The 69347-nt window shown below is 45.1% G+C and overlaps 24 non-coding genes and 2 pseudogenes across 24 annotated transcripts; 24 read left to right on the top strand and 2 right to left on the bottom strand.

Annotated features, from left to right (window-relative positions):
• The first annotated feature begins 21177 nt into the window (after nt 1-21177).
• On the top strand, nt 21178-21341 carry LOC135009103 (U1 spliceosomal RNA). The gene has a single exon (XR_010208690.1). It is a non-coding gene; the product is annotated as a U1 spliceosomal RNA (small nuclear RNA).
• A 152-nt stretch (nt 21342-21493) lies between these two features.
• Nucleotides 21494-21635, top strand: LOC135009097 (U1 spliceosomal RNA; annotated as a pseudogene).
• Nucleotides 21636-22327: 692 nt separating this feature from the next.
• Nucleotides 22328-22491, top strand: LOC135009020 (U1 spliceosomal RNA). The gene has a single exon (XR_010208610.1). It is a non-coding gene; the product is annotated as a U1 spliceosomal RNA (small nuclear RNA).
• A 152-nt stretch (nt 22492-22643) lies between these two features.
• LOC135009212 (U1 spliceosomal RNA) lies at nt 22644-22806 on the top strand. The gene has a single exon (XR_010208785.1). It is a non-coding gene; the product is annotated as a U1 spliceosomal RNA (small nuclear RNA).
• A 674-nt stretch (nt 22807-23480) lies between these two features.
• Nucleotides 23481-23644, top strand: LOC135009297 (U1 spliceosomal RNA). Its single transcript, XR_010208855.1, has one exon. It is a non-coding gene; the product is annotated as a U1 spliceosomal RNA (small nuclear RNA).
• A 972-nt stretch (nt 23645-24616) lies between these two features.
• Nucleotides 24617-24782, top strand: LOC135009106 (U1 spliceosomal RNA). Its single transcript, XR_010208693.1, has one exon. It is a non-coding gene; the product is annotated as a U1 spliceosomal RNA (small nuclear RNA).
• A 152-nt stretch (nt 24783-24934) lies between these two features.
• Nucleotides 24935-25097, top strand: LOC135009112 (U1 spliceosomal RNA). Its single transcript, XR_010208699.1, has one exon. It is a non-coding gene; the product is annotated as a U1 spliceosomal RNA (small nuclear RNA).
• A 671-nt stretch (nt 25098-25768) lies between these two features.
• On the top strand, nt 25769-25932 carry LOC135009015 (U1 spliceosomal RNA). Its single transcript, XR_010208605.1, has one exon. It is a non-coding gene; the product is annotated as a U1 spliceosomal RNA (small nuclear RNA).
• A 152-nt stretch (nt 25933-26084) lies between these two features.
• On the top strand, nt 26085-26247 carry LOC135009167 (U1 spliceosomal RNA). The gene has a single exon (XR_010208749.1). It is a non-coding gene; the product is annotated as a U1 spliceosomal RNA (small nuclear RNA).
• A 671-nt stretch (nt 26248-26918) lies between these two features.
• LOC135009096 (U1 spliceosomal RNA) lies at nt 26919-27083 on the top strand. The gene has a single exon (XR_010208684.1). It is a non-coding gene; the product is annotated as a U1 spliceosomal RNA (small nuclear RNA).
• Nucleotides 27084-27235: 152 nt separating this feature from the next.
• Nucleotides 27236-27398, top strand: LOC135009124 (U1 spliceosomal RNA). The gene has a single exon (XR_010208711.1). It is a non-coding gene; the product is annotated as a U1 spliceosomal RNA (small nuclear RNA).
• A 674-nt stretch (nt 27399-28072) lies between these two features.
• LOC135009307 (U1 spliceosomal RNA) lies at nt 28073-28236 on the top strand. The gene has a single exon (XR_010208865.1). It is a non-coding gene; the product is annotated as a U1 spliceosomal RNA (small nuclear RNA).
• A 152-nt stretch (nt 28237-28388) lies between these two features.
• LOC135009113 (U1 spliceosomal RNA) lies at nt 28389-28551 on the top strand. The gene has a single exon (XR_010208700.1). It is a non-coding gene; the product is annotated as a U1 spliceosomal RNA (small nuclear RNA).
• Nucleotides 28552-29225: 674 nt separating this feature from the next.
• On the top strand, nt 29226-29389 carry LOC135009060 (U1 spliceosomal RNA). Its single transcript, XR_010208649.1, has one exon. It is a non-coding gene; the product is annotated as a U1 spliceosomal RNA (small nuclear RNA).
• A 152-nt stretch (nt 29390-29541) lies between these two features.
• Nucleotides 29542-29704, top strand: LOC135009151 (U1 spliceosomal RNA). The gene has a single exon (XR_010208734.1). It is a non-coding gene; the product is annotated as a U1 spliceosomal RNA (small nuclear RNA).
• Nucleotides 29705-30378: 674 nt separating this feature from the next.
• LOC135009061 (U1 spliceosomal RNA) lies at nt 30379-30542 on the top strand. Its single transcript, XR_010208650.1, has one exon. It is a non-coding gene; the product is annotated as a U1 spliceosomal RNA (small nuclear RNA).
• Nucleotides 30543-30694: 152 nt separating this feature from the next.
• LOC135009141 (U1 spliceosomal RNA) lies at nt 30695-30857 on the top strand. Its single transcript, XR_010208726.1, has one exon. It is a non-coding gene; the product is annotated as a U1 spliceosomal RNA (small nuclear RNA).
• A 674-nt stretch (nt 30858-31531) lies between these two features.
• Nucleotides 31532-31695, top strand: LOC135009086 (U1 spliceosomal RNA). Its single transcript, XR_010208675.1, has one exon. It is a non-coding gene; the product is annotated as a U1 spliceosomal RNA (small nuclear RNA).
• Nucleotides 31696-31847: 152 nt separating this feature from the next.
• On the top strand, nt 31848-32010 carry LOC135009142 (U1 spliceosomal RNA). Its single transcript, XR_010208727.1, has one exon. It is a non-coding gene; the product is annotated as a U1 spliceosomal RNA (small nuclear RNA).
• Nucleotides 32011-32684: 674 nt separating this feature from the next.
• On the top strand, nt 32685-32848 carry LOC135009299 (U1 spliceosomal RNA). Its single transcript, XR_010208857.1, has one exon. It is a non-coding gene; the product is annotated as a U1 spliceosomal RNA (small nuclear RNA).
• Nucleotides 32849-33000: 152 nt separating this feature from the next.
• LOC135009210 (U1 spliceosomal RNA) lies at nt 33001-33161 on the top strand. The gene has a single exon (XR_010208784.1). It is a non-coding gene; the product is annotated as a U1 spliceosomal RNA (small nuclear RNA).
• Nucleotides 33162-33835: 674 nt separating this feature from the next.
• On the top strand, nt 33836-33999 carry LOC135009068 (U1 spliceosomal RNA). The gene has a single exon (XR_010208657.1). It is a non-coding gene; the product is annotated as a U1 spliceosomal RNA (small nuclear RNA).
• A 152-nt stretch (nt 34000-34151) lies between these two features.
• Nucleotides 34152-34314, top strand: LOC135009152 (U1 spliceosomal RNA). The gene has a single exon (XR_010208735.1). It is a non-coding gene; the product is annotated as a U1 spliceosomal RNA (small nuclear RNA).
• Nucleotides 34315-35138: 824 nt separating this feature from the next.
• Nucleotides 35139-35301, bottom strand: LOC135009115 (U1 spliceosomal RNA). The gene has a single exon (XR_010208702.1). It is a non-coding gene; the product is annotated as a U1 spliceosomal RNA (small nuclear RNA).
• Nucleotides 35302-35453: 152 nt separating this feature from the next.
• Nucleotides 35454-35617, bottom strand: LOC135009072 (U1 spliceosomal RNA). Its single transcript, XR_010208661.1, has one exon. It is a non-coding gene; the product is annotated as a U1 spliceosomal RNA (small nuclear RNA).
• Nucleotides 35618-39115: 3498 nt separating this feature from the next.
• On the top strand, nt 39116-39294 carry LOC135009225 (U1 spliceosomal RNA; annotated as a pseudogene).
• The last annotated feature ends 30053 nt before the right edge of the window (nt 39295-69347 follow it).

The following is a 69347-nucleotide window of genomic DNA, read 5'->3' on the forward strand; positions in this document are numbered from 1 at the left end:
TAAGTGGATTTTTGAAAGAAAACAATACTGTCAATATACTATTAAAAAAAATTAAAATGGTAAAAGTTATTGTACTTTAAGTAAAAATAAAAGCTAAAATATCAATCCCAGTTTTGGATTACTTTAATGAACAAAAAAAAATGCATATAGCAAAGGATAGTTTCAATCTGCCTACCTCTGGGTTATGGACCCAGCATGCTTCCATTGCAGTACTCTGCTGCACATGTAAGTGCAAGAGATCCTGAAGCACTCACTCATCATGCGAAAGTACCAATGTGTTTCTTCATTGGTTGCTGGAAGAAACATCTTACAAACACTCTCCAGATTATTGACTTTTTAAAGTTTTTCTAGGAAACGTTCTAGATGAATGCTTATTAGTCTTTGTCAGTATATACTTTTTGCAAAGTGTCTCTGTGGCGCAATCGGTTAGTGTGTTCAGCTATTAATCAAAAGGTTGGTGGTTCAATCCCACCCAGGGACGTAATTGACCTTGTGATCAGATTTTGGTGATATTTAAGTAGACAAGTCAAAATTGCAAACCCCCTCTTATGGTGTAGGGTACCTGGCCTTCTCTGATGTAATCAGAGTTAGATTTGATTCAGTGATTTTATAAAAACAGCTAGGAAGCACAATTTAGCAGTGGGTTGCAGAGAAAAAGAAATATGCTGGCAGAAAAATCCAATTGAATGATTAAACAGCTCTTCATTTTCTGGCTTTATTTTTATGCTAACTAATTTGTTCTCTGAAAAGTGTCCACAAAGCCAAGTATCTGATTAACATATTTGTAGTGATGGTTTTTCACCTATTACTAAATTAAACTTGCTTCATTGGAAAGGCAGCAAGATGCATCCTCATTTCAATATCTACTGAAATAATACAGGTTGACACCAGGAAACATTAACGCCACTGCATCCTTGCTGCTTTCTCATGTGGAAGTCTGTTTAATGTGAAAACAAGGTGATATCTAATTAGCACACAGGTAAGGAATTAAGAAAATCTTTATTTAAGGGTGAAGATGTTTCTCACAAAATCGTTGCCCCAATGCATCATTGAAATTCAAGCTGGAAAGATGATTTTAATATATCACTTGTACATTTTGTATTGCTCTTCTGGTGACAATGTAGTTTGTTTTTGTCAATTACCATTTTAATAATCGGGTAAAGAAAATTAATTGGATTTTTGAAAGAAAACAATACTGTCAATATACTATTAGAAAAAATTAAAATGGTAAAAGTTATTGTACTTTAAGTAAAAATAAAAGCTAAAATATCAATCCCAGTTTTGGATTACTTTAATGAACAAAAAAAAATGCATATAGCAAAGGATAGTTTCAATCTGCCTACCTCTGGGTAATGGGCCCAGCATGCTTCCAGTGCAGTACTCTGCTGCACATGTAAGTGCAAGAGATCCTGAAGCACTCACTCATCATGCGAAAGTACCAATGTGTTTCTTCATTGGTTGCTGGAAGAAACATCTTACAAAAACTCTCCAGATTATTGACTTTTTAAAGTTTTTCTAGGAAACGTTCTAGATGAATGCTTATTAGTCTTTGTCAGTATGTACTTTTTGCAAAATGTCTCTGTGGCGCAATCGGTTAGTGTGTTCAGCTATTAATCAAAAGGTTGGTGGTTCAATCCCACCCAGGGACGTAATTGACCTTGTGATCAGATTTTGGTGATATTTAAGTAGACAAGTCAAAATTTCGAAAACCCCTGTTATGGTGTAGGGTACCTGGCCTTCTCTGATGTAATCAGAGTTAGATTTGATTCAGTGATTTTATAAAAACAGCTAGGAAGCACAATTTAGCAGTGGGTTGCAGAGAAAAAGAAATATGCTGGCAAAAAAATCCAATTGACTGATTAAACAGCTCTTCATTTTCTGGCTTTATTTTTATGCTAACAAATTTGTTCTCTGAAAAGTGTCCACAAAGCCAAGTATCTGATTAACATCTTTGTAGGGATGGTTTTTCACCTATTACTAAATTAAACTTGCTTCATTGGAAAGGCAGCAAGATGCATCCTCATTTCAATATCTACTGAAATAATACAGGTTGACACCAGGAAACATTAACGCCACTGCATCCTTGCTGCTTTCTCATGTGGAAGTCTGTTTAATGTGAAAACAAGGTGATATCTAATTAGCACACAGGTAAGGAATTAAGAAAATCTTTATTTAAGGGTGAAGATGTTTCTCACAAAATCGTTGCCCCAATGCATCATTGAAATTCAAGCTGGAAAGATGATTTTAATATATCACTTGTACATTTTGTATTGCTCTTCTGGTGACAATGTAGTTTGCTTTTGTCAATTACCATTTTAATAATCGGGTAAAGAAAATTAATTGGATTTTTGAAAGAAAACAATACTGTCAATATACTATTAAAACAAATTAAAATGGTAAAAGTTATTGTACTTTAAGTAAAAATAAAAGAGCAAAAATATCAATCCCAGTTTTGGATTACTTTAATTAACAAAAAAAAAATGCATATAGCAGAGGATAGTTTCAATCTGCCTACCTCTGGGTTATGGACCCAGCATGCTTCCATTACAGTACTCTGCTGCACATGTAAGTGCAAGAGATCCTGAAGCACTCACTCATCATGGGAAAGTACCAATGTGTTTCTTCATTGGTTGATGGAAGAAACATCATACAAAAACTCTCCACATTATTGACTTTTTAAAATGTTTCTAGGAATCGTTCTAGATGAATGCTTATTAGCCTTTGTCAGTATGTACTTTTGCAAAGTGTAGCGGTGGCGCAATCAGTTAGTGTGTAAGGCTATTAACCAAAAGGTTGGTGGTTCAATCCCACCCAGGGACTTTATTGACCTTGTTATCAGATTTTGGTGATCTTTAAGTAGACAAGTCAAAATTTCAAACCCCCTGTTATGGTGTAGGGTACCTGGCCTTCTCTGATGTAATCAGAGTTAGATTTGATTCAGTGATTTTATAAAAACAGCTAGGAAGCACAATTTAGCAGTGGGTTGCAGAGAAAAAGAAAAATGCTGGCAGAAAAATCCAATTGAGTGATTAAACAGCTCTTCATTTTCTGGCTTTATTTTTATGCTAACTAATTTGTTCTCTGAAAAGTGTCCACAAAGCCAAGTATCTGATTAACATATTTGTAGGGATGGTTTTTCACCTATTACTAAATTAAACTTGCTTCATTGGAAAGGCAGCAAGATGCATCCTCATTTCAATATCTACTGAAATAATACAGGTTGACACCAGGAAACATTAACGCCACTGCATCCTTGCTGCTTTCTCATGTGGAAGTCTGTTTAATGTGAAAACAAGGTGATATCTAATTAGCACACAGGTAAGGAATTAAGAAAATCTTTATTTAAGGGTGAAGATGTTTCTCACAAAATCGTTGCCCCAATGCATCATTGAAATTCAAGCTGGAAAGATGATTTTAATATATCACTTGTACATTTTGTATTGCTCTTCTGGTGACAATGTAGTTTGTTTTTGTCAATTACCATTTTAATAATCGGGTAAAGAAAATTAATTGGATTTTTGAAAGAAAACAATACTGTCAATATACTATTAAAAAAAATTAAAATGGTAAAAGTTATTGTACTTTAAGTAAAAATAAAAGCTAAAATATCAATCCCAGTTTTGGATTACTTTAATGAACAAAAAAAAAATGCATATAGCAAAGGATAGTTTCAATCTGCCTACCTCTGGGTTATGGGCCCAGCATGCTTCCAGTGCAGTACTCTGCTGCACATGTAAGTGCAAGAGATCCTGAAGCACTCACTCATCATGCGAAAGTACCAATGTGTTTCTTCATTGGTTGCTGGAAGAAACATCTTACAAAAACTCTCCAGATTATTGACTTTTTAAAGTTTTTCTAGGAAACGTTCTAGATGAATGCTTATTAGTCTTTGTCAGTATGTACTTTTTGCAAAGTGTCTCTGTGGCGCAATCGGTTAGTGTGTTCAGCTATTAATCAAAAGGTTGGTGGTTCAATCCCACCCACGGATGTAATTGACCTTGTGATCAGATTTTGGTGATATTTAAGTAGACAAGTCAAAATTTCGAAAACCCCTGTTATGGTGTAGGGTACCTGGCCTTCTCTGATGTAATCAGAGTTAGATTTGATTCAGTGATTTTATAAAAACAGCTAGGAAGCACAATTTAGCAGTGGGTTGCAGAGAAAAAGAAATATGCTGGCAAAAAAATCCAATTGACTGATTAAACAGCTCTTCATTTTCTGGCTTTATTTTTATGCTAACAAATTTGTTCTCTGAAAAGTGTCCACAAAGCCAAGTATCTGATTAACATCTTTGTAGGGATGGTTTTTCACCTATTACTAAATTAAACTTGCTTCATTGGAAAGGCAGCAAGATGCATCCTCATTTCAATATCTACTGAAATAATACAGGTTGACACCAGGAAACATTAACGCCACTGCATCCTTGCTGCTTTCTCATGTGGAAGTCTGTTTAATGTGAAAACAAGGTGATATCTAATTAGCACACAGGTAAGGAATTAAGAAAATCTTTATTTAAGGGTGAAGATGTTTCTCACAAAATCGTTGCCCCAATGCATCATTGAAATTCAAGCTGGAAAGATGATTTTAATATATCACTTGTACATTTTGTATTGCTCTTCTGGTGACAATGTAGTTTGCTTTTGTCAATTACCATTTTAATAATCGGGTAAAGAAAATTAATTGGATTTTTGAAAGAAAACAATACTGTCAATATACTATTAAAACAAATTAAAATGGTAAAAGTTATTGTACTTTAAGTAAAAATAAAAGAGCAAAAATATCAATCCCAGTTTTGGATTACTTTAATTAACAAAAAAAAAATGCATATAGCAGAGGATAGTTTCAATCTGCCTACCTCTGGGTTATGGACCCAGCATGCTTCCATTACAGTACTCTGCTGCACATGTAAGTGCAAGAGATCCTGAAGCACTCACTTATCATGGGAAAGTACCAATGTGTTTCTTCATTGGTTGATGGAAGAAACATCATACAAAAACTCTCCACATTATTGACTTTTTAAAATGTTTCTAGGAATCGTTCTAGATGAATGCTTATTAGCCTTTGTCAGTATGTACTTTTGCAAAGTGTCGCGGTGGCGCAATCAGTTAGTGTGTAAGGCTATTAACCAAAAGGTTGGTGGTTCAATCCCACCCAGGGACTTAATTGACCTTGTTATCAGATTTTGGTGATCTTTAAGTAGACAAGTCAAAATTTCGAAAACCCCTGTTATGGTGTAGGGTACCTGGCCTTCTCTGATGTAATCAGAGTTAGATTTGATTCAGTGATTTTATAAAAACAGCTAGGAAGCACAATTTAGCAGTGGGTTGCAGAGAAAAAGAAATATGCTGGCAAAAAAATCCAATTGACTGATTAAACAGCTCTTCATTTTCTGGCTTTATTTTTATGCTAACAAATTTGTTCTCTGAAAAGTGTCCACAAAGCCAAGTATCTGATTAACATCTTTGTAGGGATGGTTTTTCACCTATTACTAAATTAAACTTGCTTCATTGGAAAGGCAGCAAGATGCATCCTCATTTCAATATCTACTGAAATAATACAGGTTGACACCAGGAAACATTAACGCCACTGCATCCTTGCTGCTTTCTCATGTGGAAGTCTGTTTAATGTGAAAACAAGGTGATATCTAATTAGCACACAGGTAAGGAATTAAGAAAATCTTTATTTAAGGGTGAAGATGTTTCTCACAAAATCGTTGCCCCAATGCATCATTGAAATTCAAGCTGGAAAGATGATTTTAATATATCACTTGTACATTTTGTATTGCTCTTCTGGTGACAATGTAGTTTGCTTTTGTCAATTACCATTTTAATAATCGGGTAAAGAAAATTAATTGGATTTTTGAAAGAAAACAATACTGTCAATATACTATTAAAACAAATTAAAATGGTAAAAGTTATTGTACTTTAAGTAAAAATAAAAGAGCAAAAATATCAATCCCAGTTTTGGATTACTTTAATTAACAAAAAAAAAATGCATATAGCAGAGGATAGTTTCAATCTGCCTACCTCTGGGTTATGGACCCAGCATGCTTCCATTACAGTACTCTGCTGCACATGTAAGTGCAAGAGATCCTGAAGCACTCACTCATCATGGGAAAGTACCAATGTGTTTCTTCATTGGTTGATGGAAGAAACATCATACAAAAACTCTCCACATTATTGACTTTTTAAAATGTTTCTAGGAATCGTTCTAGATGAATGCTTATTAGCCTTTGTCAGTATGTACTTTTGCAAAGTGTCGCGGTGGCGCAATCAGTTAGTGTGTAAGGCTATTAACCAAAAGGTTGGTGGTTCAATCCCACCCAGGGACTTAATTGACCTTGTTATCAGATTTTGGTGATCTTTAAGTAGACAAGTGAAAATTTCAAACCCCCTGTTATGGTGTAGGGTACCTGGCCTTCTCTGATGTAATCAGAGTTAGATTTGATTCAGTAATTTTATAAAAACAGCTAGGAAGCACAATTTAGCAGTGGGTTGCAGAGAAAAAGAAAAATGCTGGCAGAAAAATCCAATTGAGTGATTAAACAGCTCTTCATTTTCTGGCTTTATTTTTATGCTAACAAATTTGTTCTCTGAAAAGTGTCCACAAAGCCAAGTATCTGATTAACATCTTTGTAGGGATGGTTTTTCACCTATTACTAAATTAAACTTGCTTCATTGGAAAGGCAGCAAGATGCATCCTCATTTCAATATCTACTGAAATAATACAGGTTGACACCAGGAAACATTAACGCCACTGCATCCTTGCTGCTTTCTCATGTGGAAGTCTGTTTAATGTGAAAACAAGGTGATATCTAATTAGCACACAGGTAAGGAATTAAGAAAATCTTTATTTAAGGGTGAAGATGTTTCTCACAAAATCGTTGCCCCAATGCATCATTGAAATTCAAGCTGGAAAGATGATTTTAATATATCACTTGTACATTTTGTATTGCCCTTCTGGTGACAATGTAGTTTGTTTTTGTCAATTACCATTTTAATAATAGGGTAAAGAAAATTAAGTGGATTTTTGAAAGAAAACAATACTGTCAATATACTATTAAAACAAATTAAAATGGTAAAAGTTATTGTACTTTAAGTAAAAATAAAAGCTAAAATATCAATCCCAGTTTTGGATTACTTTAATGAACAACAAAAAAATGCATATAGCAAAGGATAGTTTCAATCTGCCTACCTCTGGGTTATGGACCCAGCATGCTTCCATTGCAGTACTCTGCTGCACATGTAAGTGCAAGAGATCCTGAAGCACTCACTCATCATGCGAAAGTACCAATGTGTTTCTTCATTGGTTGCTGGAAGAAACATCTTACAAATACTCTCCAGATTATTGACTTTTTAAAGTTTTTCTAGGAAACGTTCTAGATGAATGCTTATTAGTCTTTGTCAGTATATACTTTTTGCAAAGTGTCTCTGTGGCGCAATCGGTTAGTGTGTTCAGCTATTAATCAAAAGGTTGGTGGTTCAATCCCACCCAGGGACGTAATTGACCTTGTGATCAGATTTTGGTGATATTTAAGTAGACAAGTCAAAATTGCAAACCGCCTCTTATGGTGTAGGGTACCTGGCCTTCTCTGATGTAATCAGAGTTAGATTTGATTCAGTGATTTTATAAAAAAACAGCTAGGAAGCACAATTTAGCAGTGGGTTGCAGAGAAAAAGAAAAATGCTGGCAGAAAAATCCAATTGAGTGATTAAACAGCTCTTCATTTTCTGGCTTTATTTTTATGCTAACTAATTTGTTCTCTGAAAAGTGTCCACAAAGCCAAGTATCTGATTAACATCTTTGTAGGGATGGTTTTTCACCTATTACTAAATTAAACTTGCTTCATTGGAAAGGCAGCAAGATGCATCCTCATTTCAATGTCTACGGAAATAATACAGGTTGACACCAGGAAACATTAACGCCACTGCATCTTTGCTGTTTTCTCATGTGGAAGTCTGTTTAATGTGAAAACAAGGTGATATCTAATTAGCACACAGGTAAGGAATTAAGAAAATCTTTATTTAAGGGTGAAGATGTTTCTCACAAAATCGTTGCGCCAATGCATCATTGAAATTCAAGCTGGAAAGATGATTTTAATATATCACTAGTACATTTTGTATTGCTCTTCTGGTGACAATGTAGTTTGTTTTTGTCAATTACCATTTTAATAATCGGGTAAAGAAAATTAAGTGGATTTTTGAAAGAAAACAATACTGTCAATTATAAGGGCACGGTCGTGCCCTTATATTAAGGCTGAATCGAACAAACGGAATTCTCCCATAGGGAACTTCTGAGATGGGGGCATGGTGTTTGAGGGGCTACACCTCAAAACTGATAGGACGTACTGAGCTGAAATTTGGCATGGACGCGTAGAATCGTCACCCGCTGCTGCAGGCCAAATTTCAGGGCAAAATAATAAAAAATGAGGAATTGGGAGTAAGCTAAAGTTCCAACTGTCAGTTTTTTTCTGCCACTCCCTCTGTGGCTTTTTGACAACGTTTTCCTATAGAGTGAATGAAGATTTTTTTGGGAAGGCATAACTCAGGATAGAGGACGAATTAAGACTTGGGGTTTGTTTTACTAGATAGAGTATGCCCCAGTGTAGTGCCTTTTGGGGTTGTGGTTTTTCAGAAAGTTATAGGGTTTTTTTAATTAAGAGAAATATGCCCCATTATAGAGATAGGGCATTTCAATTTGTTGCGCCTGCGCAGTGACCGCCAGCAGGGGGTGTACAGAGAGTAGCTCTGGCAGTTGGGCACGAGGAGACAGAGCGGGAAGGAGTCACGTGGAGCTGCAGGAGGACAGCCAGCGGTTCCCGGCGTGTGAGTTCATTGAGGTCCATGAAGCGGGAGGAGATCGCCGGAGCTGCGTAGCACTGGGTGAGTTCTGTCAGGCAGCCCACCGCTGTGTACCCAGCTTCCACTTCTCCCCCGCGTGTCCGGCCACCCTCCCTTCCCGCCCGCCCGGCCACCCTCCCCTCCCGCCCGCCCGCCCGCCCGCTCGCCCGCTCGCCCGCCCGCTTGCCCGCTGTGTGCCCGGCCGCCCGCCGGACCTTCCCTGGTGGCTGCCTGCGTCTCCTCCCCGCGTCTGTGGTGCGGCTGGCAGTAGGAGGCGTCTCGGGCAGCTGTGTCCGGCCACTCCTCCCTCCTCCTCCTCCCGCTGTGTCCGGCCCTCCCTACCTGCAGTATGCGGTATTTATCAAGGTCTCTATGGTCACCAGTCACCCCCCCTTCCCCCTCTCGCCCTCCCTGCTGTGTGTCCGTCTCCCCCCCCCTGCTGTGTGTCCGTCGCCCCCCCCCCCTTGCCCTCCCTGCTGTGTGTCCCCCCCTCCTCCCTGCAGTGTGTTCCCCCCCGTGCCCTCCCTGCTGTGTGTCCGGCCACCCTCCCCTCCTCCCGCTGTGTCCGGCCACCCCCCCCTCCCGCTGTGTCCGGCCACCCCCCCCCCTCTCGCTGTGTCCGTCCACCCCCCCCCTCCCGCTGTGTCCGGCCACCCCCCCCCTCCCGCTGTGACCGGCTACCCCCCCCCCACTCCCGCTGTGTCTGGCCACCCCCCCCCTCCCGCTGTGTCCAGCCACCCTCCCCTCCTCCCGCTGTGTCCGGCCACCCTCCCCTCCTCCCGCTGTGTCCGGCCACCCCCCCTCCCGCTGTGTCCGGCCACCCCCCCTCCCGCTGTGTCCGTCCACCCCCCCCTCCCGCTGTGTCCGGCCACCCTCCCCCTCCCGCTGTGTCCGGCCACCCCCCCCTCCTCCCGCTGTGTCCGGCCACCCCCCCTCCTCCCGCTGTGTCAGGCCACCCCCCCTCCTCCCGCTGTGTCTGTCCACCCCCCCTCCTCCTCTCTGCTGTGTGTCCGTTCTCCCCCCGCCCTCCCTGCTGTGTGTCCGTCCCCCCCCCCGCCCTCCCTGCAGCGCCTGACACACGCACACGCAGCGCCTGACACACACGCACACACGCAGCACCTGACACACACACACAGACGCAGCACCTGACATTCACACGGACCTGACACACACGCACACACTCACACACAGCGCCTGACACACACAGACACGCAGCGCCTGACACACACACTCACGCACCTGACACACACACACACACTCACGCACCTGACACACACACACTCACGCACCTGACACACGCACACTCACGCACCTGACACACGCACACGGCACGCAGCACCTGACACACACACACAGCACCTGACACACACACACACGCAGCACCTGACACACAGACATGCAGCGCCTGACACACACACACAGACACGCAGCACCTGACACACACACGCAGACACGCAGCACCTGACACACACACACACACGCAGCACCTGACACACACACGCAGACATGCAGCACCTGACACACACACGCAGACACGCAGCACCTGACACACACACGCAGACACGCAGCACCTGACACAGACACGCAGCACCTGACACACACACACATACGCAGCACCTGACACACACACACACACAGCACCTGACACATACACACGCAGCACCTGACACAGACATGCAGCGCCTGACACACACACGCAGACATGCAGCACCTGACACACACATGCAGCACCTGACAGACACACACACACACACACACATGCAGCACCTGACACACCCACACACACAGACATGCAGCACCTGACACACCCACACACACACGCAGCACCTGACACACATACATACATGTGGCATTTAACGCACACACGCACAGCACCTGACACACAATCATATACACTCAGAGCACCTAACACACACATACACTCGCAGCACCTCACACACACTCGTATACACACGCAGCACCTGCCACTCACACATATATACACATGTAGCACCTGCCACTCCCACATACATGAACAGCACCTAACACACACATATATACATGCAGCACCTGACACACACATACACGTGCAGCACCTGACAGTCACACACATACAGATGCGACACAAACACATACACGCTCAACACCTGACACCCACGTGGCAGCTGACGCATACAAATGCAGCACCTGAGATACACACATACACACGTGCAGCACCTGAGACACACACATACACGTACAGCACCTGACACACACACACATGTATGTACACGCGCGGCTCCAGGCACACACATACGTACGTACACATGCGGAATTTAACACACACACACACATACACGTGCGGCACCTGACACACATGTACGAACACGCGTGGCTCCTGACACACACACGCGTGGCTCCTGACACACACACACACACACACATGTACGAACACGCGCGGCTCCTGACACACACACGTATATACGTATACGCACGGCACCTGACACCTACACGTATGTACGTATACGCACGGCTCCTGACACCCACACGCATGTACACGCGCGGCTCCTGGCACACACACACACACGTACGTACACGCGCGGCACCTGACACACGCCTGTACGTACACACATGCACAGCACCTGACATACACACATGTAGGTACGCGCCACCTGACACACACACACACACACGTACACGTACGACACTTGACACACACGTACGTACACGCACGGCACTGACACGTATGTACGCGCACGGCACCTGACACTCACGTACATACTAGTGATGAGTGGGTTCGGTTCGTCGGAATCCGAACCCCCCGAACTTCACCCATTTTACACGGGTCCGAGGCAGGTTCGAACCTTCCCGCCTTGCTCGGCTAGCCTGAGCGCGCACGAACGTCATCATCCCGCTGTCGGATTCTCGCGAGATTCGGATGTCTGCATTCGTGGAAAGGGATCCCATGTGTAAACATGGGACCCCTTTCAGTCCGTCTGGTCCGGGTGTTCGGTTTGTTGTTTTGCCAAGTACGTGGATTTAATCTGGAACCTGGATCAGGTGAGTATAATTATCTTTTATTTTCAGGTACCCGTGGATTCTACTTGGAGAAGAGGACCGACTGCTTCATGTCAACATAGGTAAGTATGTGTGTGTCGGCAGGTGGGAAATAAAGTTATACTTTCACGGTGTCTGTGTCCTGTTTTTATTTGGGTATTTTTTCCCCAGTAGAACTACAGGTACCAGCGGGCCCGTTTTTCTCCTGCATGCTGGTACTTGTGGTTCTCCAAGTACCAGCTTGCGGGGGAGGCTTGCTGGGACTTGTAGTACTACTAGAAAAAACAATATTCTTTAAATTTTCTCAAGGCTATCAGCCTCCCATCCGCAGCCCTTGGATGGGGGGGACAGCCTCGGGCTTCACCCCTGGCCCTTAGGTGGCTGGGGGGGGGACCCCTTGATTGAAGGGGTCACCACTCCCCCAGGGTACCCCGGCCAGGGGTGACTAGTTGGATATTTAATGCCACGGCCGCAGGGCACTGTATAAAAGTGACCCCCGGCTGTGGCATTATCTGTCCAGCTAGTGGAGCCCGATGCTGGTGTAAAAAATACGGGGGACCCCTACTCTTTTTGTCCCCCGTATTTTTTGCACCAGCACCAGGCGCAGAGCCCGGTGCTGGTTTTAAAAATACGGGGGATCCCCTGTCCGTTTTTCCCCCAGATTTTTAGAACCAGGACCGGCTCGAAGAGCCCGAGGCTGGTTATGCTTTGGAGGGGGGACCCACGCAATTTTTTTTCGGGTTTTTCACATTCCATTTAAAAAATAAATAATATTTTAAAAAATATATAAATAATACTTGTGCCTCCAAAAAAGACAAACCAAGTACCTAATCCCTTCTAATATAAATAGATATGCTATTACCAAAAAAAAAAAACTGCAAAAAAAAAACATGTTTTTAAATTTTTTTTATTAGATTCCGCCAGCAAAGTGTGGCGGATTGAAAATGACGAATTTACTGTTTAAAAGCACTGTTGTCGAATTTACAAACTTCAATTGAATATACTTTTGTCGAATTGCCGCATTTGTACCATTGCAGAAAAGTCGAATTTGTCAAATGTCGAATTTTAAAGTCGAATTTTGAAAGCCTGTAAGAATAGGCTCCGTCCCCTTCTACCCCTGTACCTTGCTCTCTCCTGTCTGTGCTCTCTCCCGTCTGTAGGACTAGGCCCCGCCCCCTTCTTACCCTCCTGTGACTGCTCTCTCCTGACAAGTGGACCAGGCCTGCCCCCTACACGCTGCTGGTGTCTTCATTGTTACTTGGTCTGGAGCTCCGTTGGGGAGAGAACTCACGTGAGCTCATTAAGAATGAGGAACTGGGATGTTTTAATTTTATTGTGAGTAGTGTAGTGTGGTGATGTAGTATGTTGTATGGGGGGTATAGTGTAATTATGAAGTGCAGCATATGGGAGGGCTGTAGCATAGTGATGTAGTGTGGCATATGGGGGGTGGTAGCGCATAGGCGTGCGTACAGGGGGTGCCTGGTGCGCACAGGCACTCCCTAATGTCCAGCACCGCTGCACGCCACGCTTGCTGTAGCACAGTGATCGCTGACTGTGTGATCGGTGGAGCCTAGCCTGCAGCTCATTTCCGTACCTCCCACCACCGCTGCACCCGACCCCCCTCTGCCTGCTGCTAATACTATGCTGAGTGCATTCGTCGGCGGCCTCACTGGGGGGACTGGCGTCACCTTGCAATGTGACGTGGTGATGTCCGCCCATGCTCTCCTCCCGCCCACCTGTGCTTTCCTCCTGCTGCGGTCTCTCAGTCCTAGTGTGCCGCGGCCGCCACACCACTGGCAGTGTTCCTCTAGGAGGGACTGGGAGCTGCTGGCAGACACATTCTGCTGAGACTTACTTGTCAGTGCGGGTTCCGGACGGCAGGCGGCGGGTGGGAGGGCAGACGGGGAGCAGGTGTCACAAGGAGTGTGTGGGTAACTAATTCACAATACTTCCGCTCAACGTGGCACTGCTGGTCCTTCATCTCCCATGTCTCTTCACCAGGTGGCGGGCGGCCCGGAAATTAAGTGATGTGTTGTGCAGCAGTCAGTGTGAAGTGACTGTGAGTAACACTGGTGGTGCTGATGATGCTGCTGCAGAATCTGGAAGCAATTAATTCATAAATATAATGTACTCTATCAGTGTTTCTCTGACGTCCTAGTGGATGCTGGGAACTCCGTAAGGACCATGGGGATTAGCGGCTCCGCAGGATACTGGGCACAAAAGTAAAGCTTTAGGACTACCTGGTGTGCACTGGCTCCTCCCCCTATGACAATCCTCCAAGCCTCAGTTAGATTTTTGTGCCCGGCCGAGAAGGGTGCACACTAGGGGCTCTCCTGAGCTTCTTAGTGAAAGTTTAGTTTTAGGTTTTTTATTTTCAGTGAGACCTGCTGGCAACAGGCTCACTGCATCGAGGGACTAAGGGGAGAAGAAGCGAACTCACCTGCGTGCAGAGTGGATTGGGCTTCTTAGGCTACTGGACACCATTAGCTCCAGAGGGACCGAACACAGGCCCAGCCTCGGAGCTCGGTCCGAGAGCCGCGCCGCCGGCCCCCTTACAGAGCCAGAAGCAAGAAGAGGTCCGGAAAATCGGCGGCAGAAGACATCCTGTCTTCACCAAGGTAGCGCACAGCACTGCAGCTGTGCGCCATTGCTCCTCAGCACACTTCACACTTCGGTCACTGAGGGTGCAGGGCGCTAGGGGGGGGCACCCTGAGCAGCAATAGAAACACCTTGGCTGGCGAAAATACATCACATATAGCCCCCAGGGCTATATGGATGAATTTTAACCCCTGGCAGATTCCACAGAAAAACGGGAGAAAAGGCCGCCGAGAAGGGGGCGGAGCCTATCTCCTCAGCACACTGGCGCCATTTTCTCTCACAGCTCCGTTGGAGGGAAACTCCCTGGCTCTCCCCTGCAGTTACTACACTACAGAAAGGGGTTAAAAAAGAGAGGGGGGCACTAATTAGGCGTAGTATAACAATACAGCAGCTATAAGGGGAAAAACACTTATATAAGGTTATCCCTGTATATATATATATATATATAGCGCTCTGGTGTGTGCTGGCATACTCTCCCTCTGTCTCCCCAAAGGGCTAGTGGGGTCCTGTCCTCTATCAGAGCATTCCCTGTGTGTGTGTGTGTGTCGGTACGATTGTGTCGACATGTATGAGGAGGAAAATGGTGTGGAGGCGGAGCAATTGCCTGTAATGGAGTTGTCACCCCCTAGGGAGTCGACACCTGAGTGGCTGAGCTTATGGAAGGAATTACGTGACAGTGTCAGCTCTTTACAAAAGATTGATGACATGAGACAGCCGGCTACTCAGCCTGTGCCTGTCCAGGTGTCTCAAAAGCCATCAGGGGCTCTAAAACGCCCGTTACCGCAGATGGCAGATACAGACGCCGACACGGATACTGATTCCAGTGTCGACGATTAAGAGACGAATGTGACTTCCAGTAGGGCCACACGTTACATGATTGAGGCTATGGAAAATGTTTTTACACATTTCTGATAATACCAGTACCACTAAAAAGGGTATTATGTTGGGTGAGAAAAAACTGCCTGTAGTTTTTCCTGCATCTGAGGAATTAAATGAAGTGTGTGATGATGCGTGGGTTTCCCCCGATAAAAACTGTTAATTCCTAAAAAGTTATTAGCATCATACCCCTTCCCGCCAGAGGATAGGGCACATTGGGAAACACCCCCTAGGGTGAATAAAGCGCTCACACGCTTGTCTAAACAGGTGGCACTACCGTCCCCGGATACGGCCGCCCTTAAGGAACCTGCTGACAGAAAGCAGTAAAATATCCTAAAATGTATATACACTCACACGGGTGTGATACTGCGACCAGCAATCGCCTCAGCCTGGATGTGCAGTGCTGGGGTGGCTTGGTCGGATTCCCTGACTGACAATATTGATACCCTAGATAGGGACAGTATATTACTGACTATAGAGCATTTAAAATATGCTTTCTATATATGCGTGATGCACAGAGGGATATTTGCCGACTGGCATCAAGAGTAAGTGCGCTGTCCATTTCTGCCAGAAGAGGGTTATGGACAAGACAGTGGTCAGGTGATGCTGATTCCAAAAGGCATATGGAAGTATCGCCTTATAAAAGGGAGGAGTTATTTGGGGTAGGTCTAACAGACCTGGTGGCCACGGCAACGGCTGGGAAATCCACATTTTTACCCCAGGTAGCCTCTCAACATAAGAAGACGCCGTATTATCAGGCGCAGTCCTTTGGGCCCCATAAGGGCAAGCGGGCAAAAGGCTCCTCATTTCTGCCCCGTGGCAGAGGGAGAGGAAAAAGGCTGCAGCAAACAGCCAGTTCCCAGGAACAGAAACGGTGGGGGCCCGTCTCATAAATTTCAGCGTGCAGTGGGCTCACTCACAGGTGGACCCCTGGATCCTTCAGGTGGTATCTCAGGGGTACAAATTGGAATTCGAGACGTCTCCCCTTCGCCGTTTTCCTAAAGTCTGCTTTACCGACGTCTCCCTCCGACAGGGAGGCGGTATGGGAAGCCATTCACAAGCTGTATTCCCAGCAGGTGATAATCAAGGTACCCCTCCTACAACAGGGAAAGGGGTATTATTCCACGCTGTTTGTGGTACCGAAGCCGGACGGCTCGGTGAGACCTAATTTAAATCTGAAATCCTTGAACACTTACATACAAAGGTTCAAATTCAAGATGGAGTCACTCAGAGCGGTGATGGCAAACCGGGAAGAAGGGGATTATATGGTGTCTCTGGACATCAAGGATGCTTATCTCCATGTCCCAAATTACCCTTCTCACCAAGGGTACCTCAGGTTTGTGGTACAGAACTGTCACTATCAGTTTCAGACGCTGCCGTTTGGTTTGTCCACGGCACCCCGGGTCTTTACCAAAGTAATGGCCGAAATGATGATACTCCTTCGAAGGAAGGGAGTTTTAATTATCCCTTACTTGGACGATCTCCGGATAAGGGCAAGATCCAGGGAACAGTTGGTAGTCGGGGTAGCACTATCTCAAGTAGTGTTGCGGCAGCACGGTTGGATTCTTAATATTCCAAAATCGCAGCTGATTCCGACGACACGTCTTCTATTCCTAAGGATGATCCTGGACACAGTCCAGAAAATAAGAATTTACTTACCGATAATTCTATTTCTCATAGTCCGTAGTGGATGCTGGGGACTCCGAAAGGACCATGGGGAATAGCGGCTCCGCAGGAGACTGGGCACAAAGTAAAAGCTTTAGGACTAGCTGGTGTGCACTGGCTCCTCCCCCTATGACCCTCCTCCAAGCCTCAGTTAGGATACTGTGCCCGGACGAGCGTACACAATAAGGAAGGATTTTGAATCCCGGGTAAGACTCATACCAGCCACACCAATCACACCGTACAACTTGTGATCTGAACCCAGTTAACAGCATGATAACAGAAGGAGCCTCTGAAAAGATGGCTCACAACAACAATAACCCGATTTTTGTAACAATAACTATGTACAAGTAATGCAGACAATCCGCACTTGGGATGGGCGCCCAGCATCCACTATGGACTATGAGAAATAGAATTATCGGTAAGTAAATTCTTATTTTCTCTAACGTCCTAGTGGATGCTGGGGACTCCGAAAGGACCATGGGGATTATACCAAAGCTCCCAACCGGGTGGGAGAGTGCGGATGACTCTGCAGCACCGAATGAGAGAACTCCAGGTCCTCCTCAGCCAGGGTATCAAATTTGTAGAATTTAGCAAACATGTTTTCCCCTGACCAAGTAGCTGCTCGGCAAAGTTGTAAAGCCGAGACCCCTCGGGCAGCCGCCCAAGATGAGCCCACTTTCCGTGTGGAATGGGCTTTTACAGATTTTGGCTGTGGCAGGCCTGCCACAGAATGTGCAAGCTGAATTGTACTACAAATCCAACGAGCAATCGTCTGCTTAGAAGCAGGAGCACCCAGCTTGCTGGGTGCATACAGGATAAACAGCGAATCAGATTTTCTGACTCCAGCCGTCCTGGAAACATATATTTTCAGGGCCCTGACTACGTCCAGCAACTTGGAATCCTCCAAGTCCCTAGTAGCCGCAGGCACCACATATGAAAAATTAGGTAAGGGCTTTTATAGGATAAAGCCGCCAATTCTGAGACACGATGTACAGAGAGCCAACGTAAAAAATAACAATGTTTATTAATAAAACATATAAAAAGATTAATTGTCAAATAACCGGTGAAAAATATATATAAATATATATAAGAACATTCTACCTTTGAGAAAGTCACGTGAACGTGACGAAACGCGTCAGGACCCGCCCCTATCCACACTCAGCTCAGGTGAAATCTTCCAGGTGTTCCTTGGTCCCCGCTGCACCCTCCTTCTACAGCATCCGACATCAGCGGCTTCAGCGCACACGCCGCCACGACCGGGTTGTGAGAGAGACGGTCCATTCCTTTCCGCTGCACAGCGTATATGGGCATTGCAGGACATTGAAGCCGAGGACGCTCGGCTCTTACCAGCCCATTTTGGAAAGGTATTGAATATCAATTTCAACTGAGGGACTTTTTTATTCATTAGGATCCTACCAACACACCTGGTATTTATCAACTATCTAACAAGTGAATCACTGAACTTTTCACCCCAATAAGCTGAGTCATTACAATATACCACTAGTTCACGTCTAGTGACTGTTCTTATATATATTTGTATATATTTTTCACCGGTTATTTGACAATTAATCTTTTTATATGTTTTATTAATAAACATTGTTATTTTTTACGTTGGCTCTCTGTACATCATGTTTCGTTCCTGATATTCAGCGCAGCCGTTTGTTCTTTTTCTATGCTATCACCACAATACTACACATAGTATTCCGGCAAGCGCAGACTATCAGGAACATAAAATTGTGATTATTTAATTCTATGAAACACGTATTGGTTTTCACTTTTTATTTTGATGATTAGGCGCTCGTTTGTTGCAGTTTTTTGTTTTGGTCAATTCTGAGACACGCCTGGCTGAAGCCAGGGCTAACAGCATTACCACTTTCCATGTGAGATATTTTAAGTCCACAGTGGTGAGTGGTTCAAACCAATGTGATTTTAGGAATCCCAAAACTACATTGAGATCCCAAGGTGCCACTGGAGGCACAAAAGGAGGCTGTATATGCAGTACTCCCTTGACAAACGTCTGAACTTCAGGAACAGAAGCCAGTTCTTTTTGGAAGAATATTGACAGGGCCGAAATTTGAACCTTAATGGACCCTAATTTGAGGCCCATAGACAGTCCTGTTTGCAGGAAATGCAGGAAACGACCCAGTTGAAATTCCTCTGTAGGGGCCTTCCTGGCCTCGCACCACGCAACATATTTACGCCAAATACGGTGATAATGTTGTATGGTTACATCCTTCCTGGCTTTGATCAGGGTAGGGATGACTTCATCCGGAATGCCTTTTTCCTTCAGGATCCGGCGTTCAACCGCCATGCCGTCAAACGCAGCCGCGGTAAGTCTTGGAACAGACATGGTCCCTGCTGGAGCAGGTCCTTTCTTAGAGGTAGAGGCCACGGGTCTTCCGTGAGCATCTCTTGAATTTCCGGGTACCAAGTCCTTCTTGGCCAATCCGGAGCCACGAGTATAGTCTTTACTCCTCTCCTTCTTATGATTCTCAGTACTTTTGGTATGAGAGGAAGAGGAGGGAACACATACACTGACTGGTACACCCACGGTGTTACCAGAGAGTCCACAGCTATTGCCTGAGGGTCCCTTGACCTGGCGCAATATCTGTCCAGCTTTTTGTTGAGGCGGGACGCCATCATGTCCACCCTTTGGTTTTTCCCAACGGTTCACAATCATGTGGAAGACTTCTGGGTGAAGTCCCCACTCCCCCGGGTGAAGATCGTGTCTGCTGAGGAAGTCTGCTTCCCAGTTGTCCACTCCCGGAATGAACACTGCTGACAGTGCTATCACATGATTCTCCGCCCAGCGAAGAATCCTTGCCACTTCCATCATTGCCCTCCTGCTTCTTGTGCCGCCCTGTCTGTTTACGTGGGCGACTGCCGTGATGTTGTCCGACTGGATCAACACCGGCTGACCCTGAAGCAGAGGTCTTGCCTGACTTAGGGCATTGTAAATGGCCCTTAGTTCCAGGATATTTATGTGAAGTGACGTTTCCATGCTTGACCACAAGCCCAGGAAATTTCTTCCCTGTGTGACTGCTCCCCAGCCTCTCAGGCTGGCATCCGTGGTCACCAGGACCCAATCCTGAATGCCGAATCTGCGGCCCTCTAGGAGATGAGCACTCTGTAACCACCACAGGAGAGACATCCTTGTCCTTGGAGACAGGGTTATCCGCTGATGCATTTGAAGATGCGATCCGGACCATTTGTCCAGCAGATCCCACTGAAAAGTTCTTGCATGGAATCTGCCGAATGGAATCGCTTCGTAAGAAGCCACCATCTTTCCCAGGACCATTGTGCATTGTACTGACACTTGGCCTGGTCTTAGGAGGTTCCTGACTATGTCGGATAACTCCTTGGCTTTCTCCTCCGGGAGAAACACCTTTTTCTGTACTGTGTCCAGAATCATCCCTAGGAACAGCAGACGTGTCGTCGGAATCAGCTGCGATTTTGGAATATTTAGAATCCATCCGTGCTGTCGTAGTACTACTTGAGATAGTGCTACTCCGACCTCTAACTGTTCTCTGGACCTTGCCTGCTTACTTTGTGCCTTCCAATGCACAATGCAAACTACAGGTAGTGCTGCAGGGCCCACACCCTTTTACTTGCCGTACAGAGTAGCTCTGGAGCTGTTACAGTGCTCAGCTTGAATGCTTCAGGGGCTGGGGCATAGCCAACATGAGCCCCACACCGAAGGAGGGTGGAGGTGTTTAATGCGAACTAGGGGTCATCCAAGCACCGCAAAAGGCCGCCATGCCCTGCACGCCCCTTTTCTCTTTTCATATGCAGACGAGGGTTGAAGCCAACTTTGACCCACTGCTTGGATGACATCACCGTATGCAAATCCATCTGCTGCAGGCCTTCCCCCAGGAATGCTTGCACTAGTTGTTGCATTTGGTTTGTTGTTTGACCCACTGCTTGGATGACATCACCGTATGCAAATCCATCTGCTGCAGGCCTTCCCCCAGGAATGCTTGCACTAGTTGTTGCATTTGGTTTGTTGTTTGGGGGTGCTTCATTATTAGGCAGCCTTCTGCCCTCCCATGTTCATCTGAAAATTTGTGTTCTCCCTGCAGTTGTTGTCCCCAGATGAGAGTTCCCTTGTGCTGCCTCAGTTGAATCTCCTTTACTTGACAGAGATGTGCCTGAGCAGCGGCCCTCCCCAGCCCTATCCCAAATCATACTTATTTTGCATAGGAGATACCATGGTCATGAAGATTGTTCTCCCAGGGTGAGGTTCATTCATTGCATTCTGGGTATGCTGACCCCTGTGATTTCCCCAAATGTGGGAAACTCGACTGCATTATTTGTGGTAGTGGGGGACTGTGTTTGTGCTTTCCTCTGGTCAGCTCTGGTAAAAGTCAGATTTATTTGTCTCAGATCTTCCTCTAGCCTTGTTCTTCTTTCGAGAGTTCCCTTGTGCTGCCTCAGTTGGATCTCCTTCACTTGACAGGGGGGTACCCGAGCAGCGACCCTCCCCAGCTCTAGCCCAACTTCTACTTACCTGGCAGGTGAGATACTATGATCATGTAGGTGCTTCTCCCAGGGCAAGGCTCACCCATTGCACTCTGGGTGTGCTGCTCCTGCGATTTCCCCAAATGTGGGAAACTTGACTGCATAATTTGTGTTTCCCCTGGTCGGCTCTCATATAATTCAGATCTCTTTGTCTCAGGTCTCTCTCCAGCCTAGTTTGCTGTCTGTTTCAACTTCTCTTTTCTTGAGCCGCTCCCTTCTATGCCCTTGCGCACTATCCTGACTTCTCCCGTCTGCTTACTTTGTGCCTTCCAATGCACAATGCAAACTACAGGTAGTGCTGCAGGGCCCACACCCTTTTACTTGCCGTTCAGAGCAGCTCTGGAGCTGTTACAGTGCCCAGCTGCTGCAAGAAATCAGCTTGAATGCTTCAGGGGCTGGGGCATAGCCAACATGAGCCCCACACCGAAGGAGGGTGGAGGTGTTTAATGCGAACTAGGGGTCATCCAAACGCCGCAAAAGGCCGCCATGCCCTGCACGCCCCTTTTCTCTTTTCATATGCAGACGAGGGTTGAAGCCAACTTTGACCCACTGCTTGGATGACATCACCATATGCAAATCCATCTGCTGCAGGCCTTCCCCCAGGAATGCTTGTACTAGTTGTTGCATTTGGTTTGTTGTTTGGGGGTGCTTCAGTATTAGGCAGCCTTCTGCCCTCCCATGTTTATCTGGAAATATGTGTTCTCCCTGCAGTTGTTGTCCCCAGATGAGAGTTCCCTTGTGCTGCCTCAGTTGAATCTCCTTTACTTGACAGAGATGTGCCTGAGCAGCGGCCCTCCCCAGCCCTATCCAAAATCATACTTATTTTGCATAGGCGATACCATGGTCATGAAGATTGTTCTCCCAGGGTGAGGTTCATTCATTGCATTCTGGGTATGCTGACCCCTGTGATTTCCCCAAATGTGGGAAACTCGACTGCATTATTTGTGGTAGTGGGGGACTGTGTTTGTGCTTTCCTCTGGACAGTTCTGGTAAAAGTCAGATTTATTTGTCTCAGATCTTCCTCTAGCCTTGTTCTTCTTTCGAGAATTCCCTTGTGCTGCCTCAGTTGGATCTCTTTCACTTGACAGGGGGGTGCCAGAGCAGCGACCCTCCTCAGCTCTAGCCCAACTCCTACTTACCTGCCAGGTGAGATACTTTGATCATGAAGGTGCTTCTCCCAGGGCAAGGCTCACCCATTGCACTCTGGGTGTGGTGCCCCTGCGATTTCCCCAAATGTGGGAAGCTTGACTGCATAATTTGTGTTTCCCCTGGTCAGCTCTCGTATAATTCAGATCTCTTTGTCTCAGGTCTCTCTCCAGCCTAGTTTGCTGTCTGTTTCCACTTCTTTTTTCATGAGCCCCTCCCTTTTATACCCTTGTGCACTATCCTGACTTCTCCTCCTGTCTGCTTACTTTGTGCCTTCCAATGCACAATGCAAACTACAGGTAGTGCTGCAGGGCCCACACCCTTTTACTTGCCGTACAGAGCAGCTCTGGAGCTGTTACAGTGCCCAGCTGCTGCAAGAAATCAGCTTGAATGCTTCAGGGGCTGGGGCATAGCCAACATGAGCCCCACACCGAAGGAGGGTGGAGGTGTTTAATGTGAACTAGGGGTCATCCAAGCGCCGCAAAAGGCCGCCATGCCCTGCACGCCCCTTTTCTCTTTTCATATGCAGACGAGGGTTGAAGCCAACTTTGACCCACTGCTTGGATGACATCACCGTATGCAAATCCATCTGCTGCAGGCCTTCCCCCAGGAATGCTTGCACTAGTTGTTGCATTTGGTTTGTTGTTTGGGGGTGCTTCAGTATTAAGCAGCCTTCTGCCCTCCCATGTTCATCTGAAAATATGTGTTCTCCCTGCAGTTGTTGTCCCCAGATGAGAGTTCCCTTGTGCTGCCTCAGTTGAATCTCCTTTACTTGACAGAGATGTGCCTGAGCAGCGGCCCTCCCCAGCCCTATCCCAAATCATACTTATTTTGCATAGGAGATACCATGGTCATGAAGATTGTTCTCCCAGGGTGAGGTTCATTCATTGTATTCTGGGTATGCTGACCCCTGTGATTTCCCCAAATGTGGGAAACTCGACTGCATTATTTGTGGTAGTGGGGGACTGTGTTTGTGCTTTCCTCTGGTCAGCTCTGGTAAAAGTCAGATTTATTTGTCTCAGATCTTCCTCTAGCCTTGTTCTTCTTTCGAGAGTTCCCTTGTGCTGCCTCAGTTGGATCTCTTTCACTTGACAGGGGGGTGCCCGAGCAGCGACCCTCCCCAGCTCTAGCCCAACTCCTACTTACCTGCCAGGTGAGATACTATGATCATGAAGGTGCTTCTCCCAGGGCAAGGCTCACCCATTGCACTCTGATTTCCCCAAATGTGGGAAGCTTGACTGCATAATTTGTGTTTCCCCTGGTCGGCTCTCGTATAATTCAGATCTCTTTGTCTCAGGTCTCTCTCCAGCCTAATTTGCTGTCTGTTTCCACTTCTTTTTTCATGAGCCCCTCCCTTTTATACCCTTGTGCACTATCCTGACTTCTCCTCCTGTCTGCTTTCTTTGTGCCTTCCAATGCACAATGCAAACTACAGGTAGTGCTGCAGGGCCCACACCCTTTTACTTGCCGTACAGAGCAGCTCTGGAGCTGTTACAGTGCCCAGCTGCTGCAAGAAATCAGCTTGAATGCTTCAGGGGCTGGGGCATAGCCAACATGAGCCCCACACCGAAGGAGGGTGGAGGTGTTTAATGCGAACTAGGGGTCATCCAAGCGTCGCAAAAGGCCGCCATGCCCTGCACGCCCCTTTTCTCTTTTCATATGCAGACGAGGGTTGAAGCCAACTTTGACCCACTGCTTGGATGACATCACCGTATGCAAATCCATCTGCTGCAGGCCTTCCCCCAGGAATGCTTGCACTAGTTGTTGCATTTGGTTTGTTGTTTGGGGGTGCTTCAGTATTAGGCAGCCTTCTGCCCTCCCATGTTCATCTGAAAATATGTGTTCTCCCTGCAGTTGTTGTCCCCAGATGAGAGTTCCCTTGTGCTGCCTCAGTTGAATCTCCTTTACTTGACAGAGATGTGCATGAGCAGCGGCCCTCCCCAGCCCTATCCCAAATCATACTTATTTTGCATAGGAGATACCATGGTCATGAAGATTACTCTCCCAGGGTGAGGTTCATTCATTGCATTCTGGGTATGCTGACCCCTGTGATTTCCCCAAATGTGGGAAACGCGACTGCTTTATTTGTTGGTAGTGGGGGGACTGTGTTTGTGCTTTCTTCTGGTCAGCTCTGGTAAAAGTCAGATTTCTTTGTCTCAGATCTTCCTCTAGCCTTGTTCTTCTTTCGAGAGTTCCTTTGTGCTGCCTCAGTTGGATCTCCTTCACTTGACAGGGGGGTGCCCGAGCAGCGACCCTCCCCAGCTCTTGCCCAACTCCTACTTACCTGCCAGGTGAGATACTATGATCATGAAGGTGCTTCTCCCAGGGCAAGGCTCACCCATTGCACTCTGGGTGTGCTGCCCCTGCGATTTCCCCAAATGTGGGAAACTTGACTGCATAATTTGTGTTTCCCCTGGTCGGCTCTCGTATAATTCAGATCTCTTTGTCTCAGGTCTCTCTCCAGCCTAGTTTGCTGTCTGTTTCCACTTCTCTTTTCTTGAGCCGCTCCCTTCTATGCCCTTGCGCACTATCCTGACTTCTCCCGTCTGCTTACTTTGTGCCTTCCTACGCACAATGCGAACTACAGGTAGTGCTGCAGGGCCCACACCCTTTTAGTTGCCTTACAGAGCAGCTCTGGAGCTGTTACAGTGCCCAGCTGCTGCAAGAAATCAGCTTGAATGCTTCAGGGGCTGGGGCATAGCCAACATGAGCCCCACACCGAAGGAGGGTGGAGGTGTTTAATGCGAACTAGGGGTCATCCAAGCGCCGCAAAAGGCCGCCATGCCCTGCATAACCCTTTTCTCTTTTCATATGCAGATGAGGGTTCCAGCCAACTTTGGCCCACTGCTTGGATGACATCACCGTATGCAAATCCGTCTTCTGCAGACCTTCACCCAGGAATGCTTTTACTAGTTGTTGCATTTGGTTTGTTGTTTGGGGGTGCTTCAGTATTAGGCAGCCTTCTGTCCTCCCATGTTCATCTGAAAATATGTGTTCTCCCTGCAGTTGTTGTCCCCAGATGAGAGTTCCCTTGTGCTGCCTCAGTTGAATCTCCTTTACTTGACAGAGATGTGCCTGAGCAGCGGCCCTCCCCAGCCCTATCCCAAATCATACTTATTTTGCATAGGAGATACCATGGTCATGAAGATTGTTCTCCCAGGGTGAGGTTCATTCATTGCATTCTGGGTATGCTGACCCCTGTGATTTCCCCAAATTTGGGAAACTCGACTGCATTATTTGTGGTAGTGGGGGACTGTTTTTGTGCTTTCCTCTGGTCAGCTCTGGTAAAAGTCAGATTTCTTTGTCTCAGATCTTCCTCTAGCCTTGTTCTTCTTTCGAGAGTTTCCTTGTGCTGCCTCAGTTGGATCTCCTTCACTTGACAGGGGGGTGCCCGAGCAGCGACCCTCCCAAGCTCTAGCCCAACTCCTACTTACCTGCCAGGTGAGATACTATAATCAGGAAGGTGCTTCTCCCAGGGCAAGGCTCACCCATTGCACTCTGGGTGTGCTGCTCCTGCGATTTCCCCAAATGTGGGAAACTTGACTGCATAATTTGTGTTTCCCCTGGTCGGCTCTCGTATAATTCAGATCTCTTTGTCTCAGGTCTCTCTCCAGCCTAGTTTGCTGTCTGTTTCAACTTCTCTTTTCTTGAGCCGCTCCCTTCTATGCCCTTGCGCACTATCCTGACTTCTCCCGTCTGCTTACTTTGTGCCTTCCAATGCACAATGCAAACTACAGGTAGTGCTGCAGGGCCCACACCCTTTTACTTGCCGTTCAGAGCAGCTCTGGAGCTGTTACAGTGCCCAGCTGCTGCAATAAATCAGCTTGAATGCTTCAGGGGATGGGGCATGGCCAACATGAGCCCCACACCAAAGGAGGGTGGGGGTGTTTAATGCGAACTAGGGGTCATCCAAGCAGCGCAAAAGGCCGCCATGCCCTGCACGCCCCTTTTCTCTTTTCATATGCAGATGAGGGTTGAAGCCAACTTTGACCCACTGCTTGGATGACATCACCGTATGCAAATCCGTCTTCTGCAGAACTTACCCCAGGAATGCTTGCACTAGTTGTTGCATTTGGTTTGTTGTTTGGGGGTGCTTCAGTATTAGGCAGCCTTCTGCCCTCCCATGTTCATCTGAAAATATGTGTTCTCCCTGCAGTTGTTGTCCCCAGATGAGAGTTCCCTTGTGCTGCCTCAGTTGAATCTCCTTTACTTGACAGAGATGTGCATGAGCAGCGGCCCTCCCCAGCCCTATCCCAAATCATACTTATTTTGCATAGGAGATACCATGGTCATGAAGATTTTTCTCCCAGGGTGAGGTTCATTCATTGCATTCTGGGTATGCTGACCCCTGTGATTTCCCCAAATGTGGGAAACGCGACTGCTTTATTTGTTGGTAGTGGGGGACTGTGTTTGTGTTTTCCTCTGGTCAGCTCTGGTAAAAGTCAAATTTCTTTGTCTCAGATCTTCCTCTAGCCTTGTTCTTCTTTCGAGAGTTTCCTTGTGCTGCCTCAGTTGGATCTCCTTCACTTGACAGGGGGGTGCCCGAGCAGCGACCCTCCCCAGCTCTAGCCCAACTCCTACTTACCTGCCAGGTGAGATACTATGATCATGAAGGTGCTTCTCCCAGGGCAAGGCTCACCCATTGCACTCTGGGTGTGCTGCCCCTGCGATTTCCCCAAATGTGGGAAACTTGACTGCATAATTTGTGTTTCCCCTGGTCAGGTCTCGTATAATTCAGATCTCTTTGTCTCAGGTCTCTCTCCAGCCTAGTTTGCTGTCTGTTTCAACTTCTCTTTTCTTGAGCCGCTCCCTTTTATACCCTTGTGCACTATCCTGACTTCTCCTCCTGTCTGCTTACTTTGTGCCTTCCAATGCGCAATGCAAACTACAGGTAGTGCTGCAGGGCCCACACCCTTTTACTTGCCTAACAGAACAGCTCTGGAGCTGTTACAGTGCCAAGCTGCTGCAAGAAATCAGCTTGAATGCTTCAGGGGATGGGGCATGGCCAACATGAGCCCCACACCGAAGGAGGGTGGGGGTGTTTAATGCGAACTAAGGGTCATCCAAGCGCCGCAAAAGGCCGCCATGCCCTGCATACCCCTTTTCTCTTTTCATATGCAGATGAGGGTTCCAGCCAACTTTGGCCCACTGCTTGGATGACATCACCGTATGCAATTCCGTCTTCTGCAGAACTTCCCCCAGGAATGCTTGTACTAGTTGTTGCATTTGGTTTGTTGTTTGGGGGTGCTTCAGTATTAGGCAGCCTTCTGCCCTCCCATGTTCATCTGAAAATATGTGTTCTCCCTGCAGTTGTTGTCCCCAGATGAGAGTTTCCTTGTGCTGCCTCAGTTGAATCTCCTTTACTTGACAGAGATGTGCATGAGCAGCGGCCCTCCCCAGCCCTATCCCAAATCATACTTATTTTGCATAGGAGATACCATGGTCATGAAGATTGTTCTCCCAGGGTGAGGTTCATTCATTGCATTTTGGGTATGCTGACCCCTGTGATTTCCCCAAATGTGGGAAACTCGACTGCATTATTTGTGGTAGTGGGGGACTGTGTTTGTGCTTTCCTCTGGTCAGCTCTGGAAAAAGTCAGATTTCTTTGTCTCAGATCTTCCTCTAGCCTTGTTCTTCTTTCGAGAGTTCCCTTGTGCTGCCTCAGTTGGATCTCTTTCACTTGACAGGGGGGTGCCCGAACAGCGACTTTCCCCAGCTCTAGCCCAACTCCTACTTACCTGCCAGGTGAGATACTATGATCATGAAGGTGCTTCTCCCAGGGCAAGGCTCACCCATTGCACTCTGGGTGTGCTGCCCCTGCGATTTCCCCAAATGTGGGAAACTTGACTGCATAATTTGTGTTTCCCCTGGTCGGCTCTCGTATAATTCAGATCTCTTTGTCTCAGGTCTCTCTCCAGCCTAGTTTGCTGTCTGTTTCCACTTCTCTTTTCTTCAGCCGCTCCCTTCTATACCCTTGTGCACTATCCTGACTTCTCCTCCCATCTGCTTACTTTGTGCCTTCCAATGCACAATGCAAACTACAGGTAGTGCTGCAGGGCCCACACCCTTTTACTTGCCTTACAGAGCAGCTCTGGAGCTGTTACAGTGCCCAGCTGCTGCAAGAAATCAGCTTGAATGCTTCAGGGGATGGGGCATGGCCAACATGAGCCCCACACCAAAGGAGGGTGGAGGTGTTTAATGCGAACTAGGGGTCATCCAAGCACCGCAAAAGGCCGCCATGCCCTGCACGCCCCTTTTCTCTTTTCATATGCAGATGAGGGTTGAAGCCAACTTTGACCCACTGCTTGGATGACATCACCGTATGCAAATCCGTCTTCTGCAGAACTTCCCCCAGGAATGCTTGGACTAGTTGTTGCATTTGGTTTGTTGTTTGGGGGTGCTTCAGTATTAGGCAGCCTTCTGCCCTCCCATGTTCATCTGAAAATATGTGTTCTCCCTGCAGTTGTTGTCCCCAGATGAAAGTTCCCTTGTGCTGCCTCAGTTGAATCTCCTTTACTTGACAGAGATGTGCATGAGCAGCGGCCCTCCCCAGCCCTATTCCAAATCATACTTATTTTGCATAGGAGATACCATGGTCATGAAGATTTTTCTCCCAGGGTGAGGTTCATTCATTGCATTTTGGGTATGCTGACCCCTGTGATTTCCCCAAATGTGGGAAACTTGACTGCATTATTTGTGGTAGTGGGAGACTGTGTTTGTGCTTTCCTCTGGTCAGCTCTGGTAAAAGTCAGATTTCTTTGTCTCAGATTTTCCTTTAGCCTTGTTCTTCTTTCGAGAGTTCCCTTGTGCTGCCTCAGTTGGATCTCCTTCACTTTACAGGGGGGTACCCGAGCAGCGACCCTCCCCAGCTCTAGCCCAACTCCTACTTACCTGCCAGGTGAGATACTATGATCATGAAGGTGCTTCTCCCAGGGCAAGGCTCACCCATTGTACTCTGGGTGTGCTGCTCCTGCGATTTCCCCAAATGTGGGAAACTTGACTGCATAATTTGTGTTTCCCCTGGTCGGCTCTCGTATAATTCAGATCTCTTTGTCACAGGTCTCTCTCCAGCCTAGTTTGCTGTCTGTTTCCACTTCTCTTTTCTTCAGCCGCTCCCTTCTATACCCTTGTGCACTATCCTGACTTCTCCTCCCGTCTGCTTACTTTGTGCCTTCCAATGCACAATGCAAACTACAGGTAGTGCTGCAGGGCCCACACCCTTTTACTTGCCTTACAGAGCAGCTCTGGAGCTGTTACAGTGCCCAGCTGCTGCAAGAAATCAGCTTGAATGCTTCAGGGGATGGGGCATGGCCAACATGAGCCCCACACCAAAGGAGGGTGGAGGTGTTTAATGCGAACTAGGGGTCATCCAAGCACCGCAAAAGGCCGCCATGCCCTGCACGCCCCTTTTCTCTTTTCATATGCAGATGAGGGTTGAAGCCAACTTTGACCCACTGCTTGGATGACATCACCGTATGCAAATCCGTCTTCTGCAGAACTTCCCCCAGGAATGCTTGCACTAGTTGTTGCATTTGGTTTGTTGTTTGGGGGTGCTTCAGTATTAGGCAGCCTTCTGCCCTCCCATGTTCATCTGAAAATATGTGTTCTCCCTGCAGTTGTTGTCCCAAGATGAGAGTTCCCTTGTGCTGCCTCAGTTGAATCTCCTTTACTTGACAGAGATGTGCATGAGCAGCGGCCCTCCACAGCCCTATTCCAAATCATACTTATTTTGCATAGGAGATACCATGGTCATGAAGATTTTTCTCCCAGGGTGAGGTTCATTCATTGCATTTTGGGTATGCTGACCCCTGTGATTTCCCCAAATGTGGGAAACTTGACTGCATTATTTGTGGTAGTGGGAGACTGTGTTTGTGCTTTCCTCTGGTCAGCTCTGGTAAAAGTCAGATTTCTTTGTCTCAGATTTTCCTTTAGCCTTGTTCTTCTTTCGAGAGTTCCCTTGTGCTGCATCAGTTGGATCTCCTTCACTTTACAGGGGGGTACCCGAGCAGCGACCCTCCCCAGCTCTAGCCCAACTCCTACTTACCTGCCAGGTGAGATACTATGATCATGAAGGTGCTTCTCCCAGGGCAAGGCTCACCCATTGTACTCTGGGTGTGCTGCTCCTGCAATTTCCCCAAATGTGGGAAACTTGACTGCATAATTTGTGTTTCCCCTGGTCGGCTCTCGTATAATTCAGATCTCTTTGTCTCAGGTCTCTCTCCAGCCTAGTTTGCTGTCTGTTTCAACTTCTCTTTTCTTGAGCCGCTCCCTTCTATGCCCTTGCGCACTATCCTGACTTCTCCTCCCGTCTGCTTACTTTGTGCCTTCCAATGCACAATGCAAACTACAGGTAGTGCTGCAGGGCCCACACCCTTTTACTTGCCTTACAGAGCAGCTCTGGAGCTGTTACAGTGCCCAGCTGCTGCAAGAAATCAGCTTGAATGCTTCAGGGGCTGGGGCATAGCCAACATGAGCCCCACACCGAAGGAGGGTGGAGGTGTTTAATGCAAACTAGGGGTCAGACAAGCGCCGCAAAAGGCCACCATGCCCTGCACGCCCCTTTTCTGTTTTCATATGCAGACGAGGGTTGAAGCCAACTTTGACCCACTGCTTGGATGACATCACCATATGCAAATCCATCTGCGGCAGGCCTTCCCCCAGGAATGCTTGCACTAGTTGTTGCATTTGGTTTGTTGTTTGGGGGTGCTTCAGTATTAGGCAGCCTTCTGCCCTCCCATGTTCATCTGAAAATATGTGTTCTCCCTGCAGTTGTTGTCCCAAGATGAGAGTTCCCTTTTGCTGCCTCAGTTGAATCTCCTTTACTTGACAGAGATGTGCATGAGCAGCGGCCCTCCCCAGCCCTATTCCAAATCATACTTATTTTGCATAGGAGATACCATGGTCATGAAGATTTTTCTCCCAGGGTGAGGTTCATTCATTGCATTTTGGGTATGCTGACCCCTGTGATTTCCCCAAATGTGGGAAACTTGACTGCATTATTTGTGGTACTGGGAGACTGTGTTTGTGTTTTCCTCTGGTCAGCTCTGGTAAAAGTCAGATTTCTTTGTTTCAGATCTTCCTCTAGCCTTGTTCTTCTTTTGAGAGTTCCCTTGTGCTGCCTCAGTTGGATCTCCTTCACTTGACAGGGGGGTGCCCGAGCAGAGACCCTCCCCAGCTCTAGCCCAACTCCTACTTACCTGCCAGGTGAGATACTATGATCATGATGGTGCTTCTCCCAGGGCAAGGCTCACCCATTGCACTCTGGGTGTGCTGCCCCTGCGATTTCCCCAAATGTGGGAAACTTGACTGCATAATTTGTGTTTCCCCTGGTCGGCTCTCGTATAATTCAGATCTCTTTGTCTCAGGTCTCTCTCCAGCCTAGTTTGCTGTCTGTTTCCACTTCTCTTTTCTTCAGCCGCTCCCTTCTATACCCTTGTGCACTATCCTGACTTCTCCTCCCGTCTGCTTACTTTGTGCCTTCCAATGCACAATGCAAACTACAGGTAGTGCTGCAGGGCCCACACCCTTTTACTTGCCTTACAGAGCAGCTCTGGAGCTGTTACAGTGCCCAGCTGCTGCAAGAAATCTGCTTGAATGCTTCAGGGGATGGGGCATGGCCAACATGAGCCCCACACCAAAGGAGGGTGGAGGTGTTTAATGCGAACTAGGGGTCATCCAAGCACCGCAAAAGGCCGCCATGCCCTGCACGCCCCTTTTCTCTTTTCATATGCAGATGAGGGTTGAAGCCAACTTTGACCCACTGCTTGGATGACATCACCGTATGCAAATCCGTCTTCTGCAGAACTTCCCCCAGGAATGCTTGCACTAGTTGTTGCATTTGGTTTGTTGTTTGGGGGTGCTTCAGTATTAGGCAGCCTTCTGCCCTCCCATGTTCATCTGAAAATATGTGTTCTCCCTGCAGTTGTTGTCCCCAGATGAGAGTTCCCTTGTGCTGCCTCAGTTGAATCTCCTTTACTTGACAGAGATGTGCATGAGCAGCGGCCCTCCCCAGCCCTATTCCAAATCATACTTATTTTGCATAGGAGATACCATGGTCATGAAGATTGTTCTCCCAGGGTGAGGTTCATTCATTGCATTTTGGGTATGCTGACCCCTGTGATTTCCCCAAATGTGGGAAACTTGACTGCATTATTTGTGGTAGTGGGGGACTGTGTTTGTGCTTTCCTCTGGTCAGCTCTGGTAAAAGTCAGATTTCTTTGTCTCAGATTTTCCTCTAGCCTTGTTCTTCTTTCGAGAGTTCCCTTGTGCTGCCTCAGTTGGATCTCCTTCACTTTACAGGGGGGTACCCGAGCAGCGACCCTCCCCAGCTCTAGCCCAACTCCTACTTACCTGCCAGGTGAGATACTATGATCATGAAGGTGCTTCTCCCAGGGCAAGGCTCACCCATTGCTCTGGGTGTGCTGCTCCTGCAATTTCCCCAAATGTGGGAAACTTGACTGCATAATTTGTGTTTCCCCTGGTCGGCTCTCGTATAATTCAGATCTCTTTGTCTCAGGTCTCTCTCCAGCCTAGTTTGCTGTCTGTTTCCACTTCTCTTTTCTTGAGCCGCTCCCTTCTATGCCCTTGCGCACTATCCTGACTTCTCCTCCTGTCTGCTTACTTTGTGCCTTCCAACGCACAATGCGAACTACAGGTAGTGCTGCAGGGCCCACACCCTTTTACTTGCCTTACAGAGCAGCTCTGGAGCTGTTACAGTGCCCAGCTGCTGCAAGAAATCAGCTTGAATGCTTCAGGGGCTGGGGCATAGCCAACATGAGCCCCACACCAAAGGAGGGTGGAGGTGTTTAATGCAAACTAGGGGTCAGCCAAGCGCCGCAAAAGGCCACCATGCCCTGCATGCCCCTTTTCTCTTTTCATATGCAGACGAGGGTTGAAGCCAACTTTGACCCACTGCTTGGATGACATCACCATATGCAAATCCATCTGCGGCAGGCCTTCCCCCAGGAATGCTTGCACTAGTTGTTGCATTTGGTTTGTTGTTTGGGGGTGCTTCAGTATTAGGCAGCCTTCTGCCCTCCCATGTTCATCTGAAAATATATGTTCTCCCTGCAGTTGTTGTCCCCAGATGAGAGTTCCCTTGTGTTGCCTCAGTTAAATCTCCTTTACTTGACAGAGATGTGCATGAGTAGCGGCCCTCCCCAGCCCTATTCCAAATCATACTTATTTTGCATAGGAGATACCATGGTCATGAAGATTTTTCTCCCAGGGTGAGGTTTATTCATTGCATTTTGGGTATGCTGACCCCTGTGATTTCCCCAAATGTGGGAAACTTGACTGCATTATTTGTGGTAGTGGGAGGCTGTGTTTGTGATTTCTTCTGGTCAGCTCTGGTAAAAGTCAGATTTCTTTGTTTCAGATTTTCCTTTAGCCTTGTTCTTCTTTCGAGAGTTCCCTTGTGCTGCCTCAGTTGGATCTCCTTCACTTTACAGGGGGGTACCCGAGCAGCGACCCTCCCCAGCTCTAGCCCAACTCCTACTTACCTGCCAGGTGAGATACTATGATCATGAAGGTGCTTCTCCCAGGGCAAGGCTCACCCATTGTACTCTGGGTGTGCTGCTCCTGCGATTTCCCCAAATGTGGGAAACTTGACTGCATAATTTGTGTTTCCCCTGGTCGGCTCTCGTATAATTCAGATCTCTTTGTCTCAGGTCTCTCTCCAGCCTAGTTTGCTGTCTGTTTCCACTTCTCTTTTCTTCAGCCGCTCCCTTCTATACCCTTGTGCACTATCCTGACTTCTCCTCCCGTCTGCTTACTTTGTGCCTTCCAATGCACAATGCAAACTACAGGTAGTGCTGCAGGGCCCACACCCTTTTACTTGCCTTACAGAGCAGCTCTGGAGCTGTTACAGTGGCCAGCTGCTGCAAGAAATCAGCTTGAATGCTTCAGGGGCTGGGGCATAGCCAACATGAGCCCCACACCGAAGGAGGGTGGAGGTGTTTAATGCAAACTAGGGGTCAGTCAAGCGCCGCAAAAGGCCACCATGCCCTGCACGCCCCTTTTCTGTTTTCATATGCAGACGAGGGTTGAAGCCACCTTTGACCAACTGCTTGGATGACATCACCACAAATCCATCTGCGGCAGGCCTTCCCCCAGGAATGCTTGCACTAGTTGTTGCATTTGGTTTGTTGTTTGGGGGTGCTTCAGTATTAGGCAGCCTTCTGCTCCACCCTCCTTTGGTGTGGGGCTCATGTTGGCCATGTCCAATCCCCTGAAGCATTCAAGCAGATTTCTTGCAGCAGCTGGGCACTGTAACAGCTCCAGAGACGCTCTGTAAGGCAAGTAAAAGGGTGTGGGCCCTGCAGCACTACCTGTAGTTTGCATTGTGCATTGGAAGGCACAAAGTAAGCAGACGGGAGGAGAAGTCAGGATAGTGCACAAGGGTATAGAAGGGAGCGGCTGAAGAAAAGAGAAGTGGAAACAGACAGCAAACTAGGCTGGAGAGAGATCTGAGACAAAGAGATCTGAATTATACGAGAGCCGACCAGGGGAAACACAAATTATGCAGTCAAGTTTCCCACATTTGGGGAAATCGCAGGGGCAGCACACCCAGAGTGCAATGGGTGAGCCTTGCCCTGGGAGAAGCACCTTCATGATCATAGTATCTCACCTGGCAGGTAAGTAGGAGTTGGGCTAGAGCTGGGGAGGGTCGCTGCTCGGGCACCCCCCTGTTAAGTGAAGGAGATCCAACTGAGGCAGCACAAGGGAACTCTCGAAAGAAGAACAAGGCTAAAGGAAAATCTGAAACAAAGAAATCTGACTTTTACCAGAGCTGACCAGAAGAAATCACAAACACAGCCTCCCACTACCACAAATAATGCAGTCGAGTTTCCCACATTTGGGGAAATCACAGGGGTCAGCATACCCAAAATGCAATGAATGAACCTCACCCTGGGAGAAAAATCTTCATGACCATGGTATCTCCTATGCAAAATAAGTATGATTTGGAATAGGGCTGGGGAGGGCCGCTGCTCATGCACATCTCTGTCAAGTAAAGGAGATTCAACTGAGGCAGCACAAGGGAACTCTCATCTTGGGACAACAACTGCAGGGAGAACATATATTTTCAGATGAACATGGGAGGGCAGAAGGCTGCCTAATACTGAAGCACCCCCAAACAACAAACCAAATGCAACAACTAGTGCAAGCATTCCTGGGGGAAGGCCTGCCGCAGATGGATTTGCATATGGTGATGTCATCCAAGCAGTTGGTCAAAGTTGGCTTCAACCCTCGTCTGCATATGAAAAGAGAAAAGGGGCGTGCAGGGCATGGTGGCCTTTTGCGGCGCTTGGCTGACCCCTAGTTTGCATTAAACACCTCCACCCTCCTTTGGTGTGGGGCTCATGTTGGCTATGCCCCAGCCCCTGAAGCATTCAAGCTGAATTCTTGCAGCAGCTGGGCACTGTAACAGCTCCAGAGCTGCTCTGTAAGGCAAGTAAAAGGGTGTGGGCCCTGCAGCACTACCTGTAGTTCGCAGATGGATTTGCCGCCATAGAATGCGCCTGCTGAATCGTGTTACAGATCCAGAGAGCAATAGTCTGCTTTGAAGCAGGGGTGCCAATCTTGTTGGCTGCATACAGGACAAACAGTGCTTCTGTTTTTCTGACTCTAGCCGTTCTGGCCACGTAAATTTTCAAAGCCCTGACCACATCAAGGGACTCGGAATCCTCCAAGTCACGCGTAGCCACAGGCATCACAATAGGTTGGTTCATATGAAAGGATGATTCCACTTTTAGCAGGAATTGAGGACGGGTCTGCAATTCCGCTGCCACCGCGCTACAACCCCGGCCGACGCAATTGCCGGTCTGAGTAAGGTACCAGAATGTGTGTAAATGGACTTTAGGGTAACCTCCTGCTTGCGGTCAGCAGGGTCCCTGATGGTAGCCGTATCCTGGGATGGCAGCGCTACCTTTTTGGATAAGCGTGTCAATGCTTTATCCACCCTAGGGGAGGATTCCCACCGTATCCTGTCCATTGGCGGGAAAGGATACGCCATAAGAATCCTTTTGGGAATCTGCAGCTTTTTGTCTGGAGATTCCCAAGCTTTTTCACATAATTCGTTCAACTCATGTGAGGGGGGAAAGGTTATCTCAGGTTTCTTTCCCTTATACATGTGTACCCTCGTGTCAGGGACAGGGGACTCTGTGATGTGCAAAACATCTTTTAGTGCAATAATCATATATCGAATACATTTAGCCAATTTTGGCTGTAACTTTGCATCATCGTAGTCGACACTGGAGTCAGAATCCGTGTCGGTATCTGTGTCAACTATTTGGGATAGTGGGCGCTTTTGAGACCCCGAAGGTCCCTGCGACATAGGGACAGGCATGGGTTGACTCCCTGACTGTTCCCTAGCTTCAGCTTTGTCTAATCTCTTGTGTAATAAGTTTACATTAGCACTTAAAACATTCCACATATCCATCCAGTCAGGTGTCGGCGTTGTCGATGGAGACACCACATTAATTTGCTCCTGCTCCTCTCTAGGAGAGCCTTCTACCTCAGACATGTCGACACACGTGTACCGACACACCATACACTCAGGGAATCCTCTTATCTGAGGACAGTTCCCCAACAAGGCCCTTTGGAGAGACAGAGAGAGAGAGTATGCCAGCACACACCCCAGCGCTATATGACCCAGGAAAAAAACACAATAATTTTATGTTTACCCAGTAGCGCTGTATTTCCATATATATATGCGCCTAATTATGTGCCCCCCTCTTCTTTAAGACCCTCTTTCTACCGTGGTATAAGCAGGGGAGAGTCCGTGGAGCTTCCCCTCAGCGGTGCTGTGGAGAAAATGGCGCTGGTGAGTGCTGAGGGAGAAGCCCCACCCCCTCAGCGACGGGCTTCTGTCCCGCTCAAATATAGTTAAAAAAAAGGCGGGGGCTCTTATATATATATACAGTGCCTAGCTGCATATATATTTATTTTGCCAAAGAGAGGTCTATATTGCTGCCCAGGGCGTCCCCCCTGCGCCCTTCACCCTTACACTGACTGCCGTGTGAGAGGTGTATGGGAGCAATGGAGCACAGCTTTACTGCTGTGCGTTACCTCAGTGAATATCATGAAGTCTTCCGCCGCCTCTGAAGTCTTCTTTTCTTCTCATACTCACCCGGCTTCTATCTTCCGGCTCTGCGAGGGGGACGGCGGCGCGGCGCTGGGACGGACGGCGAGGGTGAGACCTGCGTACCGATCCCTCTGGAGCTAATGCTGTACAGTAGCCTAAGAAGCAGAGCCTATCAACTCACAGAAGTAGGTGTGCATCTCTCCCCTCCGCCCCTCGATGCAGGGAGTCTGTTGCCAGCAGGCTCCCTGAAAATAAAAAAATCTAACAAATATACTTTCTGTCAGGAAACTCAGGAGAGCTCCCTGAAAAGCACCCAGTCTCCTCTGGGCACAGTAGTAAACTGAGGTCTGGAGGAGGGGCATAGAGGGAGGAGCCAGTGCACACCCAGATCTAAAGTCTTTCTTAAAGTGCCCATGTCTCCTGCGGAGCCCGTCTATCCCCCATGGTCCTTACGGAGTCCCCAGCATCCTCTAGGACGTAAGAGAAAAATTATGCTGGCAGAAAAATCCAATTGAGTGATTAAACAGCTCCAGAGCTGCTCTGTAAGGCAAGTAAAAGGGTGTGGGCCCTGCAGCACTACCTGTAGTTTGCATTGTGCATTGGAAGCCTAGTTTGCTGTCTGTTTCCACTTCTTTTTTCTTGAGCCCCTCCCGTCTATACCCTTGTGCACTATCCTGACTTCTCTTCCCGTCTGCTTACTTTGTGCCTTCCAAAGCACAATGCAAACTACAGGTAGTGCTGCAGGGCCCACACCCTTTTACTTGCCTTACAGAGCAGCTCTTGAGCTGTTACAGTGCCCAGCTGCTGCAAGAAATCAGCGTGAATGCTTCAGGGGCTGGGGCATGGCCAACATGAGCCCCACACCGAAGGAGGGTGGGGGTGTTTAATGCGAACTAGGGGTCTCGCACAATGCGAACTACAGGTAGTGCTGCAGGGCCCACACCCTTTTACTTGCCTTACAGAGCAGCTCTGGAGCTGTTACAGTGCCCAGCTGCTGCAAGAAATGTGAACTAGGGGTCATCCAAGTGCCGCAAAAGGCCGCCATGCCCTGCACGCCCCTTTTCTCTTTTCATATGCAGACGAGGGTTGAAGCCAACTTTGACCCACTGCTTGGATGACATCGCCATATGCAAATCCATCTGCTGCAGGCCTTCCCCCAGGAATGCTTGCACTAGTTGTTGCATTTGGTTTGTTGTTTGGGGGTGCTTCAGTATTAGGCAGCCTTCTGCCCTCCCATGTTCATCTGAAAATATGTGTTCTCCCTGCAGTTGTTGTCCCCAGATGAGAGTTCCCTTGTGCTGCCTCAGTTGAATCTCCTTTACTTGACAGAGATGTGCCTGAGCAGCGGCCCTCCCCAGCCCTATCCCAAATCATACTTATTTTGCATAGGAGATACCATGGTCATGAAGACTGTTCTCCCAGGGAGCGGTTCATTCATTGCATTCTGGGTATGCTGACCCCTGTGATTTCCCCAAATGTGGGAAACTCGACTGCATTATTTAATGCGAACTAGGGGTTATCCAAGCACCGCAAAAGGCCGCCATGCCCTGCATACCCCTTTTCTCTTTTCATAAGCAGACGAGGTTTGAAGCCAACTTTGACCCACTGCTTGGATGACATCACTTGCTGCCTTTCCAATGAAGCAAGTTTAATTTAATAATATTTGAAAAACCATCCCTACAAAGGTGTTAATCAGATACTTGGCTTTGTGGACACTTTTCAGAGCACAAATTTGTTAGCATAAAATAAAGCCAGAAAATGAAGAGCTGTTTAATCACTCAATTGGATTTTTCTGCCAGCATATTTCTTTTTCTCTGCAACCCACTGCTAAATTGTGCTTCCTAGCTGTTTTTATAAAATCACTGAATCAAATCTAACTCTGATTACATCAGAGAAGGCCAGGTACCCTACACCATAACAGGGGGTTTGAAATTTTGACTTGTCTACTTAAAGATCACCAAAATCTGATAACAAGGTCAATTAAGTCTCTGGGTGGGATTGAACCACCAACCTTTTGGTTAATAGCCTTACACACTAACTGATTGCGCCACAGCAACACTTTGCGAAAGTCCATACTGACAAAGGCTAATAAGCATTCATCTAGAACGATTCCTAGAAACATTTTAAAAAGTCAATAATGTGGAGAGTTTTTGTAAGATGTTTCTTCCATCAACCAATGAAGAAACACATTGGTACTTTCCCATGATGAGTGAGTGCTTCAGGATCTTTTGCACTTACATGTGCAGCAGAGTACTGTAATGGAAGTGCTGGGTCCATAACCCAGAGGTAGGCAGATTGAAACTATCCTCTGCTATATGCATTTTTTTTTGTTAATTAAAGTAATCCAAAACTGGGATTGATATTTTTGCTCTTTTATTTTTACTTAAAGTACAATAACTTTTACCATTTTAATTTGTTTTAATAGTATATTGACAGTATTGTTTTCTTTCAAAAATCCAATTAATTTTCTTTACCCGATTATTAAAATGGTAATTGACAAAAACAAACTACATTGTCACCAGAAGAGCAATACAAAATGTACAAGTGATATATTAAAATTATCTTTCCAGCTTGAATTTCAATGATGCATTGGGGCAACGATTTTGTGAGAAACATCTTCACCCTTAAATAAAGATTTTCTTAATTCCTTACCTGTGTGCTAATTAGATATCACCTTGTTTTCATATTAAACAGACTTCCACATGAGAAAACAGCAAAGATGCAGTGGCGTTAATGTTTCCTGGTGTCAACCTGTATTATTTCCGTAGATATTGAAATGAGGATGCATCTTGCTGCCTTTCCAATGAAGCAAGTTTAATTTAGTAATAGGTGAAAAACCATCCCTACAAAGATGTTAATCAGATACTTGGCTTTGTGGACACTTTTCTGAGAACAAATTTGTTATCATAAAAATAAAGCCAGAAAATGAAGAGCTGTTTAATCACTCAATTGGATTTTTCTGCCAGCATTTTTCTTTTTCTCTGCAACCCACTGCTAAATTGTGCTTCCTAGCTGTTTTTTTTATAAAATCACTTAATCAAATCTAACTCTGATTACATCAGAGAAGGCCAGGTACCCTACACCATAAGAGAGGGTTTGCAATTTTGACTTGTCTACTTAAATATCACCAAAATCTGATCACAAGGTCAATTACGTCCCTGGGTGGGATTGAACCACCAACCTTTTGATAAATAGCTGAACACACTAACCGATTGCGCCACAGAGACACTTTGCAGAAAATACATACTGACAAAGACTAATAAGCATTCATCTAGAACGTTTCCTAGAAAAACTTTAAAAAGTCAATAATCTGGAGAGTTTTTGTAAGATGTTTCTTCCAGCAACCAATGAAGAAACACATTGGTACTTTCGCATGATGAGTGAGTGCTTCAGGATCTCTTGCACTTACATGTGCAGCAGAGTACTGCAATGGAAGCATGCTGGGCCCATAACCCAGAGGTAGGCAGATTGAAACTATCCTTTGCTATATGCATTATTTTTTTGTACATTAAAGTAATTCATAACTGGGATTGATATTTTAGCTTTTATTTTTACTTAAAGTACAATAACTTTTACCATTTTAATTTGTTTTAATAGTATATTGACAGTATTGTTTTCTTTCAAAAATCCAAGCCACTGCATCTTTGCTGTTTTCTCATATGGAAGTCTGTTTAATGTGAAAACAAGGTGATATCTAATTAGCACACAGGTAAGGAATTAAGAAAATCTTTATTTAAGGGTGAAGATGTTTCTCACAAAATCGTTGCCCCAATGCATCATTGAAATTCAAGCTGGAAAGATGATTTTAATATATCACTTGTACATTTTGTATTGCTCTTCTGGTGACAATGTAGTTTGTTTTTGTCAATTACCATTTTAATAATCGGGTAAAGAAAATTAATTGGATTTTTGAAAGAAAACAATACTGTCAATATACTATTAAAACAAATTAAAATGGTAAAAGTTATTGTACTTTAAGTAAAAATAAAAGCTAAAATATCAATCCCAGTTTTGGATTACTTTAATGAACAAAAAAAAATGCATATAGCAAAGGATAGTTTCAATCTGCCTACCTCTGGGTTATGGGCCCAGCATGCTTCCAGTGCAGTACTCTGCTACACATGTAAGTGCAAGAGATCCTGAAGCACTCACTCATCATGCGAAAGTACCAATGTGTTTCTTCATTGGTTGCTGGAAGAAACATCTTACAAAAACTCTCCAGATTATTGACTTTTTAAAGTTTTTCTAGGAAACGTTCTAGATGAATGCTTATTAGTCTTTGTCAGTATATACTTTTTGCAAAGTGTCTCTGTGGCGCAATCGGTTAGTGTGTTCAGCTATTAATCAAAAGGTTGGTGGTTCAATCCCACCCAGGGACGTAATTGACCTTGTTATCAGATTTTGTTGATCTTTAAGTAGACAAGTCAAAATTTCGAATACCCCTGTTATGGTGTAGGGTACCTGGCCTTCTCTGATGTAATCAGAAATAGATTTGATTCAGTGATTTTATAAAAACAGCTAGGAAGCACAATTTAGCAGTGGGTTGCAGAGAAAAAGAAATATGCTGGCAAAAAAATCCAATTGAGTGATTAAACAGCTCTTCATTTTCTGGCTTTATTTTTATGCTAACAAATTTGTTCTCTGAAAAGTGTCCACAAAGCCAAGTATCTGATTAACATCTTTGTAGGGATGGTTTTTCACCTATTACTAAATTAAACTTGCTTCATTGGAAAGGCAGCAAGATGCATCCTCATTTCAATATCTACTGAAATAATACAGGTTGACACCAGGAAACATCAACGCCACTGCATCCTTGCTGCTTTCTCATGTGGAAGTCTGTTTAATGTGAAAACAAGGAGATATCTAATTAGCACACAGGTAAGGAATTAAGAAAATCTTTATTTAAGGGTGAAGATGTTTCTCACAAAATCGTTGCCCCAATGCATCATTGAAATTCAAGCTGGAAAGATGATTTTAATATATCACTTGTACATTTTGTATTGCTCTTCTGGTGACAATGTAGTTTGCTTTTGTCAATTACCATTTTAATAATCGGGTAAAGAAAATTAATTGGATTTTTGAAAGAAAACAATACTGTCAATATACTATTAAAACAAATTAAAATGGTAAAAGTTATTGTACTTTAAGTAAAAATAAAAGAGCAAAAATATCAATCCCAGTTTTGGATTACTTTAATTAACAAAAAAAAATGCATATAGCAGAGGATAGTTTCAATCTGCCTACCTCTGGGTTATGGACCCAGCATGCTTCCATTACAGTACTCTGCTGCACATGTAAGTGCAAGAGATCCTGAAGCACTCACTCATCATGGGAAAGTACCAATGTGTTTCTTCATTGGTTGATGGAAGAAACATCTTACAAAAACTCTCCACATTATTGACTTTTTAAAATGTTTCTAGGAATCGTTCTAGATGAATGCTTATTAGCCTTTGTCAGTATCTACTTTTGCAAAGTGTTGCTGTGGCGCAATCAGTTAGTGTGTAAGGCTTTTAACCAAAAGGTTGGTGGTTCAATTCCACCCAGGGACTTAATTGACCTTGTTATCAGATTTTGGTGATCTTTAAGTAGACAAGTCAAAATTTCAAACCCCCTGTTATGGTGTAGGGTACCTGGCCTTCTCTGATGTAATCAGAGTTAGATTTGATTCAGTGATTTTATAAAAACAGCTAGGAAGCACAATTTAGCAGTGGGTTGCAGAGAAAAAGAAATATGCTGGCAGAAAAATCCAATTGAGTGATTAAACAGCTCTTCATTTTCTGGCTTTATTTTTATGCTAACTAATTTGTTCTCTGAAAAGTGTCCACAAAGCCAAGTATCTGATTAACATATTTGTAGGGATGGTTTTTCACCTATTACTAAATTAAACTTGCTTCATTGGAAAGGCAGCAAGATGCATCCTCATTTCAATATCTACTGAAATAATACAGGTTGACACCAGGAAACATTAACGCCACTGCATCCTTGCTGCTTTCTCATGTGGAAGTCTGTTTAATGTGAAAACAAGGTGATATCTAATTAGCACACAGGTAAGGAATTAAGAAAATCTTTATTTAAGGGTGAAGATGTTTCTCACAAAATCGTTGCCCCAATGCATCATTGAAATTCAAGCTGGAAAGATGATTTTAATATATCACTTGTACATTTTGTATTGCTCTTCTGGTGACAATGTAGTTTGTTTTTGTCAATTACCATTTTAATAATAGGGTAAAGAAAATTAAGTGGATTTTTGAAAGAAAACAATACTGTCAATATACTATTAAAACAAATTAAAATGGTAAAAGTTATTGTACTTTAAGTAAAAATAAAAGCTAAAATATCAATCCCAGTTTTGGATTACTTTAATGAACAAAAAAAAATGCATATAGCAAAGGATAGTTTCAATCTGCCTACCTCTGGGTTATGGGCCCAGCATGCTTCCATTGCAGTACTCTGCTGCACATGTAAGTGCAAGAGATCCTGAAGCACTCACTCATCATGCGAAAGTACCAATGTGTTTCTTCATTGGTTGCTGGAAGAAACATCTTACAAAAACTCTCCAGATTATTGACTTTTTAAAGTTTTTCTAGGAAACGTTCTAGATGAATGCTTATTAGTCTTTGTCAGTATATAGTTTTTGCAAAGTGTCTCTGTGGCGCAATCGGTTAGTGTGTTCAGCTATTAATCAAAAGGTTGGTGGTTCAATCCCACCCAGGGACGTAATTGACCTTGTGATCAGATTTTGGTGATATTTAAGTAGACAAGTCAAAATTGCAAACCCCCTCTTATGGTGTAGGGTACCTGGCCTTCTCTGATGTAATCAGAGTTAGATTTGATTAAGTGATTTTATAAAAAAACAGCTAGGAAGCACAATTTAGCAGTGGGTTGCAGAGAAAAAGAAAAATGCTGGCAGAAAAATCCAATTGAGTGATTAAACAGCTCTTCATTTTCTGGCTTTATTTTTATGATAACAAATTTGTTCTCTGAAAAGTGTCCACAAAGCCAAGTATCTGATTAACATCTTTGTAGGGATGGTTTTTCACCTATTACTAAATTAAACTTGCTTCATTGGAAAGGCAGCAAGATGCATCCTCATTTCAATATCTACGGAAATAATACAGGTTGACACCAGGAAACATTAACGCCACTGCATCTTTGCTGTTTTCTCATGTGGAAGTCTGTTTAATGTGAAAACAAGGTGATATCTAATTAGCACACAGGTAAGGAATTAAGAAAATCTTTATTTAAGGGTGAAGATGTTTCTCACAAAATCGTTGCCCCAATGCATCATTGAAATTCAAGCTGGAAAGATGATTTTAATATATCACTTGTACATTTTGTATTGCTCTTCTGGTGACAATGTAGTTTGTTTTTGTCAATTACCATTTTAATAATCGGGTAAAGAAAATTAAGTGGATTTTTGAAAGAAAACAATACAGTCAATTATAAGGGCACGGTCGTGCCCTTATATTAAGGCTGAATCGAACAAACGGAATTCTCCCATAGGGAACTTCTGAGATGGGGGCATGGTGTTTGAGGGGCTACACCTCAAAACTGATTGGACGTACTGAGCTGAAATTTGGCATGGACGCGTAGAATCGTCACCCGCTGCTGCAGGACAAATTTCAGGGCAAAATAATAAAAAATGAGGAATTGGGAGTAAGCTAAATTTCCAACTGTCAGTTTTTTTCTGCCACTCCCTCTGTGGCTTTTTGACAACGTTTTCCCATAGAGTGAATGAAGATTTTTTTTGGGAAGGCATAAGTCAGGATAGAGGACGAATTAAGACTTGGGGTTTGTTTTACTAGATAGAGTATGCCCCAGTGTAGTGCCTTTTGGGGTTGTGGTTTTTCAGAAAGTTATAGGGTTTTTTTAATTAAGAGAAATATGCCCCATTATAGAGATAGGGCATTTCAATTTGTTGCGCCTGCGCAGTGACCGCCAGCAGGGGGTGTACAGAGAGTAGCTCTGGCAGTTGGGCACGAGGAGACAGAGCGGGAAGGAGTCACGTGGAGCTGCAGGAGGACAGCCAGCGGTTCCCGGCGTGTGAGTTCATTGAGGTCCATGAAGCGGGAGGAGATCGCCGGAGCTGCGTAGCACTGGGTGAGTTCTGTCAGGCAGCCCACCGCTGTGTACCCAGCTTCCACTTCTCCCCCGCGTGTCCGGCCACCCTCCCCTCCCGCCCGCCCGGCCACCCTCCCCTCCTGCCCGCCCGCCCGCCCGCTCGCCCGCCCGCTCACCCGCTGTGTGCCCGGCTGCCCGCCGGACCTTCCCTGGTGGCTGCCTGCGTCTCCTCCCCGCGTCTGTAGTGCGGCTGGCAGTAGGAGGCGCCTCGGGCAGCTGTGTCCGGCCACTCCTCCCTCCTCCTCCTCCCGCTGTGTCCGGCCCTCCCTCCGTGCAGTATGCGGTATTTATCAAGGTCTCTATGGTCACCAGTCACCCCCCCCTCCCCCTCTCGCCCTCCCTGCTGTGTGTCCGTCTCCCTCCCCCCCCCTGCTGTGTGTCCGTCGCCCCCCCCTTGCCCTCCCTGCTGTGTGTCCCCCCCCCTCCTCCCTGCAGTGTGTTCCCCCCCGCGCCCTCCCTGCTGTGTGTCCGGCCACCCTCCCCTCCTCCCGCTGTGTCCGGCCACCCTCCCCTCCTCCCGCTGTGTCCGGCCACCCCCCCCTCCCGCTGTGTCCGGCCACCCCCCCCCTCTCGCTGTAACCGTCCACCCCCCCTCCCGCTGTGTCCGGCCACCCCCCCCTCCCACTGTGTCCGGCCACCCCCCCCCTCCCGCTGTGTCTGGCCACCCCCCCCTCCCGCTGTGTCCGGCCACCCTCCCCTCCTCCCGCTGTGTCCGGCCACCCCCCCCTCCCGCTGTGTCCGGCCACCCCCCCCTCCCGCTGTGTCCGTCCACCCCCCCCTCCCGCTGTGTCCGGCCACCCCCCCCTCCCGCTGTGTCCGGCCACCCCCCCCCTCCCGCTGTGTCCGGCCACCCCCCTCTCCTCCCGCTGTGTCCGGCCACCCCCCCTCCTCCCGCTGTGTCCGGCCACCCCCCTCCTCCCGCTGTGTCTGGCCACCCCCCCTCCTCCCGCTGTGTCCGGCCACCCCCCTCCTCCTCTCTGCTGTGTGTCTGTTCTCCCCCCGCCCTCCCTGCTGTGTGTCCGTCCCCCCCCCGCCCTCCCTGCTGTCCGTCCCCCCCGCCCTCCCTGCAGCGCCTGACACACGCACACGCAGCGCCTGACACACACGCACACACGCAGCACCTGACACACACACACAGACGCAGCACCTGACACTCACACGGACCTGACACACACGCACACACTCACACGCAGCGCCTTACACACACAGACACGCAGCGCCTGACACACACAGACACGCAGCGCCTGACACACACACACTCACGCACCTGACACACACACTCACGCACCTGACACACACACACACTCACGCACCTGACACACACACACTCACGCACCTGACACACGCACACTCACGCACCTGACACACGCACACGGCACGCAGCACCTGACACACACACACACAGCACCTGACACACACACACGCAGCACCTGACACACAGACATGCAGCGCCTGACACACACACGCAGACATGCAGCACCTGACACACACACGCAGACACGCAGCACCTGACACACACACACACACACACACACGCAGCACCTGACACACACACGCAGACACGCAGCACCTGACACACACACGCAGACACGCAGCACCTGACACACACACACACACACAGCACCTGACACACACACACACACACGCAGCACCTGACACAGACATGCAGCGCCTGACACACACGCAGACATGCAGCACCTGACACACACATGCAGCACCTGACAGACACACACACACACATGCAGCACCTGACACACCCACACACACAGACATGCAGCACCTGACACACCCACACACACACGCAGCACCTGACACACATACATACATACATGTGGCATTTAACGCACACACGCACAGCACCTGACACACAATCATATACACTCAGAGCACCTAACACACACATACACTCGCAGCACCTCACACACACTCGTATACACACGCAGCACCTGCCACTCACACATATATACACATGTAGCACCTGCCACTCCCACATACATGAACAGCACCTAACACACACATATATACATGCAGCACCTGACACACACATACACGTGCAGCACCTGACAGTCACACACATACAGATGCGACACAAACACATACACGCTCAACACCTGACACCCACGTGGCAGCTGACGCATACAAATGCAGCACCTGAGATACACACATATACACGTGCAGCACCTGAGACACACACATACACGTACAGCACCTGACACACACACACATGTATGTACACGCGCGGCTCCAGGCACACACATACGTACGTACACACGCGGAATTTAACACACACACACACATACACGTGCGGCACCTGACACACATGTACGAACACGCGCGGCTCCTGACACACACACACACACGCGTGGCTCCTGACACACACACACATGTACGAACACGCGCGGCTCCTGACACACACACGTATATACGTATACGCACGGCACCTGACACCTACACGTATGTACGTATACGCACGGCTCCTGACACCCACACGCATGTACACGCGCGGCTCCTGGCACACACACGTACGTACACGCGCGGCACCTGACACACGCCTGTACGTACACACATGCACAGCACCTGACATACACACATGTAGGTACGCGCCACCTGACACACACACACACACGTACACGCACGACACTTGACACACACGTACGTACACGCACGGCACTGACACGTATGTACGCGCACGGCACCTGACACTCACGTACATACTAGTGATGAGTGGGTTCGGTTCGTCGGAATCCGAACCCCCCGAACTTCACCCATTTTACACGGGTCCGAGGCAGGTTCGAACCTTCCCGCCTTGCTCGGCTAGCCCGAGCGCGCACGAACGTCATCATCCCGCTGTCGGATTCTCGCGAGATTCGGATGTCTGCATTCGTGGAAAGGGATCCCATGTGTAAACATGGGACCCCTTTCAGTCCGTCTGGTCCGGGTGTTCGGTTTGTTGTTTTGCCAAGTACGTGGATTTAATCTGGAACCTGGATCAGGTGAGTATAATTATCTTTTATTTTCAGGTACCCGTGGATTCTACTTGGAGAAGAGGACCGACTGCTTCATGTCAACATAGGTAAGTATGGGTGTGTCGGCAGGTGGGAAATAAAGTTAAATTTTTACGGTGTCTGTGTCCTGTTTTTATTTGGGTATTTTTTCCCCAGTAGAACTACAGGTACCAGCGGGCCCGTTTTTCTCCTGCATGCTGGTACTTGTGGTTCTCCAAGTACCAGCTTGCGGGGGAGGCTTGCTGGGACTTGTAGTACTACTAGAAAAAACAATATTCTTTAAATTTTCTCAAGGCTATCAGCCTCCCATCCGCAGCCCTTGGATGGGGGGGACAGCCTCGGGCTTCACCCCTGGCCCTTGGGTGGCTGGGGGGGACCCCTTGATTGAAGGGGTCCCCACTCCCCAAGGGTACCCCGGCCAGGGGTGACTAGTTGGATATTTAATGCCACGGCCGCAGGGCACTGTATAAAAGTGACCCCCGGCTGTGGCATTATCTGTCCAGCTAGTGGAGCCCGATGCTGGTGTAAAAAATACGGGGGACCCCTACTCTTTTTGTTCCCCGTATTTTTTGCACCAGCACCAGGCGCAGAGCCCGGTGCTGGTTTTAAAAATACGGGGGATCCCCTGTCCGTTTTTCCCCCAGATTTTTAGAACCAGGACCGGCTCGAAGAGCCCGAGGCTGGTTATGCTTTGGAGGGGGGACCCACGCAATTTTTTTTCGGGTTTTTCACATTCCATTTAAAAAATAAATAATATTTTAAAAAATATATAAATAATACTTGTGCCTCCAAAAAAGACAAACCAAGTACCTAATCCCTTCTAATATAAATAGATATGCTATTACCAAAAAAAAAAAACTGCAAAAAAAAAACATGTTTTTAAATTTTTTTTATTAGATTCCGCCAGCAAAGTGTGGCGGATTGAAAATGACGAATTTACTGTTTAAAAGCACTGTTGTCGAATTTACAAACTTCAATTGAATATACTTTTGTCGAATTGCCGCATTTGTACCATTGCAGAAAAGTCGAATTTGTCAAATGTCGAATTTTAAAGTCGAATTTTGAAAGCGTGTGTCTTCATTGTTACTTGGTCTGGAGCTCCGTTGGGGAGAGAACTCACGTGAGCTCATTAAGAATGAGGAACTGGGATGTTTTAATTTTATTGTGAGTAGTGTAGTGTGGTGATGTAGTATGTTGTATGGGGGGTATAGTGTAATTATGAAGTGCAGCATATGGGAGGGCTGTAGCATAGTGATGTAGTGTGGCATATGGGTGGTGGTAGCGCATAGGCGTGCGTACAGGGGGTGCCTGGTGCGCACAGGCACTCCCTAATGTCCAGCACCGCTGCACGCCACGCTTGCTGTAGCACAGTGATCGCTGAGTGTGTGATCGGTGGAGCCTAGCCTGCAGCTCATTTCCGTACCTCCCACCACCGCTGCACCTGACCCCCCTCTGCCTGCTGCTAATACTATGCTGAGTGCATTCGTCGGCGGCCTCACTGGGGGGACTGGCGTCACCTTGCAATGTGACATGGTGATGTCCGCCCATGCTCTCCTCCCGCCCACCTGTGCTTTCCTCCTGCTGCGGTCTCTCAGTCCTAGTGTGCCGCGGCCGCCACACCACTGGCAGTGTTCCTCTAGGAGGGACTGGGAGCTGCTGGCAGACACATTCTGCTGAGACTTACTTGTCAGTGCGGGTTCCGGACGGCAGGCGGCGGGTGGGAGGGCAGACGGGGAGCAGGTGTCACAAGGAGTGTGTGGGTAACTAATTCACAATACTTCCGCTCAACGTGGCACTGCTGGTCCTTCATCTCCCATGTCTCTTCACCAGGTGGCGGGCGGCCCGGAAATTAAGTGATGTGTTGTGCAGCAGTCAGTGTGAAGTGACTGTGAGTAACACTGGTGGTGCTGATGATGCTGCTGCAGAATCTGGAAGCAATTAATTCATAAATATAATGTACTCTATCAGTGTTTCTCTGACGTCCTAGTGGATGCTGGGAACTCCATAAGGACCATGGGGATTAGCGGCTCCGCTGGAGACTGGGCACAAAAGTAAAGCTTTAGGACTACCTGGTGTGCACTGGCTCCTCCCCCTATGACAATCCTCCAAGCCTCAGTTAGATTTTTGTGCCCGGCCGAGAAGGGTGCACACTAGGGGCTCTCCTGAGCTTCTTAGTGAAAGTTTAGTTTTAGGTTTTTTATTTTCAGTGAGACCTGCTGGCAACAGGCTCACTGCATCGAGGGACTAAGGGGAGAAGAAGCGAACTCACCTGCGTGCAGAGTGGATTGGGCTTCTTAGGCTACTGGACACCATTAGCTCCAGAGGGACCGAACACAGGCCCAGCCTCGGAGCTCGGTCCCAGAGCCGCGCCGCCGGCCCCCTTACAGAGCCAGAAGCAAGAAGAGGTCCGGAAAATCGGCGGCAGAAGACATCCTGTCTTCACCAAGGTAGCGCACAGCACTGCAGCTGTGCGCCATTGCTCCTCAGCACACTTCACACTTCGGTCACTGAGGGTGCAGGGCGCTAGGGGGGGGCGCCCTGAGCAGCAATAGAAACACCTTGGCTGGCGAAAATACATCACATATAGCCCCCAGGGCTATATGGATGAATTTTAACCCCTGCCAGATTCCACAGAAAAACGGGAGAAAAGGCCGCCGAGAAGGGGGCGGAGCCTATCTCCTCAGCACACTGGCGCCATTTTCTCTCACAGCTCCGTTGGAGGGAAGCTCCCTGGCTCTCCCCTGCAGTTACTACACTACAGAAAGGGGTTAAAAAAGAGAGGGGGGCACTAATTAGGCGTAGTATAACAATACAGCAGCTATAAGGGGAAAAACACTTATATAAGGTTATCCCTGTATATATATTATTAGCGCTCTGGTGTGTGCTGGCATACTCTCCCTCTGTCTCCCCAAAGGGCTAGTGGGGTCCTGTCCTCTATCAGAGCATTCCCTGTGTGTGTGCTGTGTGTCGGTACGATTGTGTCGACATGTATGAGGAGGAAAATGGTGTGGAGGCGGAGCAATTGCCTGTAATGGAGTTGTCACCCCCTAGGGAGTCAACACCTGAGTGGCTGAGCTTATGGAAGGAATTACGTGACAGTGTCAGCTCTTTACAAAAGATTGATGACATGAGACAGCCGGCTACTCAGCCTGTGCCTGTCCAGGTGTCTCAAAAGCCATCAGGGGCTCTAAAACGCCCGTTACCGCAGATGGCAGATACAGACGCCGACACGGATACTGATTCCAGTGTCGACGATTAAGAGACGAATGTGACTTCCAGTAGGGCCACACGTTACATGATTGAGGCTATGGAAAATGTTTTTACACATTTCTGATAATACCAGTACCACTAAAAAGGGTATTATGTTGGGTGAGAAAAAACTGCCTGTAGTTTTTCCTGCATCTGAGGAATTAAATGAAGTGTGTGATGATGCGTGGGTTTCCCCCGATAAAAACTGTTAATTCCTAAAAAGTTATTAGCATCATACCCCTTCCCGCCAGAGGATAGGGCACATTGGGAAACACCCCCTAGGGTGAATAAAGCGCTCACACGCTTGTCTAAACAGGTGGCACTACCGTCCCCGGATACGGCCGCCCTTAAGGAACCTGCTGACAGAAAGCAGTAAAATATCCTAAAATGTATATACACTCACACGGGTGTGATACTGCGACCAGCAATCGCCTCAGCCTGGATGTGCAGTGCTGGGGTGGCTTGGTCGGATTCCCTGACTGACAATATTGATACCCTAGATTGGGACAGTATATTACTGACTATAGAGCATTTAAAATATGCTTTCTATATATGCGTGATGCACAGAGGGATATTTGCCGACTGGCATCAAGAGTAAGTGCGCTGTCCATTTCTGCCAGAAGAGGGTTATGGACAAGACAGTGGTCAGGTGATGCTGATTCCAAAAGGCATATGGAAGTATCGCCTTATAAAAGGGAGGAGTTATTTGGGGTAGGTCTAACAGACCTGGTGGCCACGGCAACGGCTGGGAAATCCACATTTTTACCCCAGGTAGCCTCTCAACATAAGAAGACGCCGTATTATCAGGCGCAGTCCTTTGGGCCCCATAAGGGCAAGCGGGCAAAAGGCTCCTCATTTCTGCCCCGTGGCAGAGGGAGAGGAAAAAGGCTGCAGCAAACAGCCAGTTCCCAGGAACAGAAACGGTGTGGGCCCGTCTCATAAATTTCAGCGTGCAGTGGGCTCACTCACAGGTGGACCCCTGGATCCTTCAGGTGGTATCTCAGGGGTACAAATTGGAATTCGAGACGTCTCCCCTTCGCCGTTTTCCTAAAGTCTGCTTTACCGACGTCTCCCTCCGACAGGGAGGCGGTATGGGAAGCCATTCACAAGCTGTATTCCCAGCAGGTGATAATCAAGGTACCCCTCCTACAACAGGGAAAGGGGTATTATTCCACGCTGTTTGTGGTACCGAAGCCGGACGGCTCGGTGAGACCTAATTTAAATCTGAAATCCTTGAACACTTACATACAAAGGTTCAAATTCAAGATGGAGTCACTCAGAGCGGTGATGGCAAACCGGGAAGAAGGGGATTATATGGTGTCTCTGGACATCAAGGATGCTTATCTCCATGTCCCAAATTACCCTTCTCACCAAGGGTACCTCAGGTTTGTGGTACAGAACTGTCACTATCAGTTTCAGACGCTGCCGTTTGGTTTGTCCACGGCACCCCGGGTCTTTACCAAAGTAATGGCCGAAATGATGATACTCCTTCGAAGGAAGGGAGTTTTAATTATCCCTTACTTGGACGATCTCCGGATAAGGGCAAGATCCAGGGAACAGTTGGTAGTCGGGGTAGCACTATCTCAGGTAGTGTTGCGGCAGCACAGTTGGATTCTTAATATTCCAAAATCGCAGCTGATCCCGACGACACGTCTTCTATTCCTAAGGATGATCCTGGACACAGTCCAGAAAATAAGAATTTACTTACCGATAATTCTATTTCTCATAGTCCGTAGTGGATGCTGGGGACTCCGAAAGGACCATGGGGAATAGCGGCTCCGCAGGAGACTGGGCACAAAGTAAAAGCTTTAGGACTAGCTGGTGTGCACTGGCTCCTCCCCCTATGACCCTCCTCCAAGCCTCAGTTAGGATACTGTGCCCGGACGAGCGTACACAATAAGGAAGGATTTTGAATCCCGGGTAAGACTCATACCAGCCACACCAATCACACCGTACAACTTGTGATCTGAACCCAGTTAACAGCATGATAACAAAGAGATAGGCATTGGAAAATTCAGGGCTATAACAAGTAGATGAAGCACTAACAGGAGGCTTTAAAATTTTCATTCTAGTGTCTTTCGTTTGGGAGAAAAATGCAAAGGTACAATACAGCTTTTCCTTGCCGATATCTCTCTTTTGCAAAGAGATAGGCATTGGAAAATTCAGGGCTATAACGTGTAGATGAAGCATTAACAGGAGGCTTTAAAATTTTCATTCTAGTGTCCTTCGTTTGGGAGAAAAATGCAAAGGTACAATACAGCTTTTCCTTGCCGATATCTCTCTTTTGCAAAGAGATAGGCATTGGAAAATTCAGGGCTATAACGTGTAGATGAAGCACTAACAGGAGGCTTTAAAATTTTTATTCTAGTGTCCTTCGTTTGGGAGAAAAATGCAAAGGTACAATACAGCTTTTCCTTGCCGATATCTCTCTTTTGCAAAGAGATAGGCATTGGAAAATTCAGGGCTATAACGTGTAGATGAAGCACTAACAGGAGGCTTTAAAATTTTCATTCTAGTGTCTTTCGTTTGGGAGAAAAATGCAAAAGTACAATGCAGCTTTTCCTTGCCGATATCTCTCTTTTGCAAAGAGATAGGCATTGGAAAATGCAGGGCTATAACGTGTAGATGAAGCACTAACAGGAGGCTTTAAAATTTTCATTCTAGTGTCTTTCGTTTGGGAGAAAAATGCAAAGGTACAATACAGCATTTCCTTGCCGATATCTCTCTTTTGCAAAGAGATAGGCATTGGAAAATTCAGGGCTATTACGTGTAGATGAAGCACTAACAGGAGGCTTTAAAATTTTCATTCTAGTGTCTTTCGTTTGGGAGAAAAATGCAAAAGTACAATGCAGCTTTTCCTTGCCGATATCTCTCTTTTGCAAAGAGATAGGCATTGGAAAATGCAGGGCTATAACGTGTAGATGAAGCACTAACAGGAGGCTTTAAAATTTTCATTCTAGTGTCTTTCGTTTGGGAGAAAAATGCAAAGGTACAATACAGCATTTCCTTGCCGATATCTCTCTTTTGCAAAGAGATAGGCATTGGAAAATTCAGGGCTATAACGTGTAGATTAAGCACTAACAGGAGGCTTTAAAATTTTCATTCTAGTGTCCTTCGTTTGGGAGAAAAATGCAAAGGTGCAATACAGCTTTTCCTTGCCGATATCTCTCTTTTGCAAAGAGATAGGCATTGGAAAATTCAGGGCTATAACGTGTAGATGAAGCACTAATAGGAGGCTTTAAAATTTTCATTCTAGTGTCCTTCGTTTGGGAGAAAAATGCAAAGGTACAATACAGCTTTTCCTTGCCGATATCTCTCTTTTGCAAAGAGATAGGCATTGGAAAATTCAGGGCTATAACGTGTAGATGAAGCACTAATAGGAGGCTTTAAAATTTTCATTCTAGTGTCCTTCGTTTGGGAGAAAAATGCAAAGGTACAATACAGCTTTTCCTTGCCGATATCTCTCTTTTGCAAAGAGATAGGAATTGGAAAATTCAGGGCTATAACGTGTAGATGAAGCACTAACAGGAGGCTTTAAAATTTTCATTCTAGTGTCTTTCGTTTGGGAGAAAAATGCAAAAGTACAATGCAGCTTTTCCTTGCCGATATCTCTCTTTTGCAAAGAGATAGGCATTGGAAAATGCAGGGCTATAACGTGTAGATGAAGCACTAACAGGAGGCTTTAAATTTTTCATTCTAGTGTCTTTCGTTTGGGAGAAAAATGCAAAAATACAATGCAGCTTTTCCTTGCCGATATCTCTCTTTTGCAAAGAGATAGGCATTGGAAAATGCAGCGCTATAACGTGTAGATGAAGCACTAACAGGAGGCTTTAAAATTTTCATTCTAGTGTCTTTCGTTTGGGAGAAAAATGCAAAGGTACAATACAGCTTTTCCTTGCCGATATCTCTCTTTTGCAAAGAGATAGGCATTGGAAAATTCAGGGCTATAACGTGTAGATGAAGCACTAATAGGAGGCTTTAAAATTTTCATTCTAGTGTCCTTCGTTTGGGAGAAAAATGCAAAGGTACAATACAGCTTTTCCTTGCCGATATCTCTCTTTTGCAAAGAGATAGGCATTGGAAAATTCAGGGCTATAACGTGTAGACGAAGCACTAACAGGAGGCTTTAAAATTTTCATTCTAGTGTCTTTCGTTTGGGAGAAAAATGCAAAGGTACAATACAGCTTTTCCTTGCCGATATCTCTCTTTTGCAAAGAGCTAGGCATTGGAAAATTCAGAGCTATAACGTGTAGATGAAGCACTAACAGTAGGTTTTAAAATTTTCATTCTAGTGTCTTTCGTTTGGGAGAAAAATGCAAAGGTACAATACAGCTTTTCCTTGCCAATATCTCTCTTTTGCAAAGAGCTAGGCATTGGAAAATTCAGGGCTATAACGTGTAGATGAAGCACTAACAGGAGGCTTTAAAATTTTCATTCTAGTGTCCTTCGTTTGGGAGAAAAATGCAAAGGTACAATACAGCTTTTCCTTGCCAATATCTCTCTTTTGCAAAGAGCTAGGCATTGGAAAATTCAGGGCTATACCGTGTAGTTGAAGCACTAACAGGAGGCTTTTAAATTTTCATTCTAGTGTCCTTCGTTTGGGAGAAAAATGCAAAGGTACAATACAGCTTTTCCTTGCCGATATCTCTCTTTTGCAAAGAGATAGGCATTGGAAAATTCAGGGCTATAACGTGTAGATGAAGCACTGACAGGAGGCTTTAAAATTTTCATTCTAGTGTCTTTCGTTTGGGAGAAAAATGCAAAGGTACAATACAGCTTTTCCTTGCCGATATCTCTCTTTTGCAAAGAGCTAGGCATTGGAAAATTCAGGGCTATAACGTGTAGATGAAGCACTAACAGTAGGCTTTAAAATTTTCATTCTAGTGTCTTTCGTTTGGGAGAAAAATGCAAAGGTACAATACAGCTTTTCCTTGCCAATGTCTCTCTTTTGCAAAGAGCTAGGCATTGGAAAATTCAGGGCTATACCGTGTAGATGAAGCACTAACAGGAGGCTTTTAAATTTTCATTCTAGTGTCCTTCGTTTGGGAGAAAAATGCAAAGGTACAATACAGCTTTTCCTTGCCGATATCTCTCTTTTGCAAAGAGATAGGCATTGGAAAATTCAGGGCTATAACGTGTAGATGAAGCACTAACAGGAGGCTTTAAAATTTTAATTCTAGTGTCTTTCGTTTGGGAGAAAAATGCAAAAGTACAATGCAGCTTTTCCTTGCCGATATCTCTCTTTTGCAAAGAGATAGGCATTGGAAAATGCAGGGCTATTTCCTTGCCAATGTCTCTCTTTTGCAAAGAGCTAGGCATTGGAAAATTCAGGGCTATACCGTGTAGATGAAGCACTAACAGGAGGCTTTTAAATTTTCATTCTAGTGTCCTTCGTTTGGGAGAAAAATGCAAAGGTACAATACAGTTTTTCCTTGCCGATATCTCTCTTTGGCAAAGAGATAGGCATTGGAAAATTCAGGGCTATAACGTGTAGATGAAGCACTAACAGGAGGCTTTAAAATTTTCATTCTAGTGTCTTTCGTTTGGGAGAAAAATGCAAAAGTACAATGCAGCTTTTCCTTGCCGATATCTCTCTTTTGCAAAGAGATAGGCATTGGAAAATGCAGGGCTATAACGTGTAGATGAAGCACTAACAGGAGGCTTTAAAATTTTCATTCTAGTGTCTTTCGTTTGGGAGAAAAATGCAAAGGTACAATACAGCATTTCCTTGCCGATATCTCTCTTTTGTAAAGAGATAGGCATTGGAAAATTAAGGGCTATTACGTGTAGATGAAGCACTAACAGGAGGCTTTAAAATTTTAATTCTAGTGTCTTTCGTTTGGGAGAAAAATGCAAAGGTACAATACAGTTTTTCCTTGCCGATATCTCTCTTTGGCAAAGAGATAGGCATTGGAAAATTCAGGGCTATAACGTGTAGATGAAGCACTAACAGGAGGCTTTAAAATTTTCATTCTAGTGTCTTTCGTTTGGGAGAAAAATGCAAAGGTACAATACAGCTTTTCCTTGCCGATATCTCTCTTTTGCAAAGAGATAGGCATTGGAAAATTCAGGGCTATTACGTGTAGATGAAGCACTAACAGGAGGCTTTAAAATTTTCATTCTAGTGTCTTTCGTTTGGGAGAAAAATGCAAAAGTACAATGCAGCTTTTCCTTGCCGATATCTCTTTTTCAAAGAGATAGGCATTGGAAAATGCAGGGCTATAACGTGTAGATGAAGCACTAACAGGAGGCTTTAAAATTTTCATTCTAGTGTCTTTCGTTTGGGAGAAAAATGCAAAGGTATAATACAGCATTTCCTTGCCGATATCTCTCTTTTGCAAAGAGATAGGCATTGGAAAATTCAGGGCTATAACGTGTAGATGAAGCACTAACAGGAGGCTTTAAAATTTTCATTCTAGTGTCTTTCGTTTGGGAGAAAAATGCAAAGGTATAATACAGCATTTCCTTGCCGATATCTCTCTTTTGCAAAGAGATAGGCATTGGAAAATTCAGGGCTATAACGTGTAGATGAAGCACTAACAGGAGGCTTTAAAATTTTCATTCTAGTGTCTTTCGTTTGGGAGAAAAATGCAAAGGTACAATACAGCTTTTCCTTGCCGATATCTCTCTTTTGCAAAGAGATAGGCATTGGAAAATTCAGGGCTATAACGTGTAGATGAAGCACTAACAGGAGGCTTTAAAATTTTCATTCTAGTGTCTTTCGTTTAGGAGAAAAATGCAAAGGTACAATACAGTTTTTCCTTGCCAATATATCTCTTTTGCAAAGAGATAGGCATTGGAAAATTCAGGGCTATAACGTGCAGATGAAGCACTAACAGGAGGCTTTAAAATTTTCATTCTAGTGTCCTTCGTTTGGGAGAAAAATGCAAAGGTACAATACAGCTTTTCCTTGCCAATATCTCTCTTTTGCAAAGAGCTAGGCATTGGAAAATTCAGGGCTATACCGTGTAGATGAAGCACTAACAGGAGGCTTTTAAATTTTCATTCTAGTGTCTTTCGTTTGGGAGAAAAATGCAAAGGTACAATACAGTTTTTCCTTGCCGATATCTCTCTTTGGCAAAGAGATAGGCATTGGAAAATTCAGGGCTATAACGCGTAGATGAAGCACTAACAGGAGGCTTTAAAATTTTCATTCTAGTGTCTTTCGTTTGGGAGAAAAATGCAAAGGTACAATACAGCTTTTCCTTGCCAATATCTCTCTTTTGCAAAGAGCTAGGCATTGGAAAATTCAGGGCTATACCGTGTAGATGAAGCACTAACAGGAGGCTTTTAAATTTTCATTCTAGTGTCCTTCGTTTGGGAGAAAAATGCAAAGGTACAATACAGCTTTTCCTTGCCGATATCTCTCTTTTGCAAAGAGATAGGCATTGGAAAATTCAGGGCTATAACGTGTAGATGAAGCACTAACAGGAGGCTTTAAAATTTTCATTCTAGTGTCTTTCGTTTGGGAGAAAAATGCAAAGGTACAATACAGCTTTTCCTTGCCGATATCTCTCTTTTGCAAAGAGATAGGCATTGGAAAATTCAGGGCTATAACGTGTAGATGAAGCACTAACAGGAGGCTTTAAAATTTTCATTCTAGTGTCTTTCGTTTAGGAGAAAAATGCAAAGGTACAATACAGTTTTTCCTTGCCAATATATCTCTTTTGCAAAGAGATAGGCATTGGAAAATTCAGGGCTATAACGTGCAGATGAAGCACTAACAGGAGGCTTTAAAATTTTCATTCTAGTGTCCTTCGTTTGGGAGAAAAATGCAAAGGTACAATACAGCTTTTCCTTGCCAATATCTCTCTTTTGCAAAGAGCTAGGCATTGGAAAATTCAGGGCTATACCGTGTAGATGAAGCACTAACAGGAGGCTTTTAAATTTTCATTCTAGTGTCCTTCGTTTGGGAGAAAAATGCAAAGGTACAATACAGCTTTTCCTTGCCGATATCTCTCTTTTGCAAAGAGATAGGCATTGGAAAATTCAGGGCTATAACGTGTAGATGAAGCCCTAACAGGAGGCTTTAAAATTTTCATTCTAGTGTCTTTCGTTTGGGAGAAAAATGCAAAGGTACAATACAGCTTTTCCTTGCCGATATCTCTCTTTTGCAAAGAGATAGGCATTGGAAAATTCAGGGCTATAACGTGTAGATGAAGCACTAACAGGAGGCTTTAAAATTTTCATTCTAGTGTCTTTCGTTTGGGAGAAAAATGCAAAGGTACAATACAGCTTTTCCTTGCCGATATCTCTCTTTTGCAAAGAGATAGGCATTGGAAAATTCAGGGCTATAACGTGTAGATGAAGCACTAACAGGAGGCTTTAAAATTTTCATTCTAGTGTCCTTCGTTTGGGAGAAAAATGCAAAGGTACAATACAGCTTTTCCTTGCCGATATCTCTCTTTTGCAAAGAGATAGGCATTGGAAAATTCAGGGCTATAACGTGTAGATGAAGCACTAATAGGAGGCTTTAAAATTTTCAATCTAGTGTCCTTCGTTTGGGAGAAAAATGCAAAGGTACAATACAGCTTTTCCTTGCCGATATCTCTCTTTTGCAAAGAGCTAGGCATTGGAAAATTCAGGGCTATAACGTGTAGATGAAGCACTAACAGGAGGCTTTAAAATTTTCATTCTAGTGTCTTTCGTTTGGGAGAAAAATGCAAAAGTACAATGCTGCTTTTCCTTGCCGATATCTCTCTTTTGCAAAGAGATAGGCATTTGAAAATGCAGGGCTATAACGTGTAGATGAAGCACTAACAGGAGGCTTTAAAATTTTCATTCTAGTGTCTTTCGTTTGAGAGAAAAAATGCAAAGGTACAATACAGCTTTTCCTTGCCAATATCTCTCTTTTGCAAAGAGCTAGGCATTGGAAATATCAGGGCTATACCGTGTAGATGAAGCACTAACAGGAGGCTTTTAAATTTTCATTCTAGTGTCCTTCGTTTGGGAGAAAAATGCAAAGGTACAATACAGTTTTTCCTTGCCGATATCTCTCTTTGGCAAAGAGATAGGCATTGGAAAATTCAGGGCTATAACGTGTAGATGAAGCACTAACAGGAGGCTTTAAAATTTTCATTCTAGTGTCTTTCGTTTGGGAGAAAAATGCAAAGGTACAATACAGTTTTTCCTTGCCGATATCTCTCTTTGGCAAAGAGATAGGCATTGGAAAATTCAGGGCTATAACGCGTAGATGAAGCACTAACAGGAGGCTTTAAAATTTTCATTCTAGTGTCTTTCGTTTGGGAGAAAAATGCAAAGGTACAATACAGCTTTTCCTTGCCAATATCTCTCTTTTGCAAAGAGCTAGGCATTGGAAAATGCAGGGCTATAACGTGTAGATGAAGCACTAACAGGAGGCTTTAAAATTTTCATTCTAGTGTCTTTCGTTTGGGAGAAAAATGCAAAGGTACAATACAGCATTTCCTTGCCGATATCTCTCTTTTGTAAAGAGATAGGCATTGGAAAATTCAGGGCTATTACGTGTAGATGAAGCACTAACAGGAGGCTTTAAAATTTTCATTCTAGTGTCTTTCGTTTGGGAGAAAAATGCAAAAGTACAATGCAGCTTTTCCTTGCCGATATCTCTCTTTTGCAAAGAGATAGCAATTGGAAAATGCAGGGCTATAACGTGTAGATGAAGCACTAACAGGAGGCTTTAAAATTTTCATTCTAGTGTCTTTCGTTTGGGAGAAAAATGCAAAGGTACAATACAGATTTTCCTTGCCGATATCTCTCTTTTGCAAAGAGCTAGGCATTGGAAAATTCAGGGCTATAACGTGTAGATGAAGCACTAACAGGAGGCTTTAAAATTTTCATTCTAGTGTCTTTCGTTTGGGAGAAAAATGCAAAGGTACAATACAGCTTTTCCTTGCCAATATCTCTCTTTTGCAAAGAGCTAGGCATTGGAAAATTCAGGGCTATTACGTGTAGATGAAGCACTAACAGGAGGCTTTAAAATTTTCATTCTAGTGTCTTTCGTTTGGGAGAAAAATGCAAAAGTACAATGCAGCTTTTCCTTGCCGATATCTCTCTTTTGCAAAGAGATAGCAATTGGAAAATGCAGGGCTATAACGTGTAGATGAAGCACTAACAGGAGGCTTTAAAATTTTCATTCTAGTGTCTTTCGTTTGGGAGAAAAATGCAAAGGTACAATACAGATTTTCCTTGCCGATATCTCTCTTTTGCAAAGAGCTAGGCATTGGAAAATTCAGGGCTATAACGTGTAGATGAAGCACTAACAGGAGGCTTTAAAATTTTCATTCTAGTGTCCTTCGTTTGGGAGAAAAATGCAAAGGTACAATACAGCTTTTCCTTGCCAATATCTCTCTTTTGCAAAGAGCTAGGCATTGGAAAATTCAGGGCTATACCGTGTAGATGAAGCACTAACAGGAGGCTTTTAAATTTTCATTCTAGTGTCCTTCGTTTGGGAGAAAAATGCAAAGGTACAATACAGCTTTTCCTTGCCGATATCTCTCTTTTGCAAAGAGATAGGCATTGGAAAATTCAGGGCTATAACGTGTAGATGAAGCACTAACAGGAGGCTTTAAAATTTTCATTCTAGTGTCTTTCGTTTGGGAGAAAAATGCAAAGGTACAATACAGCTTTTCCTTGCCGATATCTCTCTTTTGCAAAGAGCTAGGCATTGGAAAATTCAGGGCTATAACGTGTAGATGAAGCACTAACAGTAGTCTTTAAAATTTTAATTCTAGTGTCTTTCGTTTGGGAGAAAAATGCAAAGGTACAATACAGCTTTTCCTTGCCAATATCTCTCTTTTGCAAAGAGCTAGGCATTGGAAAATTCAGGGCTATACCGTGTAGATGAAGCACTAACAGGAGGCTTTTAAATTTTCATTCTAGTGTCCTTCGTTTGGGAGAAAAATGCAAAGGTACAATACAGCTTTTCCTTGCCGATATCTTTCTTTTGCAAAGAGATAGGCATTGGAAAATTCAGGGCTATAACGTGTAGATGAAGCACTAACAGGAGGCTTTAAAATTTTAATTCTAGTGTCTTTCGTTTGGGAGAAAAATGCAAAGGTACAATACAGTTTTTCCTTGCCGATATCTCTCTTTGGCAAAGAGATAGGCATTGGAAAATTCAGGGCTATAACGTGTAGATGAAGCACTAACAGGAGGCTTTAAAATTTTCATTCTAGTGTCTTTCGTTTGGGAGAAAAATGCAAAGGTACAATACAGTTTTTCCTTGCCGATATCTCTCTTTGGCAAAGAGATAGGCATTGGAAAATTCAGGGCTATAACGCGTAGATGAAGCACTAACAGGAGGCTTTAAAATTTTCATTCTAGTGTCTTTCGTTTGGGAGAAAAATGCAAAGGTACAATACAGCTTTTCCTTGCCAATATCTCTCTTTTGCAAAGAGCTAGGCATTGGAAAATGCAGGGCTATAACGTGTAGATGAAGCACTAACAGGAGGCTTTAAAATTTTCATTCTAGTGTCTTTCGTTTGGGAGAAAAATGCAAAGGTACAATACAGCTTTTCCTTGCCAATATCTCTCTTTTGCAAAGAGCTAGGCATTGGAAAATGCAGGGCTATAACGTGTAGATGAAGCACTAACAGGAGGCTTTAAAATTTTCATTCTAGTGTCTTTCGTTTGGGAGAAAAATGCAAAGGTACAATACAGTTTTTCCTTGCCGATATCTCTCTTTGGCAAAGAGATAGGCATTGGAAAATTCAGGGCTATAACGCGTAGATGAAGCACTAACAGGAGGCTTTAAAATTTTCATTCTAGTGTCTTTCGTTTGGGAGAAAAATGCAAAGGTACAATACAGCTTTTCCTTGCCAATATCTCTCTTTTGCAAAGAGCTAGGCATTGGAAAATGCAGGGCTATAACGTGTAGATGAAGCACTAACAGGAGGCTTTAAAATTTTCATTCTAGTGTCTTTCATTTGGGAGAAAAATGCAAAGGTACAATACAGCATTTCCTTGCCGATATCTCTCTTTTGTAAAGAGATAGGCATTGGAAAATTCAGGGCTATTACGTGTAGATGAAGCACTAACAGGAGGCTTTAAAATTTTCATTCTAGTGTCTTTCGTTTGGGAGAAAAATGCAAAAGTACAATGCAGCTTTTCCTTGCCGATATCTCTCTTTTGCAAAGAGATAGCAATTGGAAAATGCAGGGCTATAACGTGTAGATGAAGCATTAACAGTAGGCTTTAAAATTTTAATTCTAGTGTCTTTCGTTTGGGAGAAAAATGCAAAGGTACAATACAGATTTTCCTTGCCGATATCTCTCTTTTGCAAAGAGCTAGGCATTGGAAAATTCAGGGCTATAACGTGTAGATGAAGCACTAACAGGAGGCTTTAAAATTTTCATTCTAGTGTCCTTCGTTTGGGAGAAAAATGCAAAGGTACAATACAGCTTTTCCTTGCCAATATCTCTCTTTTGCAAAGAGCTAGGCATTGGAAAATTCAGGGCTATACCGTGTAGATGAAGCACTAACAGGAGGCTTTTAAATTTTCATTCTAGTGTCCTTCGTTTGGGAGAAAAATGCAAAGGTACAATACAGCTTTTCCTTGCCGATATCTCTCTTTTGCAAAGAGATAGGCATTGGAAAATTCAGGGCTATAACGTGTAGATGAAGCACTAACAGGAGGCTTTAAAATTTTCATTCTAGTGTCTTTCGTTTGGGAGAAAAATGCAAAGGTACAATACAGCTTTTCCTTGCCAATATCTCTCTTTTGCAAAGAGCTAGGCATTGGAAAATGCAGGGCTATAACGTGTAGATGAAGCACTAACAGGAGGCTTTAAAATTTTCATTCTAGTGTCTTTCGTTTGGGAGAAAAATGCAAAGGTACAATACAGTTTTTCCTTGCCGATATCTCTCTTTGGCAAAGAGATAGGCATTGGAAAATTCAGGGCTATAACGCGTAGATGAAGCACTAACAGGAGGCTTTAAAATTTTCATTCTAGTGTCTTTCGTTTGGGAGAAAAATGCAAAGGTACAATACAGCTTTTCCTTGCCAATATCTCTCTTTTGCAAAGAGCTAGGCATTGGAAAATGCAGGGCTATAACGTGTAGATGAAGCACTAACAGGAGGCTTTAAAATTTTCATTCTAGTGTCTTTCGTTTGGGAGAAAAATGCAAAGGTACAATACAGCATTTCCTTGCCGATATCTCTCTTTTGTAAAGAGATAGGCATTGGAAAATTCAGGGCTATTACGTGTAGATGAAGCACTAACAGGAGGCTTTAAAATTTTCATTCTAGTGTCTTTCGTTTGGGAGAAAAATGCAAAAGTACAATGCAGCTTTTCCTTGCCGATATCTCTCTTTTGCAAAGAGATAGCAATTGGAAAATGCAGGGCTATAACGTGTAGATGAAGCATTAACAGTAGGCTTTAAAATTTTAATTCTAGTGTCTTTCGTTTGGGAGAAAAATGCAAAGGTACAATACAGATTTTCCTTGCCGATATCTCTCTTTTGCAAAGAGCTAGGCATTGGAAAATTCAGGGCTATAACGTGTAGATGAAGCACTAACAGGAGGCTTTAAAATTTTCATTCTAGTGTCCTTCGTTTGGGAGAAAAATGCAAAGGTACAATACAGCTTTTCCTTGCCAATATCTCTCTTTTGCAAAGAGCTAGGCATTGGAAAATTCAGGGCTATACCGTGTAGATGAAGCACTAACAGGAGGCTTTTAAATTTTCATTCTAGTGTCCTTCGTTTGGGAGAAAAATGCAAAGGTACAATACAGCTTTTCCTTGCCGATATCTCTCTTTTGCAAAGAGATAGGCATTGGAAAATTCAGGGCTATAACGTGTAGATGAAGCACTAACAGGAGGCTTTAAAATTTTCATTCTAGTGTCTTTCGTTTGGGAGAAAAATGCAAAGGTACAATACAGCTTTTCCTTGCCGATATCTCTCTTTTGCAAAGAGCTAGGCATTGGAAAATTCAGGGCTATAACGTGTAGATGAAGCACTAACAGTAGGCTTTAAAATTTTAATTCTAGTGTCTTTCGTTTGGGAGAAAAATGCAAAGGTACAATACAGCTTTTCCTTGCCAATATCTCTCTTTTGCAAAGAGCTAGGCATTGGAAAATTCAGGGCTATACCGTGTAGATGAAGCACTAACAGGAGGCTTTTAAATTTTCATTCTAGTGTCCTTCGTTTGGGAGAAAAATGCAAAGGTACAATACAGCTTTTCCTTGCCGATATCTTTCTTTTGCAAAGAGATAGGCATTGGAAAATTCAGGGCTATAACGTGTAGATGAAGCACTAACAGGAGGCTTTAAAATTTTAATTCTAGTGTCTTTCGTTTGGGAGAAAAATGCAAAGGTACAATACAGTTTTTCCTTGCCGATATCTCTCTTTGGCAAAGAGATAGGCATTGGAAAATTCAGGGCTATAACGTGTAGATGAAGCACTAACAGGAGGCTTTAAAATTTTCATTCTAGTGTCTTTCGTTTGGGAGAAAAATGCAAAGGTACAATACAGTTTTTCCTTGCCGATATCTCTCTTTGGCAAAGAGATAGGCATTGGAAAATTCAGGGCTATAACGCGTAGATGAAGCACTAACAGGAGGCTTTAAAATTTTCATTCTAGTGTCTTTCGTTTGGGAGAAAAATGCAAAGGTACAATACAGCTTTTCCTTGCCAATATCTCTCTTTTGCAAAGAGCTAGGCATTGGAAAATGCAGGGCTATAACGTGTAGATGAAGCACTAACAGGAGGCTTTAAAATTTTCATTCTAGTGTCTTTCGTTTGGGAGAAAAATGCAAAGGTACAATACAGCATTTCCTTGCCGATATCTCTCTTTTGTAAAGAGATAGGCATTGGAAAATTCAGGGCTATTACGTGTAGATGAAGCACTAACAGGAGGCTTTAAAATTTTCATTCTAGTGTCTTTCGTTTGGGAGAAAAATGCAAAAGTACAATGCAGCTTTTCCTTGCCGATATCTCTCTTTTGCAAAGAGATAGGCATTGGAAAATGCAGGGCTATAACGTGTAGATGAAGCACTAACAGGAGGCTTTAAAATTTTCATTCTAGTGTCTTTCGTTTGGGAGAAAAATGCAAAGGTACAATACAGCATTTCCTTGCCGATATCTCTCTTTTGCAAAGAGATAGGCATTGGAAAATTCAGGGCTATAACGTGTAGATGAAGCACTAACAGGAGGCTTTAAAATTTTCATTCTAGTGTCTTTCGTTTGGGAGAAAAATGCAAAGGTACAATACAGCTTTTCCTTGCCGATATCTCTCTTTTGCAAAGAGATAGGCATTGGAAAATTCAGGGCTATAACGTGTAGATGAAGCACTAACAGGAGGCTTTAAAATTTTTATTCTAGTGTCCTTCGTTTGGGAGAAAAATGCAAAGGTACAATACAGCTTTTCCTTGCCGATATCTCTCTTTTGCAAAGAGATAGGAATTGGAAAATTCAGGGCTATAACGTGTAGATGAAGCACTAATAGGAGGCTTTAAAATTTTCATTCTAGTGTCCTTCGTTTGGGAGAAAAATGCAAAGGTACAATACAGCTTTTCCTTGCCGATATCTCTCTTTTGCAAAGAGATAGGCATTGGAAAATTCAGGGCTATAACGTGTAGATGAAGCACTAACAGGAGGCTTTAACATTTTCATTCTAGTGTCTTTCGTTTGGGAGAAAAATGCAAAGGTACAATACAGCTTTTCCTTGCCAATATCTCTCTTTTGCAAAGAGCTAGGCATTGGAAAATTCAGGGCTATAACGTGTAGATGAAGCACTAACAGGAGGCTTTAAAATTTTCATTCTAGTGTCTTTCGTTTAGGAGAAAAATGCAAAGGTACAATACAGTTTTTCCTTGCCAATATATCTCTTTTGCAAAGAGATAGGCATTGGAAAATTCAGGGCTATAACGTGCAGATGAAGCACTAACAGGAGGCTTTAAAATTTTCATTCTAGTGTCCTTCGTTTGGGAGAAAAATGCAAAGGTACAATACAGCTTTTCCTTGCCAATATCTCTCTTTTGCAAAGAGCTAGGCATTGGAAAATTCAGGGCTATACCGTGTAGATGAAGCACTAACAGGAGGCTTTTAAATTTTCATTCTAGTGTCCTTCGTTTGGGAGAAAAATGCAAAGGTACAATACAGCTTTTCCTTGCCGATATCTCTCTTTTGCAAAGAGATAGGCATTGGAAAATTCAGGGCTATAACGTGTAGATGAAGCACTAACAGGAGGCTTTAAAATTTTCATTCTAGTGTCTTTCGTTTGAGAGAAAAAATGCAAAGGTACAATACAGCTTTTCCTTGCCAATATATCTCTTTTGCAAAGAGATAGGCATTGGAAAATTCAGGGCTATAACGTGCAGATGAAGCACTAACAGGAGGCTTTAAAATTTTCATTCTAGTGTCCTTCGTTTGGGAGAAAAATGCAAAGGTACAATACAGCTTTTCCTTGCCAATATCTCTCTTTTGCAAAGAGCTAGGCATTGGAAAATTCAGGGCTATACCGTGTAGATGAAGCACTAACAGGAGGCTTTTAAATTTTCATTCTAGTTTCCTTCGTTTGGGAGAAAAATGCAAAAGTACAATGCTGCTTTTCCTTGCCGATATCTCTCTTTTGCAAAGAGATAGGCATTTGAAAATGCAGGGCTATAACGTGAAGATGAAGCACTAACAGGAGGCTTTAAAATTTTCATTCTAGTGTCTTTCGTTTGAGAGAAAAAATGCAAAGGTACAATACAGCTTTTCCTTGCCAATATCTCTCTTTTGCAAAGAGCTAGGCATTGGAAAATTCAGGGCTATACCGTGTAGATGAAGCACTAACAGGAGGCTTTTAAATTTTCATTCTAGTGTCCTTCGTTTGGGAGAAAAATGCAAAGGTACAATACAGTTTTTCCTTGCCGATATCTCTCTTTGGCAAAGAGATAGGCATTGGAAAATTCAGGGCTATAACGTGTAGATGAAGCACTAACAGGAGGCTTTAAAATTTTCATTCTAGTGTCTTTCGTTTGGGAGAAAAATGCAAAGGTACAATACAGTTTTTCCTTGCCGATATCTCTCTTTGGCAAAGAGATAGGCATTGGAAAATTCAGGGCTATAACGCGTAGATGAAGCACTAACAGGAGGCTTTAAAATTTTCATTCTAGTGTCTTTCGTTTGGGAGAAAAATGCAAAGGTACAATACAGCTTTTCCTTGCCAATATCTCTCTTTTGCAAAGAGCTAGGCATTGGAAAATGCAGGGCTATAACGTGTAGATGAAGCACTAACAGGAGGCTTTAAACTTTTCATTCTAGTGT

Source organism: Pseudophryne corroboree, unplaced genomic scaffold (genome assembly GCF_028390025.1).
Source record: "Pseudophryne corroboree isolate aPseCor3 unplaced genomic scaffold, aPseCor3.hap2 scaffold_225, whole genome shotgun sequence".
NCBI lineage: Eukaryota > Metazoa > Chordata > Amphibia > Anura > Myobatrachidae > Pseudophryne > Pseudophryne corroboree.